Genomic DNA, 71,283 nt, shown 5'->3' with positions numbered 1-71,283 from the left:
GAAAGAAATACTCAGAAAACTTTCAAAAATATGTTAATTTGTTATTTTGAATTCTTTAAAATTATTTTGTAATTGTTTTTGCCAATTGCGATTAAACACCCTGATATTCAATTTCCATTGGCCGTTGCAAGTTTTTTAAAGTTTTATTTCCTCAACACAATATAAAAATTTCAATGAGGCATCATCAGTTTTATTGTAACAAAATTTGGATTCAAATTTTCTTTACAAAAAAAAAACACTTTTGCGTTATTGTGCACATTGTGCACCTTTTTTCACATATTTTACAAAATATTTTAAAATGATTCGAACTACACACAAAATTTAAACAGTGTATTTAATAGCTTTCAATTCATTATTCTTCAAATTTCTATGAACTATTGAAGTGTATGGAAAAAAAAGTTTTTCTGCACCCTGATTTCTTGACTATTTCGTGACTTTGTTTTTTTAATATTTTTAAAATATTCGTAGCGATCTTTATTTTAAGCATGATTAATATGCTTTTCAAAGCTGTTTTTCAGACAAATCTTTATCACCGAAAAGTTGTTCTGGAAAATACATCATTTTTTGATTACTCATTCATTAAAAAAACAATTTTATTTTTTTTCAAAAAATTCTCCAATTTGAAGGTATAAACAGCTTAAAATTTTAATTAAGTGCCTCTCTGTACATTTTTTAAACAGCTATCAAAGTTTTTTCATATACAGTGGACTCTCTCGTTGTCGATGTTGAAGGGACCGTCGAGAGCGGGAGTTATCAAATTATAGAACGAAAAATCAAAGCAATCTATTTGAAGGGACTGAAAAAATTATTGACAGCTGGAGCAATATTGATATCGAGAAGATCGACAGCCAGAGAGTCCACTGTATATTTTTTTTACAAAAAAGATAATTTTGTTATCTTGTGCTATTTTTCAGACAAAAATGATTCTGAAAATATCAATACAGAAATGAAAGAATTAAATTCATACATAAAGAATGTTTAAATTTGAAACAGAAACATTAAAAAAGAAACTAAAAGCAAAATTAAAATTGAACAAGAAACATTTGTTTTGCCAAAAAGCAAAAAAAAAACTTAAATATTCCTAACTAAATGTTTGTTATTAATATGTGAAAATTTGATCTCAAGTTAATTTTTTTAATTAGGCAACTCAACTTATTTATTCCTTAAGAGCCAGTCATAGAACTCTTTTGGAAAGGACGCTGCGGGCCGGATGAAATGGCTTCACGGGCCGGATCCGGCCCGCGGGCCGGACGTTGGGCAGGCCTGCCTTATAATGTGGCCCTCTTAAACCTTGCGGTTTCGTCAACGGATCCACAGGCGTGTATCGTTCTTTTTGCGACAAGACTCCGCCTCCCGGGTCTCCTAAGTGTGAAGGTATGGCACGGGGAGAGGGCACCGAATACCTCTATTTACACTTAGAATTTATTTGCGTTCGCCTCGGGAAATGGTATGGATAAGGACTAAACTGAAAAAAAATGATAAATGGTAATTAATTTTGCTGATTTTTAATTCCACTTTTTGTCACTAAAACATGATTTGCAAAAAAACACTATTTTTATTTTTTTTTATTTTTCCAACTTTTCAGAAATTTCCAGAACAAGCAAAAAATCTTTGTTTGAGTTATGAATTTTTGAATCATTACTGATTAAAAAAAAACGAAATATTGACCGCAACTTAATTTCAACTTAATTTTTCGATTTAAAATCGAATTTGCAATCTAAAAGTACATTAGTGAAATTTTCATAAAGTGCGCCGTTTATAAGTTATAGCTGTTTTTAGGTAACTTTTTGAAAAATAGTTGCAGTTATTTATTTAAAGAAATTAGTGCCCATGTTTGCCCAATTTTGAAAAAAAATATTTTTGAAATGCTGAGAAAATTCTTTATATTTTGCTTTTTTTGAACTTTGTTGCTGAGATATTGCCATGCAAAGATTTAAAAACAGAAAAATGGATGTTTACTAAGTCTTACCCAAACAACCCATAATTTTCTTATGTCGATATCTCAGCAACTAATGGTGCGATTTTCAATGTTTATGAAAAAAACTTTCGTAAAATTTTCCGATCTTTTCGAAATCAATATTCTCAAAAAAATTAAATTAAGACTAACATTTCAAAAGGTCGTAATATTGAATGTTTGCCCCTGTCTCTGATTCTTGTATGGAGAAAAAAATTACACAGCTCGACTTTTTTTGGACACACTGAATCATTGGAATCAATCATGCTTAATTTAAAAGAAAAGTTGCTTTAGCTTTTAAGTGAATTTCTGTTTTTTTATATATTATTAAATTGGTTTTAATGGTGTTACAGCACCTACACAAATTAAAATGTTTTCTTTTTGACCCAATGTCACCCCCTCTAAAACGTGATTTTGAGTTAATTTTAAAACGATTGGCATTTATGAACGGTGTGATTATACTAGCCATATTCTGGGAAAATGTTGGTCAATCATTCAGGAATATTCCCCAACATTATTTATTTCGATATAATTTGAAATGTTTTTATTGTGTTGAAATAACAACAGTAATATCGTTTTTTTAACAAAAGTCACCACAACTGACGGTATACCATTTGTGGATAAACATTTTTGAAATCTATACTTATTTTGCTTTTTTTAAAAAAGATTTTTCACCTGGAGGAAAAAGCCACGTGGTCATATAGGGGGGGGGGGGGGGGGTTGGCGTGAAACCACGAAAAACCATGAGGGGGGAGGGGGGGGTCAAAAATTCTGGAAAAAAAGGCCACGTGGTTTATGCACGACCCCACTAAAACTTATCAAAAAAAAATCGGAATAACAGGTTTTGGGCAAAAATATCACTTAAATGGTCAAAACTTGAGTAAGGGTTGCCAGATCTTCGAACTATTTTTATAACTTTTTTTTCCAAACACATTTTTATTGTTTAAACTTTGATTTTTGAAAATCTTGGTTGCAAGACAACCTTAATCCTTTTTAACAGTCGAAAGAAGTATCAATAAATTTCAATGTAGTTGTTTTTTGTCACATTTAAATATTTTTGCTTTCACAAAAATTTAAAAAAAGAATGTTGTTGAAATTTGCCGCCTTTGGTTGTAAGATGCATAACACAAAAATGAAGCTTACTTACTTTCTTTTCTGAGTCGATATGTGTAAACGAAGGTATGCTTAGGAAGCGTATTTAAGAAGTTAATTTTTCGAGCGTTTTTCTAGCTTCTCCTCAGCGAGGAATACAAAACCAAAGAATATTTAAAAAAATGTATCTGTTGGTAAAACTCCACTTCAAAACTAGATGTTCTTAAGTCTGCTTCAATTGAAGGTTTCTTTGTAATGGTCTTTTTTTATGTACAAAAATATCTACCAAAAAGGTGCTCACAAGTTACAAGATTTAAATATTGATTGACTGTTAAACAATTTTTGAAAACGTTGTTCATTCTACATCGTGACGCTCGTGATTGAAAGCAAATTTGACTATATTCCTCGTTAGTTTTGGACCTTTTTTTGCATTGAAAACAAAGATCAGTAAAATAATTAATGCTTGCTGTTTTTCCCGTTTAGCGTTTCAAACTGTTCAAAATGCCAGTGAAGTGAAGCCATAAAAAAAAGGTCCAATGAGTGTTTTTGCTAAATTTTGTTTCTATGGCTTTTCCCGATAAAACCACCCAAAAGTGCCATATAAATTAAGATATTTGCAGGTTTGATAAATGGGTTTCGTTTCAGCCACCACAAATTGACACACACTCTCTCTCTCTCTCTGGTGCCTATTTCGACCATTAGGCAATAAAATTGACTACTGTTTTAGATCCGCGGCCAAATGCCTTTATCCGAGGAGCGGAGATTATGGCCGGCTTAACTTTGTGATCGATTACTTGGTCATAAATCGATTTGTGGTGGCCGCCTGGGTGGTCTGCTGCGCGATAATGGCCGCCACTTCCGGTCGTCGTTTAAGGATTATAGTTTTGGAGGGCTTTGCCATTTTGGGAAAATGCGGAGCACATTTTGGAAAAAACGAGGTGTTTGGCATTTGCTAAATTAAGTGGTCAGCACCGGTCGCTAATCACTAAAAATCATAAGCACACCGATTATTTGTTTGCATTTGGCGCGTTCCGGAAAACCTATGGAAAACGGCTTGCCCCCTCCCCTTCTCCTCTCTGACTCTCTAATGACCCGCATGAAAGGCTACACAAACAGGACCGGAAAGTGTTTGGCATTAAAATATCATCGACCAAAAACTAATGTTTGGTGGCGATAACTTTTGCAAAACCGAACTGAGGGAGAGAGAAAGAGAGAGAGATAGTTCGCGGTTGTTAGTCACTACTAATAATTTGCTTGTTGACAATAGAAGGACGCTTCCGGATTTGTTCACGCGATTTGCCCCGGACCGTTTCCGCCTTGCCGTTGTGCAAGCAAACCGCACAACATCCTCCGTTGACCTCCCCATCCCCACCAAGTGGGTGTGGACAATCCCGGAAATCCAGACGCATTCATTTGGTGATTGGGATCTAATAACTGTAATTATTATTAAAACATAATCACTCAATCAGCGCCACAGCGCCAAACCGGGGTTTTGCCAAACCGAGCACACACACACGTGTCACTTTTGTGGCCCTTGAGCCCAGGCGTTATTATTATCGGTGACAATACCCGCCGGGATTTCGACTGAGAACACGCGCGCAAATAATTGCGGTCGCGTAATTGTTTCGTGACAGAGTGGGACAATTAGGATTTGCATTGTGCTTGAAAAGGATTGTTAGCGTTTTTTTTTTCTAAAATATACTTAAAATTTATTTCAAGTGAATTTCTACTAATTTTCAACAATTTAAAAAATAATGGCCTTTAAAAACAATTAGGATGTTGAAAATTTTAAATGCATTTTAAAATTATGGTTTCAAATTTTGTTTTATGCAAAAAAAATGGGATCACAAGATTTTGCAACTGATACGGTACTTCTTACGGTACTTCAAAGCATAATCTCACAAATATTTAAAAAAAATAATAAAAAATGAGCCTAAAATTTAAAATTATTCTGATTCTTTTATCTAAAATCAAAACATTCTTCAACTTAAATATCCATAAGTTCAATTGTTTTTAAGAACAAAATTTAAAAAAAAATGTGATTGAAAATTTCAAAAAAATAATAATTTAAAGATACAACATAATATGAAAAAAAAATCAAAAAGAATGCGAAAGTTATTTTTTTTTCAAATCTTCAATGAACCAAAAAGCTAAGTGGTTTGAGTTTTTTTTAGTTAAAGTCCCTGTAAAATTTATTAATCTAATGATGGATAAAATGAATACAACGTGAGAAAATAAAAAAATGCTTTGAATATTTTTTTACTGTTTAATTTGGTTTAAGAAACAATACATTTTTTTTGTATTGATGTATATTAATGTTTTCTTAAAAAATAACTTGCCCTAGTGAACAGTAGGCTTAGGGATTTTTAACCCTCTACAACCTAACCGCGCCTTTAGACGGGCTTCGATCTAAAAAATCACCAAAAATCAATTTTCAACCAATATTTGATCTTTAAAAAGCATTGGAAAGAAGAACTCTTTAAATTTTAGAAAATTTTAGGGTTGGATGTTTGGCTTGTTTTATGTAACTTTGCCAATGTTTTAAAAAATGTAATTTTTCTAGGGGTCAACTTTGGCTGTGTTTTTTTTTAACTAACATTTCCTATAAGAATGTAGTAATTTTTGTAGTGTTCCAGACTATGTCTATACGCATTTTTTTACAATCTAAATGATGATTCTGCTACTTTATAGCAGAAAATGTGAAAACAAGCAAAACATTGAAAAGTGACTGTAAAAATGTGAAAAAAAAAAATAGATAGGCAAAATGTATAATTTTATATTAGGTGGTAGAATAGGCCAAATACTACCAAAAACAAACATAACCTAACAAAAAAAAATGCAAATAAAAATACTAAAAATAAAACAAGAAAAACATAACACAAGAGTAGTAAAGTTTTTCGTAGAAATTTTTTTTCTCTAAATGACCTTCTGAACAAGGGAAAATAAAAAATTTCGAAAAAAAAATTTGGCAGTAGAGGGTTAAGTTTAAAAATTCCAATTTTTAGGGGGACCATAAAGGCCAATTATTTCGCAGAAATTTCACGGAACGTGACAAATATTAAAATTGCAGAAAGTACTTTATATACTTCACTTTAAATTATTCTTAAATCAACTGTAATTTTGACACTTAAAAGAAAATCTTTTATAAATGGTAAAATTTGTGTCAACGTATTCGAATAATAAAGCTAAGAAGTGTTTTCTGATACGCTTATACGTTACCTATTTTACATTGTAGAGAATTGCAAATCAAAACAAGATTCAACTGTCTTGTCTAAACATCATCACCACACATTAAATTTCGTGAAAATTACACAACAATCAGAAAAAAATCTAAAATATTCTGTAAAGGCATAATTTTCAAAATCAAAAATAATAAAATAAAGTAAAAATTCAAAGTCAAATTGTTGTTGCAGGGAATAAAAATATGATTAAATAGTGTAAGTATCCGAAAAAAGTCTCAATTGAATTTTCGGTCTTGCAATATCGACTCAGAGAAAGCCTACTGTATGTACTGAATGTTACTTTTACAAGCATTATTCGAATAAATTTTAGCAATCTTTAAGAACTAAACTCAATACATTTGTTAAGTGAATGTTAAAAAAGGTTTGATTTAAAATCTTCAAAATAATAAAATAATCACAGAGATTTATCATGTACATAAAACTTCACAAACAAAAAGAGTATATATTGAAAAGTTTTTAGCGATTTTTAAAAGATGTTTTTGTGTGAAAAGATTTATTACATCAGCTTAAACGTTCTAACTGACTCGAGCCAGGGGTGTCCCTAAAATCCATATTTTTTGCTGTCACCCTAATGCTACAGCTTGTTTTTCTTTTTCGTTCGCCGCAAAGTATTTTTTTTTTTTTCGAATGGTAAGAACTTTTGTAAAGTTTCAAAGATAATCTCTACACATATCGCTTCCAAACTAACTTACCACAACTTACTGACAAACCAAACGTGTCGGTAATTTAAAATCCAATTCCTGCCGTCAGATTTGCCGTCCATGACCACAGGGCGTCGAAAATTCGGATCCTATACCAATACGTCCGACGTCACCAAGTAACATGACACTGAACTGGTCCACCGTCGCCACCAGCAAGAAGCAAGACATTTCCTCGTTAGGCCACATGGCTCAGCTCCCGTCGAGTTGAGCACCACCCGACACTCTCCGGCGGCGATGGCCAGCGGTTTTTCTGGGGTGTCCTCGATGGCGGCGTTCGAGTCGACGACGACGTCCTCCACTTGAAATTCTCACCATCCGAAAACGGTTCATTGTGGAACGTAATACACCTTCATTAGTGAGAAATAGTTCTCGTGCTGAATAGAAAGTTGATGATGATAATGATGATGAAGCGTGGTTGAATAAGCTTGTCCCTCTCTGTCGGACGGTGATGGCCCCCCGATGCCAAAGCGGGGGAGGAGTGGGGGTCTCCAAAAGTTCCCTTCCCTTCATCCTCCCACCCAACGTCCTCCCAGGAAGTCGTCATGAATGGCCAGCTCAGTTGACTACCAGGACACTATAGGACACCAAGGACAAACACGGCTGATGCTGAGCTATGCTGATACACCAGAAAGAGGAGACACTCTCCCACCCTCCCTTCAACTCTGAACCTCGAATCCTCGGATAATGAGAGGACGTTAATTCCGGCGCTATTCTCCGATGCGTTCTCACCACATTCCTGAGCTGTGGCGTTGGAGGGCCCCCAGGATGCACCTCTTGAAAAGTCGGACTACCTTTCGGGACGGACGGACACAGGACATTGTTATTTGAACATCCAAGAGCTGAGCTGGAGGTATTTTGGACTGTTTGATCAAAAGACTTGGAGGAGCGTCGGCGTCGTCGTCGTCGTCCAACCGGACGAGATTAGGTTTAATTGCAAGGGGTTTTATTTTCTGGGCGATAATTAGAGAAAATGTCAGGGCAGCTTTTGCTCCTGGTTTCGGTGATATCTGAGCCGCTCGAGGATGATGGGATGCAAGCTGCTTTTGGGGGCGAACTTTGATGAAATTGCAGAAATTTTACCCGATGCAGCAACAGTGACGTCCAATTTGAGGAAAATTAAGGAAATGTTTCGGCAATGGAATTTATTTTTTGTTCTGGATGTTGAGCATCTGCTCAGCAATGGAATTTATTCTGGATACGATTCTTCTTGCAATTACTAAACTGAAGGTAAATGCAGCAAATTCCATGTCAAAGCAGCAAAATTCTAATCTGAAGGAAACAAAAATTGTTGTTTTTTGTTTTTTGTTTTTTGTTTTTTGTTTTTTGTTTTTTGTTTTTTGTTTTTTGTTTTTTGTTTTTTGTTTTTTGTTTTTTGTTTTTTGTTTTTTGTTTTTTGTTTTTTGTTTTTTGTTTTTTGTTTTTTGTTTTTTGTTTTTTGTTTTTTGTTTTTTGTTTTTTGTTTTTTGTTTTTTGTTTTTTGTTTTTTTGTTTTTTTGTTTTTTGTTTTTTGTTTTTTGTTTTTTGTTTTTTGTTTTTTGTTTTTTGTTTTTTGTTTTTTGTTTTTTGTTTTTTGTTTTTTGTTTTTTGTTTTTTGTTTTTTGTTTTTTGTTTTTTGTTTTTTGTTTTTTGTTTTTTGTTTTTTGTTTTTTGTTTTTTGTTTTTTGTTTTTTGTTTTTTGTTTTTTGTTTTTTGTTTTTTGTTTTTTGTTTTTTGTTTTTTGTTTTTTGTTTTTTGTTTTTTGTTTTTTGTTTTTTGTTTTTTGTTTTTTGTTTTTTTTTTTTTGTTTTTTGTTTTTTTTTTTTTTTTTTTTTTTTTTTGTTTTTTTTTTTTTTTTTTTTTTTTTTTTTTTTTTTTTTTTTTTTTTTTTTGTTTTTTTGTTTTTTGTTTTTTGTTTTTTGTTTTTTGTTTTTTGTTTTTTGTTTTTTGTTTTTTGTTTTTTGTTTTTTGTTTTTTGTTTTTTGTTTTTTTTTTTTTTTTTTTTGTTTTTTGTTTTTTGTTTTTTGTTTTTTGTTTTTTGTTTTTTGTTTTTTGTTTTTTGTTTTTTGTTTTTTGTTTTTTGTTTTTTGTTTTTTTTTTTTTGTTTTTTGTTTTTTTTTTTTTGTTTTTTGTTTTTTGTTTTTTGTTTTTTGTTTTTTGTTTTTTTTTTTTTGTTTTTTGTTTTTTGTTTTTTGTTTTTTGTTTTTTGTTTTTTGTTTTTTGTTTTTTTTTTTTTGTTTTTTTTTTTTTTTTTTTGTTTTTTGTTTTTTGTTTTTTGTTTTTTGTTTTTTGTTTTTTGTTTTTTGTTTTTTGTTTTTTGTTTTTTGTTTTTTGTTTTTTGTTTTTTGTTTTTTTGTTTTTTGTTTTTTGTTTTTTGTTTTTTGTTTTTTGTTTTTTGTTTTTTGTTTTTTGTTTTTTGTTTTTTGTTTTTTGTTTTTTGTTTTTTGTTTTTTGTTTTTTGTTTTTTGTTTTTTGTTTTTTGTTTTTTGTTTTTTGTTTTTTGTTTTTTGTTTTTTGTTTTTTGTTTTTTGTTTTTTGTCCCAGAACAGAGTTGAGATTGTACCAGGCTTACAAATTGCTATATACAATCAAAATTATAGTCATTTTTACTTTTTCAATTTTACCTAAAATTTAATAAACTGTAAAACGAAATTGCGCTTTTGCTTGAATTTGATAGTTAAAACGATATTATTATGAAAAACTTAACTAATATTTTGTGTGTTGCATTTCTTCGCAGAAAAACTACATAAATTATTCCTATCCAAGCATTCATCAAATCAAATATAACTTTTTCCACCAACCACCGACCACACAACTGATTCACACTTTCCATCGTTAATTTACCGAGAAAGTAATTCAACCATTCAGTTCACCTTTAGACTATACCTCATACACACACACCTGCTGGCTCCGAACAAAACTCTGCTAATGAATTCCATGTAATGCTATTTGTTTTTCACTTTGTATCTAATTAGTAACTCTTTCCTGTGTTCGTGCCCAGAAGTAAAAAGGAAGTTGGAGGACCACCTGACTGCTCATTCTTTTTCCATCACCCTCTGAGTTTGTTCCGGATCTGGGTTCTCATCCCAAGCGCCCAGATTTGTCCCGAGAACGGTTAAGCGTTTCTCCCTTTGAAGCCTCAACAACTCAAACCCGGGGGTGACGATCCTCCAGAACCAGCTGACAAGTGCACGAGGGCGTGTTGGAAACTTTTACACACATGAAAGCATTTGGGATAGGGGTCCTCACTCAGCACACACACACATATCAGTAGCAGCAGCACACCTTTCCTCCCAATTGTAGTCCCCGGGCAGCCAAGATGAAAGAGTATCCCCTTTTTCTTCCTTTGTCGTCCTTAATTATGTCGCCTCGCTGGCTGGCTGGCTGCCACCGACTGGCCAATCGTTTGGAACCGGCGACAAAAGTCCCTCTGGCCTCTATAAATATCCCGGGCTGACATCCCTAGCCGTATTAACAGGTCACTTATCAATTTATCAACAAATATAATTAAATTGAATTAATTGTTTGAATATAATTAAGCGGGATTTGCGAGACCCTTTTCGGAGGGCTCGAGCGAGATCCTTTCATGCCAGGCCGGACGGAGTCGGATTTTCATCTGGAGTTTGACGGAGTGGAGCTTTGAGGATGTGTTTGTGATTGATGTGTACCTCGAAAGTAAAGCGGATTTTTCGCTTAGATTTGGGAGTCTAAATTTGTTTTGTTGGTTATTAAAGTATTACAACTGACATAATTATTGACTCAATAATTAAAAATTTAATGATAATTTCTATTCCTGATCTAATCTTATCTAATCTAATCTAATCTAATTTAGTCTAATCTAATCTAAATTGATAGTTTTTATTCCTAATCATAAATAGCCAAGAACTAGGATCAATATTTTGTTAATCTTGTATAATCAATGTTATATTATTTTTTTAATAACATAAACTGTCATTTGTTTTTCATTATTTTTATTTTATATCTAGCTGAAAGAAAAAAACCTAATAAAGCCAATGCAAATATTTGTGTTTGTTCCTCTGGCCAAAGTCGAGGAGAGGGGGACAATAATAAAAAAAAAAAAAAATTGAAATAGCAAGTCAGAATTTCAATATGTCAATGCAAAATCTCATTGAAAAAGGCATCACACAGCAGACAGACAGGTTTGCAATAATTAGGAATTGCAATAAAAAAATCAATTTTTGACGACAAAGATTTGTTGTGGAAAAAAAAACTTTTTGCCGTACTGAACAAATAAAATTCACTGAAACCAACTAAACATATAAAAAAACGTTTATAAACGCAGCGAAACGCATTTTCAATTGTTTTCAGCTGATGGCACTTAACGTTGCATTGAAATTTTGATTTTTTATGAAAAACTATTTTTTTGTCCCCTAACCGACAAAAACATTGAAAAAAAAACTAAAAAGAACAAAAAACAAAAAAAACAGTTGGATTGACTTTGATTTGCTTGATATTCGGATCTACTAAGCTTAAAATGGAAATTGTAGAGAATTTTCTTAGCTTTTCAAATTTATTTTATTAGAGAATAGACACGAATGGACGCTATTTTCACACAAATGAAAAAGGTACTTTTTTATTTAATTCCTCAAAAGTCGATTGCAAATGCGATTTTTCATCTCAAAAATATTTTTTTGAAAATTGCAGTGCATTCCAAAAAACTTTATTTTTTTTATAATTTAAAACTTGACCAAAAAAAAATCTTGATTGATATGTGTTTTTTGCTCACCAAACCACAATAGAAAAATTAAGGGAGTAAGGTTTGTAAAAATCGGTTTTTTAAGAGATAAAGTGAATAAAAAATGGGTATTTTTTTAAGGGTGTAAACTATTCCTGATCATGACCAACTTTGCTGAAAACACTAAATCAATTAAAATACAGTCCAGACTCGATTATCCGAAGGCCTCGGAAAAAAACACTTCGGATAATTCAAGCACGAAAAAAAATTGTTGTCTTATTTTTTATTGTCGAGCTTAAGTATGACCCCTAAACTACGCTAAAATGCTGGGTGCTGAATAGTGGTTCGCAAAACGGCCTCAATTTTGAACTGTCAAAGTGGAACCAATTTACTGTTCGCCAAAAGTGGAGAGTATTGTTATCCATCAAAAATTGTTTTTTTTTTTGCAAGAATGATTTTTTTTAGGCTTTTGAGGAGTAATCTTTAGAACATTGAAGACGAGATCGTATTTTTTTTATAATTATGAATGGAAGTTGTTTATGGAGTTCATGCGGTTGTACCATCTAGAAGCTGTCTTAATTGTTTGATTCCGTGTTCAAACCTAATGATTTAGTGAAAATCTTTTCTGTTTGTTGGATCAGCTTTGCTAGAATTGGCGATGATTTTTCGCTGGACCAGGAAAAGCTGCAGAATTCCAGAATTCTTCGACATCGCAGAATGACACTCTCGTCGCAGTTCTTCGTCACCCGTAAAAAAGAAAAACCTCTTCTAACCGAACGAAACACGAAAACACACACAATTTTCCAGCAAAATAATGTAGAAAACTAGACAAAACAAAACGCATATCACTGATTATATAACAGCTGATCTAGCAAAAAGAAAAAAGTCATGCTTGTGCTTGAACAGCCTCCTTGTTTGTAGATGTAAACAAAATGGGATCATTCGAAAATCACGTTACGCATTCTCTCTATTCATCACCCAGCTAAAATGATTTAGAATTTTTAATTCCAAGATGGTGGCCAACATGGTGACTAAATATTGAAAAATGCATTTTATTATTTAATAGACAATCAAATATTCAAATTTCGAAGGTTATTTTTTCCTTCCCCTACTCAATTTTTCTCCCGTGTACCAGTAAACTCTAACACCGTTTGAATTAGTCAGCTGTTGAAAGGTACCCCATATCTCAGCTTAGGATAATTACTGCACTTATGTTTTTGCCAAAACAATCCAATTAATGAAATGAAATGAAATGAAATTAAATATTCAAATTTGACTGAAATGGGGTTGCAGAACTCGAATTTGTTGTTAAAAACAAGAAAAAGAAAAAAACGAAAAACATTTTTTTTTGTTCCTAATTCGATAATTGAAGTCCCATACAAACCTTCGGATAATCGAACAGCGGATAATCGAAACTTCGGATAATCAATACTTCGGATAATCGAGTCGGATTTTTGAATATTTACCTTGCATGTTTTATGGACAGCTCCCGGAATTATAAATATAATAAAGAAACTGATAAAACTAATTTTTTTGGACTCAAGGAACGCATGAAAAAAGATTCACAGAAATTTTTAAAAAATACAATGTAAATTAGATTGAGAAAAACTTACTTTGCTTAAGTGATTAAAAATATTATTAAAATTATGCAAACACAATTTTCTTTTTATAGACAATTGTCCACGAAGGGGGGATGTTGAGATTTCCAAAAAAGTGTCCACGTGATTTATAGATGGTCCCTAAGCTGATAAATATAAAATAATTCAAATATAATTTAATTTTAATAAAATAACCTAAACCTAAGCAAACCCAAAACAATTTTTTTCTTAAACTGTCAAAACTGCTCATTTTGAAAAAAAAAATATTAAAACTAGCTTAAATTTAACAAAAAATACGTACAGCACAATTTTTGGAAAAATAGAACAAAAATATATTTTTTTTCTGCTCATGTTTCAAAAAGGCTGGTACAAATGTTAAAAGTTTTTGTCACCAAACATTTTTTTCGTTGTCTTATTTTTGATTGTCGAGCTTAAGTGTAATCCCATACTAAACTACTCTAAAGTGGTATAGAATTCTTAAATCCAAGATGGCGGCCAAGATGGCGGCCAAAATGGTGGTGATGACATATTGGAAAAATGCATTTGGTAGTTATTAAGGGAATCAACCATTCAAATTTGATTAACATGGGGTCGCAGAATTGACAGAATTCGAATGTTATGTTAAAAGTAAGAAAATGAAAAAAAATGTTCGTGATTTGATTATCCGAAGCCTCACAAAACCTCCGGATAATCGAACTTCGGATAATCGAAACTTCGGTTAATCGAGGCTTCGGATAATCGAGTCTGGACTGTATAAAAAACGTAATCAGTCCAAAATAAAAGTAAAAAAGAGTGATTACTGTCTACATTTCCATTTTTTTATATCACATATAGCAAAGAAAACAATTGAATAAATTAATTTCACCTTGAATTATTGTGTAAAATTTTTCAATCAATTTGGAAATGAAATCTCATGTACCATTCGTCCCCACCAATACTTCCCACCTGGCAACTCCATCTTGCTTCTAGCACAAACACCAAACCAGCTTTTATGCTCCAAAAAGCTCCTTTCTACATATCAAGCAGCCAATAAGCTTCAGAAAAAGCTCTCTCTTTCTCTTTTTTGGCTTTTCTCTCATTTCGTACAATGGTGATAACGCACACACCCGCCTGTTTGCCATTCAACATAAAAACATGCAACATCTGTTGAAGAGGGGGGCCCGGTTTGTTATTATGTTTTTTTTTTTTTGTTTCTCTGTATGGTTCCACATTCCATCAGTGGTGCAAGGTGCATCGAAGCCGGGTGTTGATTTTGTTTGTTTTCATCAGTAATATGTTTTGAGCAGTTTTTAGTGATGTTTTCAAGTATTATAAGTTTAATTCGTGTGTGAAATAACAAATTTGCAATATTATTTTCTAAAAATAAACGCTACTTTGTTTACAACTCATTCCACCCTCCTTCAAAGTGTTTGTACCATCGGCGGTTGCCGGCTGGAAGTTGTGGTCGTACCACCACGCACCAACACTCTTTTCCAGCTAATTGAGTATACGTTAAGCGTTGTATAGCTACTTAGTGTTGCCTCTCCCAGAACGTTGGCCGTATAGTAGATAGCAATCGATTGCTCCATTAGTTCCGTACGTGCGGTCGTCGTCGTAACAGTCCCTCTCGTTCAATTAACTTAGATTAGAACTTCAGCTTTTTTGTTCCGTGTCTTCCCTCCCGAATGTTCTCTTCTACGACGTTCAGCTGATAGTGGATAACGTCAGCGAAGCTTGATTTGTTTAGTGTGCACATTGCATTGCAAGGTGGATTGATAGCCTGAATCCGCGCTGAGCTGATAAGCCGGCCGCGGGCTGGGTTCGATTCTGAGCTGATTCCCGCGATCGTTGGTCAGTTGAGTCGCAGTAGCCTGGGAAGAAGCATCCACCATCGACAAGCTAGCCAGGTTAGCTGATAAAGAACGCGGCCTACTTCGTGACTCCATCGAGAAATTAAAAAAGAAAAGTGCCTTTTGTATGTTATATAAGTGAGAGTGTAACACACAGTGTGTGCCTTTGTACGTATTCGTATAACAATAGTAAAAGTGTGAAACAATAAAAAAAAATCTAGTGACTCGTTGTGCATAGGGTAAAGATGACAACACAAAGTGATTTATGTTTGTGTTCTATGCTGCTTTGAAGTCAACGCTACACCAATAAAAAAGGTGGAATACATTAAGAAGGAAAATACCGCGGGTTTGAACTTCAAAAACATCAACAAATTGCACACGCGTGTGTCGCGTGGAACCGGTTTTCGGCGCGCACTTTGGAACGCCTTGAACAGGGGTCGCGAGATTTAATGATCAGCCGCAGCCGGACCGGAGCAGCAGCAAATTGTTGAGTCTCTGTACATGCATGTAGTTCAGCGAACGCCAACGACTTAATCAAGGTCAGTAGTTGAGCTCAAAGTGCAGTTTAAATCGTGCGACCTACAATTGGAGCAAATTGGCAATTCTAGTTCCAGATTTTTTCTTGGGGAAATCAAAAAATCCTGTGCAACAATTGACAATTTACCCTCTCCGGAGCTAATCTTTAAAGCTGCCCTAATCGAGGAAAGATTGCATCACACAGAACGCATAACGCGTGGTATAGTACTACAACATGATGGTGGGAATTGTAATTTATATATGGCGTTCAGATAAGAAAGCAGTCAAACGGCAACAGGCCGATGTTTGGAGGGGAGGTTGACCGCGAAGGTCAGAGGTCGTTTACCACCTCACTGCACTGTGTTGTACTGCTTGGAGATTGTTGTCAGGAAGGCGGCAAGGTAACTACTTGACGACGACGTTTACTAGGTCAAGTTCAAGTTTAGATGTGAATTTTTACTGCGATTTAGAAATAATTAGAACTATTATTTAAAAATGAACTTTGATGGAAAACTTTTTTTAAATAACAGAATTAGAAAACATTCATAAAAAAGCTGATACAACAAAATGCAAAATCTCACAGAAATTATCTGGTAAAAAAAATATTTTTTGAAATAGAAAATAATTTCAATGAACTGCCTTTGTGAAAAAATCTTACGTTCAAAAGAATTCAAAACTCAACTTAAATCATTTTTAAATATTTAAAAAAGATAAAAACGGCACAGGGTTCAATCGCTTATGTGGATCAATCAGACAGCGCACTGAATTTGAATCCAGAGGTCAATAGTTTGATAAATGTTTTTTTTTTTAACTACTGATGTTACAAAAAATTAAACAACTCGAAAAATATGTTTGATACGTTCCGTTGATTTCTACTCAATTAAATTTTTAAATAAAGATATCAGTTAATCAATTGAAATAATTATACCGACCAACAAAATTTCTGCGCAGGCCCAACTCGCAGAGATGCATGAACTTTGGGGTCCTCAGAAACACGTACACTTTGATTTTTTCAAAAATCAACAGGGTGGAGCGGTTTTTCTCCAAAGTTTGTATGGAGAATTAGTGCTGTTTGATACTCCTACATATTGCATGCAATTTTTTGGTTCTATGCAAGAGCGAAGAACCGGCCCAATTCTCCATAAAAACTTTGGAGAAAAACCATTTGGCCCTGTCTAAATATTTTTTGAAAAATTCAAAGTGCACGTATTTCTGGGGACCCCAAACTTCATGCTTCCCCTCGATTTTATAAGGGTAATGATTCATTTGTTTACTGTTTATTATTTTTTTATTGTAGAATTTTACCACTGACTGTTTATAATTACGCACATATGAATTGATTTATCTAGTTTTTGTCCAAATACTTCTTTCAATGAAACGTAATAAACTTGTAAAATTTTTGAGTCACTGACTTTTTTGTTAAGTTAATAAACTTTAAATTAAATTGAGAGATTCGTGTTTTTTATATGTTTTAACTTTCAGTTATCAGAAAATGGCTGGAAACAGACCGACTGCAAGTTTGGTGAGACCGAGGTATAATTTTTTTTTAGATGTAAAAGTGTCGTCTTCTTATATCCAAAAATAAGCATGGTAAAATCGGTGTAGATTTGATGATTTTTAAGAATTTTTTTTTTGCTTTTATGAAAAATACCAGGAGTTTAAAAAAACATGATCAAATTTTGAAAATTATCGTTCATTAGCTTATTTGTTATAACTTCTTTTATTTTTTTTTTATAAATTTCCAAGTTTTTTTATGTACAATTGAATTTTTTCAAAGTTTTTGTATTGTAAATTGTCCCAAAAAATCGGAAAATAAAAAAAAAGAAAAATATGTATACAATCGATTTCAAACTAGTTAGCAATGTATGAATTTTTTGTGTTCATAATCAAAAAGAGTACTAAGCATTTTACAAATGTGTGTTGTTTAGACCACAGTTCAGAAAAGACGTGAACTTTGGCAAGACATGTTTTATAAATCCATTAAAATTTTGCCAAATTTTCACTGTTTTTTGACATAGGACTATGTCTCTACTTACTATATTGGGGGGCCAGTTCAGAAATTCGATCTAAACCGTCACAAGCGTGCGAAAAAAAATGACATATTTCAAACGCTTATATCTTTTCCCCCAATCGATTAATCCAGAAGATTCAATCACCAGTCGAAAGGGGAAGACTTAAGCTATCGTTTTATTTCACAATAACTTTGACTAAACATAGTTAAAGCGCTTAAAACATGCAATCAAAATGAGTCATTTTTCATTTCAAATCGGGCAGATGACCAATCAGAGCGAGCGTATGCATTCGAGGCCGCGCCCCTTTTGTGCCGTTCTCCGGCTGTGCCGCTATTTAAGCAGAAAATTTCGCAAAAGCAAGTCACTTTGGAACGAGCACTCGAACCGGGTACATCGAGCCAGCGCGGAGCAGCAGCAGCAGCAGCCAATAGAAGAAGAGGATCAGCAACCAGAAGGAAGAACCACCAGCAGCAGAAGGAGGAACTTCGTACAAAGCCGCACCAAGCGGACCGGTGGAAGTCGCTATGATGCGGCGGATCTCATGAAAAATGGCCATTTCGACAGTGGTGGCCAAAACCTGTACTGGCTGGTGATCTCAAAGCAGGTTCCCCCTGGGCCCGGAGGGCCTTTTACAGAACCATACGAGTTTTGGCAATATGGGTATCAAAATTCATGGTTTTTGATAATGGCCATTTCGACAGTAGTGGCCACAACCTGGAGTGGCCGGTGATTTCAAAGCAGGTTCAACCGGGGCCCGGAGGGCCTTTTACAGAACCATAAGAGTTTTGGCAAAATGGATATCAAAATTCATGGTTTTTGATACTGAATATTATAATGGCCATTTCGACAGTAGTGGCCACAACCTGCACTGGCTGGTGCCCTTGAAGCAGGTTCCCCCGGGGCCCAGGGGGGACATTTACAGAACCATACGAGTTGTGGCAATATGGGTATCAAAATTCATGGTTTTTGATACTGAACATGAAAATTGCCATTTCGACAGTGGTGGCCAAAACCTGGAGTGGCCGGTGATCTCAAAGCAGGTTCCCCCGGGGCCCGGAGGGCCTTTTACAGAACCATAAGAGAAAATGGCCATTTCGACTAAGATTTCGACAGTAGTGGCCACAACCTGTACTGGCTGGTGCCCTCGAAGCAGATTCCCCCGGGGCCCAGGGGGGACATTTACAGAACCATACGAGTTTTGGCAGTATGAGTATCAAAATTCATGGTTGTTGATACTGAACATGAAAATAGCCATTTTGACAGTAGTGGCCACAACCTGGAAATGCCGGTGCCCTCATGGAAGGTTCACCTTGGGGGAACATTTATGACAATTTTGCCGACAAATCTATGAATCAAATTGAAATAATCTCATTATAAATTTCACTAGCAATCCAAAAACATCAACAATCTCATTAAAATTGTTTGGTCCTATGTCTTTCGGTTATGTCTCTGACATACCATCTTGAACTTTTTTTTTTTCATTACAGTCCAGACTCGATTATCCGAAGGTTTGTATAAGACTTCAGGTAATCGAATCACGAAAAAAAAATTTCTTGTTTTTTTTCGTTTAACATCAAATTTAAGTTCTGCGACCCAATTTTAGTCAAATTTAGCGGTTGATTGCCTATTAAATAAAAAAAATACATTTTTTCAATATTTCTTCCGCCATTATGGCTGCCATTTTGGATTTAAAAATTCTAATCATTTTAGAGTAGTTTGCAATTGGGTAATTCTCCGCGACAATTACAAAAAAAAATAATATAAATAATCAAAACTTTTTTTCTTAAAATCGCGATGACTCGTGATGGTTACAAGCAAACTCCATATTTTTTTACATATCAAAAATTTTGTAATTGTCTACTCTACAACTTTGTAGAACACTGTTACACTCTAAAAAATAACCCTGCAAAGTTAGAAAAAAACACGATTTTTTTCAAAATGAAAAATCCCTTCTGGGTCAATGTAGATTCGAAAAGTACATTTATTTCCCTTAAAATGACATGTCCCAATTTTTTTTACAGTCGAATAACGGAAAATAGCAGAGTTTTTAAAACTTTTTTAGTGTTTTTTTTATGAAAAATACGTATTTTGGAATTTTGATTACATCATCAAACCGGGCGTCTAGTTTTACATAAAAGTCCCTTTGACTCAAAATTTCCATCTCATAACCATTTCAGTCTGCAAATTATTGGAAAAACATGTATTTTTTCGCAAGTTCAGAAATTGAAGAGGTCGTACCGCCCCTCCGTCACAAGATATCAAAAAACGGATTCGTGATCAGGGACAAAAGTAACCCCTTAGGACAAATTTTCAAGCAAATCGAAGAGGGGTCGGGGCAACTTTTCCGATTTCGTGTGAGTTGGTAGAGAATTACCTAATTTTTTTTGTAATTCGATTATCCGAAGCGAAATTTTTCCGAGGAGTTCGGATAATCGAGTCTGGACTGTAATAGGCGTTTTGGGATACTTTTTGCTTATATTTTTTTTGAAAAATATGTTTAAAATTAAGTTTAAAAATTAAATAACTTTTTTTTATTAATGTTTTTGAACGATTTTGTGAACAGTTATCATAAAATATAGTTCAATAAACTTTTATCACTGTGAGAATTTACAGAGAAATAAGTGGAGCATTAAAAAAAGACAGTTTACAAAAATGGGGTTTCATAAAATATAACTGTGAGCATAGTCCAGACTCGATTATCCGAAGGCCTCGGAAAAATTTCACTTCGGATAATCGAAACTTCGGATAATCGAATCACGAAAGTATTTTTTTTTTTTCGATGCCTGATTTTTTATTGTCGAGCTAAAGTATGACCCCTAAACTACGATAAAGTGATTTAAAACTTTTAAATACAAGATGGCGGCCAATATGGCGGTGTTGAAATATTGAAAAAATGCATTTTATTATTTAGGCCATTGCAAATATTTTTCAAAGTTTATGTCCCTCAACTCTAGCCAAAGACGAGGGGGGGGGGGGGGGGCAAAAAAATAAAAAAGTAAAAAAATTGAAATTACAAGCCATGGTATTAACATTTGAATGAAAAAAGTGTAAAATGCATACATCTGCCCAGTTTTTTTGCAATCATTAGTTTTCAGAATATCCAATTATTGAAGAGATTGTTTTTCGCCGAAAAAAATAAACTTTTGCGGTCAATCTCAGACATGTTAAATTTGATTTAAAACGCGGGAAAATGCATTTAAAATTGTTTTCAGTTGATTATAATTATATATATATATGTTTTCTTTAATATTTTTTTGCCCCCTGATTTTTCGGAACGATTTTGAAGGGGGGGGGGGGGCGACATAAACTTTGAAAAATATTTGCAACGGCCAATAGGCAATCAACTATTCAAATTTGACAAAAATGGGGTTGCAGAACGCGAATTTGATGTTTAAAACAAGAAAAAAAAACGAAAAAAAAAATTTTTGTTCGTGATTCGATTAACCGAAGTCCCATACAAACCTTCGGATAATCGAACTTCGGATAATCGAAACTTCGGATAATCGAGGCTTCGGATAATCGAGTCTGGACTGTATTTGTGTTTTTCCAAACATTCATAAAAATAAGAATGAGAAGGCTATTAATAAAGTTATTTGAAGTTTTGAATTTAATTATGCAAAAGCAGCTCGAAGAAAATTTGTTAATATTAAGTATTGCTTTTTTCTTACTTGAATAAATTTACAAAAATAACTGTTTGAATTCTTTCAACATGAAGCTATTTTAAAAAAAAATCCATCATAATAATTATCTGGGTGCTGAATAGTGGTTTGCAAAACGGCCTCAATTTTAAACTATCAAAGTGGAACCAATTTACTGTTCGCCAAAAGAAGAGAGTATTGTTATCGATCATAAAAGTTGTTTTGTTTTTTTTCCCAGGAATGAAAAATGTGTGGCTTTTGAGGAGTTGAAGTCAAGAAATCCTGAGGATGTTGAAGGCGAGACCGTCATTTTTTATAATTATGAATGGAAGTTGTTGGATGGTGTCGATGCGGTTGTATCCATCCAGAAGCTGTCTTTACTGTTTGATTCCGTTTGAAAACCTACTGGTTTAGTGTGAATCTTCTCAGTTTGTTGGATCAGCTTCGCTAGAATTAGCGATGTTTTTTCGATGGACCAGGAAGAGCTGCAGGATTGCAAAATCAGCCAGGGAATATATCTGCGTTATCGCAGAATGAAACTCTCGTCTCAGTTCGTCGTCACCCGTAAAAAAGAAAAACATCTTCTAACCGATCGAAACTTGAAAAAACACACAATTTTACAGCAAAAAAGTCAAAAACTAGACAAAATAAAACACATACCACTGTTTATAAAACAGCTCTTTTACCAGTAAAGGAAAGTCATGCTTGTGCTTGAACAGCCTACTTTGTAGATGTAAACAAAGTGGGATCATTCGAAAATCACGTTACGCATTCTCTCTCTTCATCACCCAGATAATTATCGTCAAACATATAATCAGTTAATTTCAGTATCCTCACATTTGGATGTTAAACATATGAGGGAGGATTAAAATTCTCGAGGATAAGTCAAGGGGGAATGAAACGGAAAAGGTTGAGAACCACTGCTATAGATTGAAGAACACTACACAAAACTGTAATTTTTCAGCATTAGTTCTTATAAGCGATGCATTCTTTCTTCCTTGCAGAAAGATGTCGCATGAATCTGAGGAGGAAAAGGTGTCGCACGAATCTGTGGGGAAAAATATTCGCAACCGGCAAACACAAAGCGTTACGAGGGCTGAGGAGACCCCCACCAAGGAAACCAAACAGCAAAGCTTACAACCGGACCAACCGTGAGTACAGAGCATAACTTCACTCATATAACGTTTTTGCAATCTGAGAGCGAAATGGAATTAAAAAGGTTGAGAACCCCACAAAACTGTCATTTTGCCAGCTTCAGTTCTTATCAGCGATGCAATTTTTCTTCCTGCAGGACACAACAAATCAACAAACCAAAAAGCGGTCGAAAAAGCAGGAAAAAATCAAAGATGTCGCCCGAATCTAAGGAGAAGATTCGCAATCAGCGGACACCTAGTGTTACGAAGGCCGAGGAGATCACAACCGATGAGATCAGGCAGCCAACATTACAACCGGACCAACCGTGAGTTCTTTGACATGAGATGACTTTTAGCATGTTTTTGCTACAATGTTTACAATGTTCTATTTTTATTCTTATTTTTTGATCCATTCTACCTTGAAACCGCTCAAAAACATCTAAATATTGTACAAATAAAAATTGAATACCTGCAGACATGATTGAGCAATGCACATTTCTCAACTTCAACTGCAAAACTGCCCCCTTTTTTAAATGTTTAACAACAAAGTAAAAGGTGCATCATCCTGCCCGGCGCCGTCGCAAAGAAACAAAACGCCAGCATGACGTGACAGAAAAAAAAGTTTACGAAACCCAAAACTCTACTCACACCCAGGAGTACGTAGACTGACTTTAGTGACGGACTAAGCTGTTAGTACAGCTCAGTACCGGACGACCCTGAACTTGGCCTGGCCCCGCCACCCCGTCCATCATCAAACGCGTTCATGAAACGTTCACTTTTGTTTGCTTTTGATTTCTTTCGATGCATTCGGTTTTTGGAGGGAGCAATTTGGGCAATTTACACTAACTCTGGGTTCAATTGAAACAATGGCGTCTTCCTGCTTTCAAAGCAATTTAGTTGCCCCAAAAACAACATCGTTCGAGGAAGCTATTTTTGTCTTATCTAAACAATAAGCCGGCTCGATAACGTCAAACTTTCGGCTATCGAACGTGGCTTGTAAACATTTCCAGCCGGTCCAGCGTCCATAAAGTTTTGCGACCGGCGAGATAAAGCGGAACCCTGGTTCAATCGCAACATCGCAATCTTATCAGTGGTCGACCCCTGTTGGCGCATCAACCAATTCTTATCAGCGATGCAATCTTTCTTCTTTCTTGCAGAAACCAACCAACCAAAGAGCACAGCCCAAAGACCATGACAGAAACAAAGATGTCGCACGAATCTGAGGAGAAAAAGATTCGCTACCGGCGGACACAAAGCGTTACGAGGGCCGAGGAGATCACCACCAAGACGACCAAACAGCGAAAGTTACAGCCGGACAAACCGTGAGTACATCAGAGAGCGTGAGTCAGTTGGACTTTGACTGCGAGCAAACCAGTTTCGACTCTTATCACGTTTTTGCGCGCGCCCTCGTTTTGGCTGTCACCAAGAGCAGATGTGTGCACACGAATTTAAATCGTTCGAGCAGTTCAGGAAATTGGTTTCAATTACAACTGGTGATAACGGCGACAGGAATCAATGACCGAATTTGGAGGTTCTTATCGGGCGAACGAATTGAATTGCATGTTAATTTCGTGCTGCACGGCGAGGTGAAGACTTGCAAGCACGTGCTAACAGATTGATGTTCTTTTGAGGAAGCGGAACTGGCTTACTGAATATAGTCGACATAAATTTGTTTCTTTTTTTAAGGTTTTCAAAATTAATCGAAAAATTATTATTAAATTTACAAAATGTATCGCTTGTGAAATTTTGAATCCCTTCAAATCATAACCTCGACTGAAAATTTCAAAACTATCAATTGATTTTTTATAATATCATGGTTTTTGTCTATTGAGATTTTGAGATTATTTTAAGAAATAACAACAAATAACTTAGTTTTTGTATGCCTATTGGGCCTCAAACAACACTTCAAAATTTGTGACAGGTTGGTTGTGCTATTTTATGATCGATTTGGACATTTTCGAATATTGAACTTAATTTTTTTTTCAATTTAATATTGAATATTGAACTTGATTTTTAAATTAATTTTTTTTATAGAAAAGAGGAGAAAATTCTAAAAAAGTGAAGTTATTTAGTTGGGGTAAAAATTGTAAATTGTGAAATTCTGGTATAATGCAGGAAATGCTTAATTTTTATCCACAAACATCAAATCTGTGCTATTTCTTACGCGCAAAAATCTTTTTTCTAATTTATTGGATTAGTTTCCTTAAATGCTTCGAAATATAATTCAAATTATTTTTCTTATGTTGAAGAAAATGTTTCTAAAGTATGATACAGAAATCTTTCCATTTTCCGATTTTTGTCATTGAAAAACATACTAAAACTTTTTTTATTAAAGGATTATTAAACAAACCGTCGGTTAAAAAACTACGGCTTTTATTTTGATAAAAGTCAGGTTTACCAATCATTTAAAAAATGCGCGTAAATAAAAGGTTGCTCATATACCAAGGTGGCGCTCTGCTGCACCAAATGGAGAAAGCCGAAAAACAGGCTGTATCGTCATTTGGGGCGTATAGGGACTACAGTCTGGAAAGGGAAACCAGTTTCTAGAGCATTTAAAAGCTTCAAATTGAGAAATCGATGAACTATTTTTGTTATTCCTTGTCTGTTCTATCCAAAACCACTCAAACATATCCAAATATTGTGTAGTAACTAAGCTAAAATAGCAGTCCCTATTCGCCCCAGATGACGATACTTCAGCATCCAGCAAAGTCAAAATTCAAAAAGAAAAAAAAACTCAGAAATACATGTAACTAGAAAACGGAACTTAAAATCAAAAATCTGTGCAGTCAGTTCTGATTGCAAATTCGATTTTACTTTAAAAAAATATTTTTGAAGTTTTTTTAGGCAATATTTTTGATTTTTTCTGCATTTTTTAAAGTTATGTTTTGAGTACCATCTTAAACTCTACTTTAATGATACAAAGATTGAGAATTTTTTTCCGTGTACCATTTTTTTCAAAAAAGTTCTAATCATAACCTACAACCTTGCTGGGTGTCGATCAGAAATAGATAGATTGTCGAATGTTCACATGCTCATTTTGTGTGCCAGTCCGCAAAATAGTATGGAGAATTTTATAACGAACTAGGAAAAACTAATTATGCAAAATGACTTTTTTTTCGGATTGACACAGTATTGTTCGAATAAAAAAAAATCTAAAAAAATGCGAAATTGTAGAAGATTTCAAGTTACAATATTCAACAAAAAAATAAGTTTGCCAATTTGAAAAAAAGGGGATTTTCCGTATTTTTAGTTTGTTGTTTTTGGATATTTTAATTTTTTCTTGATTTTTTGAAAATTTTAAAGTTTAATTTTTTTAGAATGTTTAGAATTGCTTGATTTTTTAAAACTGTTTTTGTTTCTTTTTATTTATTTATTTTTTAGTCGTCTGTTTTTTCAATTTGATGTTTGTTTTTTTTAATGTTTTTTGTTTTTATAAAATTATATTATTTATAATTTCTTAAATTTCCTTATTTTCATTTTTTTAAGTTTTATTAAATCGTTGAAATTTTATTTTTTTTAAGCATATTTGATTTGCTTCAGTGTTTGCTCTGAGTCGTGGAGACACCCTTAGAAACCATCAAATTATCGAACTTCGGATAAGCGAGTCTGGACTGTTTTATATAATTCCAGCAGAATTAATTATCTGAAATTTTTACTATGCAATGTTCGTAGGGCGTCTAATTTTCCCGGGTTCTGAATTTCCCGGAAAACAGCAAAAATATGTCATAAAATCTATGTTTTTATTATAATTGTTATGTTTTTCAAGCTTAAAATCATATAATAAGCTCAAAATTATTAATTGGTGATAATCTACATTTCAAACTAAACAAGGATAACATATTTTAGATACCGTCATCAGGGGTGACATTGGGTCTGGGGGGGTGAGATTGGGTCATACAAAAATGCTGAAAATGTTATGACCCAATCTCACCTCCCAGACCCAATGTCACCCCTGACGACGGTAGCTTGAAAGATTTTTTAGTTTTTTTTGTTTGTTGTGCTTTTGATTTTATACGCACCAAAAATTTTAATCCAGTGTGATTCAAATAAAGTAAACTATAAACATTAGGGTGCCCAGAATATGGGACTTTTTTTCAAAACCTCGCTCCACAAGCTGATTATTGTTCCTTGAGCTATTTTAGGACTCTGGGCCAAATATGAGCAAAATTGGTCAACATTTACCCATTGATACTCCGGGGTGAAGTTTGTATGGGAAAAATCGAAAAAAATGTATGAAAAAAACTATGTTCTTATTGTTTGATCTGCACGGAGCACTATTTCTATCCAAATATTCCCAAAAGTGAGAATCTTATTGGAAATTTAATGCTCTACAACTTTGTACAACATACCAAAGCTGTAAAACTCGATCCTGAAAAGTTATTAGCGATTTAAAAATGTCATTTTTGTATGAAACACATTTTTTTCACTAACTTCAGGCTCGGGTATCAATGGTTTAATCTCAACCAATTTCGCTCAAAATTGACACAGATGTCTAAAATAACTCAAAAATCCGTTGTGGAGCAGGGGGTCATTTTTTCTGGGCACCATAATAAACATATATATTTTTTTATAAATGACATCTTTTAAAATGTCTAAAATAACGAAAAAAGACAACCAATAAAATGATACCAGTCAATGTAAAATTTAAATATTTTTTTTATTTTATCATTTTTTTAGTATTCGACATTTTTATTTTAACTTCCTCTCCAAAATCTTAATTTTCAGAACAAAATTTGATATATTTTTTCCAATTTCGGGAATTCCCGGTACGAAATAGAAAAATTTCCGGGATTCGGGAATTCCCAAATTTTGAAAAATCCTGGCAATTTTGTCCCGGGATTTCCCGGGATGTACGCACTAGATGTTCGATTTTCAATAGTTTGTATAAGACTGTAGATAATCAAATCATGGACAATTTTTTAAATTTTTTTATTGCTTTGACATCAAATTCCATCGTGCATCTTATGTTGCCAAATCGGCACTTTGACGTTCAATTTCAGCTCATAAAAAGCGATTCCAACTGAAATCGAGTGATAAATCTCAATAGGAAGTGAGCAAGCAAGTTTCCATCAAAAGTTTTACAAAATAAGTTATTTAAATAGTGCATATCAGCAAATTGGATGGAGTGAGTTAGATGGAGTCAGATTCCTTTAAACAAGCAAAGTTCAAGATTTCACTTGCACTTTCATTTCCCAACAAATAAAGTCATGTCAAACATGCTGCACCGCAAACCATGTCCCATTCTAATGGCCATTCATCCTTCCCGGAACAAGGCCATTAAAGTGGTCTCCTTTTCGTTTCGCTTATAACTCACTTCTTCCAGATGCCACCAACCGCGGGATTCGCTGTTCTCGTGGAGTTCGGGCTTTGGCAACTTTACCGGCCTGGTCAATTGGGGCTTTCTGCTGCTCACGATGGGAGGCTTTCGGCTGGTGCTCGAAAATCTTATCAAGTACGTAGCAAGTTTGATGCCTCCGGGCTATGTGCAGGTAGTGATGGTTTTGTTCGATCTCGTCAGGTATGGAATTCGCGTTGATCCCGTCCAGTGGTTCGTGGTTCTGACGGGGAAGGGCGAGGGCGAGGGCTACCCGTCGTTGGCGCTGGTGTTGTGTGAGTTGGTTTTGGCGGGGGTGGTGACTTCCGGTTGGCTCTAATGACCTTTTCCGTTACAGATTCGGTGATCCCGGTCGTGCTCTGCCTGGTGGTCGAAAAGTGCCTGGCCAAAGACACGCATTTGCTGTTTGGAATGAGCACCACGACTCTGGAGAATGTCGGCATGGTCGTGCACGTGATCAACATCATTGTGGTCGTTCTGATCCCGATGGTGTTCATTCACGTCAGAGGGCATACCTTTAGTCTCGGTAAGTGTCGGTTTAAGCCTTGCGTCTTTGTGCTCGAGAGATTGAAAAAAAAATCCGCACTTAATTGCACACCAACCCTCTCTCGCGTGCGGTAATTACTTGAGCTCCAAGTCCACGTGCCATGTAATCTAACTGCAACTTGTTTGCCTCTACTCAACTTCCCACAGTGGGTGCCATGGCGGTGTGCTTCCTGTACTGTATCCTGTTCCTGAAGCTGTGGAGCTACGTGCAGGTCAACATGTGGTGCCGCGCCAACCTCAAGCAGCGTGGCCCTCGGAAGCTGCGTCGGCAGAGCGTTTCCATCGGGGTGATACGTAAGTTATACCTTTTGTAATTTCAAAATTAGTTTTTCGGCAATTTTTAGGAGGTCATTTTGGACATGTTTTGTTTTTACTTTACAAATCGACTTTTATTTGTATTTTTTCTAAATGAAAATGGATTTTATATATATTTTTTTAATTGGCTCAAATTTTTTGGGGGCCTTCCTTATGACCAAAAAAGCCATTTAGTGCCCATACAAGGCTCCATACAATTTTGACACTTGTCCATGCAAAAATTATACGTAAATTAAATATTCGAAAATCTGTATTTTTTGAAGGAATTTTCTGATCGGCTTGGTGTCTTCGGCAAAATTGTAGGTATCGATAAGGACTACTCAGAAAAAAATGGTAAATGATTTTGATTAACTTTTTTTTTCAAAAAGATTATACTTCCTAAAATCCAATATTAGGACATTTTAAAATGTTAGAGTTGCTTAATTTTTTTTTAATATTTTTTTCGAAAAGATCGGAAAATTTCACGAATGTTTCATTTTTAAACATTGAAAATTAGATCATTGAGTTCTTAGATTTTGGTACTGCAAAATAATAGGTTGTTTTTTTTTCTTCTATTCTCAATGTCTCTTAGGCCATTTTATTGGACGTTCATTTAAATTTTCGAAAATAAACTATTTTCAAAAATGGGCAATAAAAAAATGTAAAAACTGATTTTTTTCAGTTAAAATTAAGCTTTAAGTGGCTTTATCAAACAATCTGTAAAATGCTATTCGATTGCAAATTACATAAAAAACTGACGTCAGAAAATATTTTCATTAACTTAATTCTAGACTTTTTTTATTAGGTCCTATAAGCAAAATTGAAATTGAATTTTTGAGAAAAATAAATAAATAACCAGCAATTTTTTTAGTTTTATTATTCGATTTTCCATTACTTAAAATTGAATTCGCAAGTGTTTTTAAAAAATTCCGATTTTTTATGTGACCGAAAAAAATCATCTTTTACTCTAGAGTTAAGTTATGATGGTGCCAAATCTGGACGAGAGATAATTTTTGGAAAAAATGATTTCTTAGAAAAGAGAACTTTAAATTTGTCAAAAAAATTACAATTAATTGCAAAATCAAATTTATATTCGAAATTATTTTACACATTTTTTGATGAAGTGCACCGTTTACGATTTTTTTCCAATAATGCTCAATTGTTTGAAATTTAAAAATGCTTTATTGACAGAAAAGCGCATCAACAAAAAAATACCATAAAAAATTTGAGAAAAATTCTTACAATCTTTTTTTTTATTGTGGTTTGGTTGAGCGTTTTAGCAGAATGCATTACTATGAATACAAAGAGCCGAGTTGCTCCTTTTAATTCCGCTATATATTTTTAATATCTTGACAGATACGTATTTCGTCTACTACTTGCAGACTTCATCAGTGTTCTATTCTAGACTTTTTTTTACTTTTTGAATCAGACTGCTTGTTGCAGCCCATCAAAATTTAAATTTTATGAAAAATAGTTTTTCTCAGTGACGTCTAATAAGCCCCAATTTCGCAAATCGCGATAACTCGGAAACTATTGATTAGATTTTCAATGTTAAAGAGTAAAACTTTAATGAAATTTTCAGCTCTTCTAAAAGTAATCTCGAAATTTCAAAATAAGGCCCATTATTTGGAAATGGCATTTTACAAGTAAGCGCTTTTTATTGGTTAGTCCTGATTATAAATTTCGAAATTAATTTCATTAAAAAGAGCAGAGAATTTCACAAAATTTATGTTATTTCATTTTAACACATTGAAAATCGGACCAATTGTTTCCGAGATATCGCGAGTTAAAAAATGAAAGCTCATTAGATGACACTGAGACAAACTCATTTCCACAAAATATAAACCTAAGGTTTTTTTTTTTTATTTTGTTATACTATACTTTTGCTTAAAAAAAACCCAAAAACATACAAAATAATTTGAAAGTAAAAAATACATATTTGTGGAATTCAACTTTCAATGAAGAACAGCAGAACAAAAAAAATCTGGATGTTTATTTATTCTAAAATTAATTCAAAATTGAGCCTTGTATGCAAGCTTCCCATGCGCCAGTGCCAACGCACACCGCGGGTTTGGTTTTCTAGCTTCGGTACGTGCCTGAACCCATTTTTGTATTGGTATCTTGGTACATCGTACCAGCGCACCACGACACTCTCGGCTCGCCCCATCGGTTTTGTGTCTGGCACTCACCCATGGCATGAACCCAGCGTGCCGTGGTACGTGTCGTGGTATTGAACCCGTTTTGTACCGCCAGCGCTTACCACGGCACGTACCTCGGCTCGTGACGAGTGAAGCACCTTGGCTAATACACCGGGTTCATGCCATGGGTGAGTGCCAGACACAAAACCGACGCGGCAAACCGAGAGTGTCGTGGTGCACTGGTACGATGAACCAAAATACCCTCGGTTCGTGTGAGTCGGGTACGGGTGTAAACCGAACAAAGCAGGCGCAAAGCAAACCCGAGGTGCAAGTGTACCGCGTGTACCGCACGGTGCAGGGAAGCTTGCTTGTATGGAAAAAACTAATGTTTCCAAACGACTTCTGAGCAGTTCTCTCAGATTTCGGTCATTCGAGTTTTTTGTATTTTTTAATCCGACTGAAACTTTTTTGGTGCCTTCGTTATGCCCAAAGAAGCCATTTTGCATCATTAGTTTGTCCATATAATTTCCCATAAAAATTTGGCAGCTGGCCATACAAAAATGATATAAGATAATTCAAAAATCTGTATCTTTTGGAGGAATTTTTTGATCGATTTGGTGTCTTCGGCAAAGTTGTAGGTATGGATATGGACTACACTGAAAAAAAAAAGGTGCAGGTGGTTATGTTACACATGACCAGTATGACAAAGAACTTTGCAAGATGATTGTTGAAATTTTCGATTAGAATGTCCGGTCCAAATTTCCCCAAGATTCCCTTATAATTAACGTCCTATCGAACTAACGGGACGGAAATTGCAAGTGGAGCTGAAATAGAAAGCGAGGTGAAATCAATTGACTTTTCTTCACTACTCGAAAGTTACCAAGATGCGGGAATGTTTTTGCAAGGCTGTTGCAAGCAATCGGCGGCATTAAAGGAAATTTGAATCGCAGACATTAGAACTGCCCTTTACAGGGCTCTAATTAATTACGCGATAGTTATTCTAAATTTCCAGAAAAAGATTTTCGCAGCGGCACAAAAAAAATGTGTATCGCAGTAATCTATTTATTACTTCCTGCCTAATAAGCAATTTATTTTAACTGCTTAACTTCAGATAATGGCCAAATGCAACTGTCCAGTATCAAAAACCATAGAGTTTGATACCCATATTGCCACAATTCTTACGGTCCGGCAAATGTCCCCCCATCGGAACATCCGCGGGGCCTCCGGCCACTCCGGATTGTGACCACTGCTGTCGAAATGTCAAATTTCATGTCCAGTATCAAAAACCATAAAGTTTGATACCCATATTGCCCCAATTCTTACGGTCCGGCAAATGTCCCCCCATCGGAACATCCGCGGGGCCTCCGGCCACTCCAGATTGTGGCCACTATTGCCGAAATGTTAAATTTCATGTCCAGTATCAAAAACCATAATGTTTGATACCCATAATGTCCCAACTCTTACGGTCCGGCAAATGTCCCCCCATCGGAACATCCGCGGGGCCTCCGGCCACTCCAGATTGTGGCCACTATTGCCGAAATGTCAAATTTCATGTCCAGTATCAAAAACCATAATGTTTGATACCCATATTGCCCCAACTCTTACGGTTCGGCAAATGTCCCCCCATCGGAACATCCGCGGGGCCTCCGGCCACTCCAGATTGTGGCCACTATTGCCGAAATGTTAAATTTCATGTCCAGTATCAAAAACCATAATGTTTGATACCCATAATGTCCCAACTCTTACGGTCCGGCAAATGTCCCCCCATCGGAACATCCGCGGGGCCTCCGGCCACTCCAGATTGTGGCCACTATTGCCGAAATGTCAAATTTCATGTCCAGTATCAAAAACCATAATGTTTGATACCCATATTGCCCCAACTCTTACGGTTCGGCAAATGTCCCCCCATCGGAACATCCGCGGGGCCTCCGGCCACTCCAGATTGTGGCCACTATTGCCGAAATGTTAAATTTCATGTCCAGTATCAAAAACCATAATGTTTGATACCCATAATGTCCCAACTCTTACGGTCCGGCAAATGTCCCCCCATCGGAACATCCGCGGGGCCTCCGGCCACTCCAGATTGTGGCCACTATTGCCGAAATGTTAAATTTCATGTCCAGTATCAAAAACCATAAAGTTTGATACCCATATTGCCCCAACTCTTACGGTTCGGCAAATGTCCCCCCATCGGAACATCCGCGGGGCCTCCGGCCGCTCCAGATTGTGGCCACTATTGCCGAAATGTTAAATTTCATGTCCAGTATCAAAAACCATAATGTTTGATACCCATAATGTCCCAACTCTTACGGTCCGGCAAATGTCCCCCCATCGGAACATCCGCGGGGCCTCCGGCCACTCCAGATTGTGGCCACTATTGCCGAAATGTCAAATTTCATGTCCAGTATCAAAAACCATAAAGTTTGATACCCATATTGCCCCAACTCTTACGGTTCGGCAAATGTCCCCCCATCGGAACATCCGCGGGGCCTCCGGCCACTCCAGATTGTGGCCACTATTGCCGAAATGTTAAATTTCATGTCCAGTATCAAAAACCATAATGTTTGATACCCATAATGTCCCAACTCTTACGGTCCGGCAAATGTCCCCCCATCGGAACATCCGCGGGGCCTCCGGCCACTCCAGATTGTGGCCACTATTGCCGAAATGTTAAATTTCATGTCCAGTATCAAAAACCATAAAGTTTGATACCCATATTGCCCCAACTCTTACGGTTCGGCAAATGTCCCCCCATCGGAACATCCGCGGGGCCTCCGGCCACTCCAGATTGTGGCCACTATTGCCGAAATGTTAAATTTCATGTCCAGTATCAAAAACCATAATGTTTGATACCCATAATGTCCCAACTCTTACGGTCCGGCAAATGTCCCCCCATCGGAACATCCGCGGGGCCTCCGGCCACTCCAGATTGTGGCCACTATTGCCGAAATGTCAAATTTCATGTCCAGTATCAAAAACCATAAAGTTTGATACCCATATTGCCCCAACTCTTACGGTTCGGCAAATGTCCCCCCATCGGAACATCCGCGGGGCCTCCGGCCACTCCAGATTGTGGCCACTATTGCCGAAATGTTAAATTTCATGTCCAGTATCAAAAACCATAATGTTTGATACCCATAATGTCCCAACTCTTACGGTCCGGCAAATGTCCCCCCATCGGAACATCCGCGGGGCCTCCGGCCACTCCAGATTGTGGCCACTATTGCCGAAATGTTAAATTTCATGTCCAGTATCAAAAACCATAAAGTTTGATACCCATATTGCCCCAACTCTTACGGTTCGGCAAATGTCCCCCCATCGGAACATCCGCGGGGCCTCCGGCCACTCCAGATTGTGGCCACTATTGCCGAAATGTTAAATTTCATGTCCAGTATCAAAAACCATAATGTTTGATACCCATAATGTCCCAACTCTTACGGTCCGGCAAATGTCCCCCCATCGGAACATCCGCGGGGCCTCCGGCCACTCCAGATTGTGGCCACTATTGCCGAAATGTTAAATTTCATGTCCAGTATCAAAAACCATAAAGTTTGATACCCATATTGCCCCAACTCTTACGGTTCGGCAAATGTCCCCCCATCGGAACATCCGCGGGGCCTCCGGCCACTCCAGATTGTGGCCACTATTGCCGAAATGTTAAATTTCATGTCCAGTATCAAAAACCATAATGTTTGATACCCATAATGTCCCAACTCTTACGGTCCGGCAAATGTCCCCCCATCGGAACATCCACGGGGCCTCCGGCCACTCCAGATTGTGGCCACTATTGCCGAAATGTTAAATTTCATGTCCAGTATCAAAAACCATAAAGTTTGATACCCATATTGCCCCAACTCTTACGGTTCGGCAAATGTCCCCCCATCGGAACATCCGCGGGGCCTCCGGCCACTCCAGATTGTGGCCACTATTGCCGAAATGTTAAATTTCATGTCCAGTATCAAAAACCATAATGTTTGATACCCATAATGTCCCAACTCTTACGGTCCGGCAAATGTCCCCCCATCGGAACATCCGCGGGGCCTCCGGCCACTCCAGATTGTGGCCACTATTGCCGAAATGTCAAATTTCATGTCCAGTATCAAAAACCATAAAGTTTGATACCCATATTGCCCCAACTCTTACGGTTCGGCAAATGTCCCCCCATCGGAACATCCGCGGGGCCTCCGACCACTCCAGATTGTGGCCACTATTGCCGAAATGTCAAATTTCATGTCCAGTATCAAAAACCATAAAGTTTGATACCCATATTGCCCCAACTCTTACGGTTCGGCAAATGTCCCCCCATCGGAACATCCGCGGGGCCTCCGGCCACTCCAGATTGTGGCCACTATTGCCGAAATGTTAAATTTCATGTCCAGTATCTAAAACCATAATGTTTGATACCCATAATGTCCCAACTCTTACGGTCCGGCAAATGTCCCCCCATCGGAACATCCGCGGGGCCTCCGGCCACTCCAGATTGTGGCCACTATTGCCGAAATGTCAAATTTCATGTCCAGTATCAAAAACCATAAAGTTTGATACCCATATTGCCCCAACTCTTACGGTTCGGCAAATGTCCCCCCATCGGAACATCCGCGGGGCCTCCGGCCACTCCAGATTGTGGCCACTATTGCCGAAATGTTAAATTTCATGTCCAGTATCAAAAACCATAATGTTTGATACCCATAATGTCCCAACTCTTACGGTCCGGCAAATGTCCCCCCATCGGAACATCCGCGGGGCCTCCGGCCACTCCAGATTGTGGCCACTATTGCCGAAATGTCAAATTTCATGTCCAGTATCAAAAACCATAAAGTTTGATACCCATATTGCCCCAACTCTTACGGTTCGGCAAATGTCCCCCCATCGGAACATCCGCGGGGCCTCCGACCACTCCAGATTGTGGCCACTATTGCCGAAATGTCAAATTTCATGTCCAGTATCAAAAACCATAAAGTTTGATACCCATATTGCCCCAACTCTTACGGTTCGGCAAATGTCCCCCCATCGGAACATCCGCGGGGCCTCCGGCCACTCCAGATTGTGGCCACTATTGCCGAAATGTTAAATTTCATGTCCAGTATCTAAAACCATAATGTTTGATACCCATAATGTCCCAACTCTTACGGTTCGGCAAATGTCCCCCCATCGGAACATCCGCGGGGCCTCCGGCCACTCCAGATTGTGGCCACTATTGCCGAAATGTTAAATTTCATGTCCAGTATCAAAAACCATAATGTTTGATACCCATAATGTCCCAACTCTTACGGTTCGGCAAATGTCCCCCCATCGGAACATCCGCGGGGCCTCCGGCCACTCCAGATTGTGGCCACTATTGCCGAAATGTTAAATTTCATGTCCAGTATCAAAAACCATAATGTTTGATACCCATAATGTCCCAACTCTTACGGTCCGGCAAATGTCCCCCCATCGGAACATCCGCGGGGCCTCCGGCCACTCCAGATTGTGGCCACTATTGCCGAAATGTTAAATTTCATGTCCAGTATCAAAAACCATAATGTTTGATACCCATAATGTCCCAACTCTTACGGTCCGGCAAATGTCCCCCCATCGGAACATCCGCGGGGCCTCCGGCCACTCCAGATTGTGGCCACTATTGCCGAAATGTCAAATTTCATGTCCAGTATCAAAAACCATAAAGTTTGATACCCATATTGCCCCAACTCTTACGGTTCGGCAAATGTCCCCCCATCGGAACATCCGCGGGGCCTCCGACCACTCCAGATTGTGGCCACTATTGCCGAAATGTCAAATTTCATGTCCAGTATCAAAAACCATAAAGTTTGATACCCATATTGCCCCAACTCTTACGGTTCGGCAAATGTCCCCCCATCGGAACATCCGCGGGGCCTCCGGCCACTCCAGATTGTGGCCACTATTGCCGAAATGTTAAATTTCATGTCCAGTATCAAAAACCATAATGTTTGATACCCATAATGTCCCAACTCTTACGGTCCGGCAAATGTCCCCCCATCGGAACATCCGCGGGGCCTCCGGCCACTCCAGATTGTGGCCACTATTGCCGAAATGTCAAATTTCATGTCCAGTATCAAAAACCATAAAGTTTGATACCCATATTGCCCCAACTCTTACGGTTCGGCAAATGTCCCCCCATCGGAACATCCGCGGGGCCTCCGGCCACTCCAGATTGTGGCCACTATTCCCGAAATGTTAAATTTCATGTCCAGTATCAAAAACCATAATGTTTGATACCCATAATGTCCCAACTCTTACGGTCCGGCAAATGTCCCCCCATCGGAACATCCGCGGGGCCTCCGGCCACTCCAGATTGTGGCCACTATTGCCGAAATGTTAAATTTCATGTCCAGTATCAAAAACCATAAAGTTTGATACCCATATTGCCCCAACTCTTACGGTTCGGCAAATGTCCCCCCATCGGAACATCCGCGGGGCCTCCGGCCACTCCAGATTGTGGCCACTATTGCCGAAATGTTAAATTTCATGTCCAGTATCAAAAACCATAATGTTTGATACCCATAATGTCCCAACTCTTACGGTCCGGCAAATGTCCCCCCATCGGAACATCCGCGGGGCCTCCGGCCACTCCAGATTGTGGCCACTATTGCCGAAATGTCAAATTTCATGTCCAGTATCAAAAACCATAAAGTTTGATACCCATATTGCCCCAACTCTTACGGTTCGGCAAATGTCCCCCCATCGGAACATCCGCGGGGCCTCCGGCCACTCCAGATTGTGGCCACTATTCCCGAAATGTTAAATTTCATGTCCAGTATCAAAAACCATAATGTTTGATACCCATAATGTCCCAACTCTTACGGTCCGGCAAATGTCCCCCCATCGGAACATCCGCGGGGCCTCCGGCCACTCCAGATTGTGGCCACTATTGCCGAAATGTCAAATTTCATGTCCAGTATCAAAAACCATAAAGTTTGATACCCATATTGCCCCAACTCTTACGGTTCGGCAAATGTCCCCCCATCGGAACATCCGCGGGGCCTCCGACCACTCCAGATTGTGGCCACTATTGCCGAAATGTCAAATTTCATGTCCAGTATCAAAAACCATAAAGTTTGATACCCATATTGCCCCCACTCTTACGGTTCGGCAAATGTCCCCCCATCGGAACATCCGCGGGGCCTCCGACCGCTCCAGTCCAGGTGGTGGCCAGTTCCAATGATCGACTCCCGCGACTGGCATGTCTTAGCTGGTCCTTGCCTCCAAGCCATCTGCTCCCGGACCTCCAGGCCGTCTGCTACCGGGCCACCAGGCCATCTGCTTCTGATGTGTTCTCGTCGACGTCCAGCAATAGAATGAATTTTCGGGACCGACCGAGCCGAGTTTTGTTGGCTCGTCGACGATCCGAAAATTATGAGGTGGAGTGGGGGTGATTTTAGATACATCAATCTCACGTCTCTCGATTGACTGATTGGGAAACGTTCGCTCATCCAACCAGCGTGCACCAAAAAGAGGGGAAATTTGCCGAGAGGGGAATTCGTCACGTAACGTTTTCGCTTCGCGAAAATTTTGGATTGACACCCCGTATAGAAACCTTAGGACAAAGTTCTTTGTCAAAATGATACACGGTAAAACAACTTGGTGATTTTTAATTTCACTTTTTGTCACTAAAACTTAATATGCAAAAAAAAACTATTTTTATTTTTTTTTTTTTTTGATATGTTTTAGAGGACATAAAATGCCAACTTTTCAGAAATTTCCAGGTTGTGCAAAAAATCTTTGACCGAGTTATGATTTTTTGAATCAATACAGATTTTTTCAAAAAATCGAAATATTGGTCGCAAAAACTTTTCAACTCCATTTTTCGATGTAAAATCGAATTTGCAATCAAAAAGTACTTAGTGAATTTTTGATAAAAACCACCGTTTTCAAGTTATAGCCATTTTAAGGTAACTTTTTTGAAAATAGTCGAAGTTTTTTATTTTTTTAAATAAGTGCCCATGTTTGCCCACCTTTGAAAAAAATATTTTTGGAACGCTGAGAACATTCTATATATTTTGCTTTAATGAACTTTGTTGATACGACCCTTAGTTGCTGAGATATTGCCATGCAAAGGTTTAAAAACAGGAAAATTGATGTTTTCTAAGTCTCACCCAAACAACCCACCATTTTCTAATGTCGATATCTCAGCAACTAATGGTCCGATTTTCAATATTAAAATATGAAACATTCGTAAAATTTTCCGATTTTTTCGAAAAAAATATTTTTAAAATTTTTAAACCAGGACTAACATTTTAAAAGGGCCAAACATTCAATATTACGCCCTTTTAAAATGTTAGTCTTGCAAATATGATTTTACATCAAAAAATGAAGATAAAAAATTTTTGCGACCAATTTTTCGATTTTTTGAAAAAATCTGTATTGATTTAAAAATTCATAACTCGCTCAAAGATTTTTTGCACAACCTGGAAATTTCTGAAAAGTTGGCATTTAATGTCCTCTAAAACATATCAAAAAATAAAATAGTGTTTTTTTGCAAATCAAGTTTTAGTGACAAAAAGTTAAATAAAAAATTACCAAATTTTTTTTACCGTGTATCATTTTTTTCCAGTGTAGTCCTTATCCATACCTACAACTTTACCGAAGACACCAAATTGATCAAAAAATTCCTTCAAAAGATACAGATTTTTGGATTTTCATGTATCATTTTTGTATGGCCAGCTGCCAAATTTGTATGGAAAATTATATGGACAAACTAATGATGCAAAATGGCTTCTTTGGGCATACCGAAGGCACCAAAAAAGTTTCAGTCGGATTAAAAAATACAAAAATTAAAATTTAAGAAAAAATACCGATTTCGTAGAGAATTGCTCGTCTCTTGACATACGGAATTCATGGACAAAATTTTATTCAGACAAAATTCCAATTCCAAATCATCATTTCAAAACTTAACTAACCTATTCCCTCTCCTTTCCAGAAAACGAACGCGAACACAACGGCTCCAACGGGACCAACGGAACCGCTAACGGCTTCCGTCCAAACTCAGACTCCAAAGACAAAGCCATCCCCGATCTGGTCCTCTACCCGAACAACCTGCACCTGAAGGATCTGCTCTACTTCCTGCTGGCTCCAACGCTCTGCTACGAACTCAACTTCCCGCGGACTTCCCGCATCCGAAAGCGCTTCCTCATCAAACGCCTCCTCGAGGTCGTCATCGGATGGCACATCGTGATGGGTCTGTTCCAGCAGTGGATGATCCCGTCGGTGCGCAACTCGCTAATTCCGTTCTCCAACATGGACCTGACCAAGACAAGCGAACGCCTCCTCAAGCTGGCCATCCCGAACCACCTGATGTGGTTGTGCTTCTTCTACCTGACCTTCCACTCGTTCCTGAACCTGATGGGCGAAGTGCTGCACTTTGCCGACCGCAAGTTCTACAACGACTGGTGGAACGCCAACAACATTGACATCTTCTGGCGCAACTGGAACATGCCCGTGCACAACTGGTGCGTCCGACACCTCTACCTTCCGATGCTCGACCTTGGCTGCCCAAAGCAGGCGGCCACCGTTACGGTCTTCTTCTTCAGTGCCTTCTTCCACGAGTACCTCGTGTCGGTCCCGCTCAAGACCTTCAAGATCTGGGCCTTTATGGGCATGATGGCGCAGATTCCGCTCTCGTTCGTGTCCAAGTTTATGGAACGGAACTACGGCCCACGGCTCGGCAATACCGTCGTGTGGGCCTCGATCATCCTGGGGCAACCGCTGGCGATCATGATGTACTACCACGACTACATGATTACGCACTACAACGACGAGCTGCTGCTAAATGGAGCTACTTAGACGACGACGAAGACGATCAACATCACGAAACAACGAATCAGGGTGCAAACATATTCGTTTCCATTGTTCTGTTCTCTAGTTTTTTGTGTGCAGAATATCTACAGTGACGCCATACATCACAACACACACACACTAACAAAATCACATTCACGTGTTATGCATGCATTTTTTCGGTAGATGATAAGCATATTTTGTACGTTTATTGCTTTTACAAATAAATGTAAACAATTGTGAAACAAAGTGTTTTTTGTATAAGCTAGTGTTGCAACTGAGTGATAGAAGAAGCGATCATTTGATTATCTCTGCACAAAAATCATCAGAGAGTATAGCAACCGTCACCATAGCTCGTGAGATCTCTTCTTGTGTCTCGTGATTCCCGATGGCATTCTCTCTCTACCCCTCCATCCCTTTTCCTTGACTATGCACTCTCACCGCTGAGTCTCTCAATCTCTCCGAAAACTGCAATGAAAGAACGAGAGACGGTGATTAAAATTTGTTTTGTAGCGGCTTTTGCGGTTAATCACTGTTGTGGTAGGAATATCGTGGAAGCGGGGATGAGAGAGAAAAGGAGAATGTTCGGCGCTGAGAATATCAATACGGAAAGAAGAGCAGTTGTATTTGGGGCATGAATACTCAGGCTTGATAATTGTAGTTGATGAGAGCTGATAGTTTGATATTTTTACAACACTTAGTTTTATCACTTTGTTCGCGAATTGATGTTTTCGCGTTCACTAAAAACTTAAAAATAAAATTGCGTGCGCTTGGGATTTTTAGAACAAAATAAAATAAAAAGATTAAAATATTCAATACAAAGAATTATAAATTTTTAAATCTCAGATTTAAAATTACAAAAATTCAAATCGAAAAAAAACTTCAAAAAAATCCAGGGATCACAAAAATTTAAAATCAAAAATAAGAGTGATACAAAGTTTATTTAAATATTTTTTGTCCATCGGCTCTGGTTCATATGGAGGGAAGAGGCAAACATTATTTTAAAAAATCAAGCCTTTCCAAAAAAATAGTTTTTTTTTCATCTGGGGTGAAAAATGTTAAAAGATCAAAAAGTATTTATTTGAATTAATAATACATAAATAAGCATCAATCAATGTTTTCTGAATAGTTTACAATCGATTTTACAATTCTATTATTATTATTTTTTTCGATGAAAATGTAAAATTTAGTATTTTTTTTGCCCCCGATTTTTTGGGGAAATTTTGAAGGGGGGAAGGTGTGTAATAACCCTTAAAAAACATTAATTTTTTTGAATTCTTTGGTTCTTAAACTCCTAGAATTTTAAATGCCGCTATTTTTACCATCACCTTACATTACAGAAAATTTGGAGAATATTTTTAGAGCATTTTTTGAGTCATATATATTTAGGTTAGAAACCAAAATTTTGAAATGAACAGAAATTTCTTGAAATAGTGAAATTTTGGCGAGAACGATTTGTGCTAAATTTTTCAAATCCCTTATTTTTTTGTATTTTTAAGGTTTTTAAATTTAATAATTTCTATACCTTTGAATTTTAATTTTTTTAAATTTTCATATTTTTTTTAAACTTTTGAGTGTTTTTATTACTGTTTTTTCATTCAAATTTAAATTTAAAAATAACAATATTTAAGACTTCATCAATTTAAGATTTTATTATTTCGAAAATTCATAAACTTATAACTCAAAGAAATCAAAAACATAAAAATACAAATATTTAAAATAAAAAAAATCCAACATTTCAAAATTCAGACATTTAAAAATTTCGGAATTCTAAATAAAAAAAAGATGTTCAAAAATTTTGAAATTGAAAAAATTTGAATAGACAAATTCAAAAAAAATAAATTTAGAAATTTATAAACTTTAAAATAAGAATCCAGAAATTCAAGAACCTAAAAAATCTAAAATTAAAAAAAAAGCTCAATTATCCAAAGTCCTTGCCAAAATTTCACTCCGTGTAATCGAATCACGAAACTTTTATTTATCTTAAATTTTTAGTTTTCTGACCTAAAATATGACTCAAAAAATGCAAAGTTGCCATATCTTCTGTAATTTTTAAAAGAGGCATTTAAAATTCCAAGAATATTTTTATTTTTTATTTTTTTATCTTTGTTTTTTTTAACTTTGTTTTTTTATTTTTCTATTTTTATTTTTTTTTCAAATTAGAAGATTTTTTTTAGATTGTACTTTAATTTTCAATAAGTTCAAAAATGTACAAATTCTAATTAATGAGAAAGACAGTTGAATTATTTGCTAAAATTTTTAAAATAGTTTCAAATTTTAAAAATTAAGGGGTTACATACATGTAGAAAATCACAATATTTCATATTACAGAAAATTTATTAAATCCACTAAAAAGATTATTTTCAATCACTCCTGAAACATTCATGAAGATATTCCATGATTAAACTGAGTTAGAGACGATTTTAAGCTTAACATTTTGCCGTGCGCAAAGCGGACTGTCAAACTTTCTGAGTGTTTTTCTCGAAACACCAAGTTGATTTACGGGTGCCACGATATCTCGAGATGGGATGGACCAAATTGGCTGAAATTCGGGGTGAAGACTCTCAAGACATATTCCGTGTGCATGACGAAGCCCGATTTTTAAATTTTGCTTTTTAAAAAATACAAAAATCAAAAACTGACGATTTTTTATATGAAAAACACAAAAATATTTTTATTTTTTTTAAATAAGTTTTTTTGAAAATCGGCCTTCGTCATGCACACAGGACTGGTTTAACGAGTCTTCACCGACATTTTGAGCCGATTTGGTCAAGGCAGTGTTGAGATATCGTGGCACCCGTTTTTTGAAACTGCTAACTTCAAATAGCTATATCTCGGCAATGATACAACCAAATGTCTTCAAATTTGTTTTGATAATAGATGAAAATGTATATTTTAATGCCCTGAAAACAGATTTTAAATAAAATTAAATGTGTGCTCACACCAACCTCTGACTTTTTTGTCGATTTACATGTATGTAACCCCTTAAGCAATAATAAAAAAAAGTTTTAATTTCAAATTGGCTTCAAGAAGGCAACAACCGGCACATGCTGATTCCTTTTGGTACTTAAATTCGTTAAATTGAATTTAATAAAGAATATTTTATAGTGATGATCAATTTTCTTCGAAAATGATCAACGGCTTCACCTTAAAGCTCTCGGGATTTTTAAATGTTAGGATTTTTTTTTAATTTCGAAAAAAGAAAAAAAAAGAATTCATGTTTTTTGTAGAATAAAAGTTGCTCAAATCTCTAGTTTTTTTTTACAGGTCCTATAAACAAAATTTTCACTTTTTGCTTTTTGGGTGTTTTTGAATACCCCTGACTCAAGGCGGTTCTAAAAACACCCAAAAAGCAAAAATTGGAAATTTTGTTTATTGGACCTTTTCAAAAAAAACTCTAGAAATGACCTTCTTTAGTAGAAGAAAAAAAATAATAACATTGAGCATTACAGGGTTATACTATATGGAGTCGCTGAACTCGAATTTAATGTTTTAAAAAATACAAGAATACTTCCCTTGAATTGAGTATCCTCATTTATTTTTTATTTTTGAAACCTTCGGAAAATCGAATCCAGACTAATAAAATGTTCAATTTTGGGGTTGAAGTTTTCTGAATAAAGAACTCAATTTTTATGTTTTTATTTTAGTTTTAAGAATTTTTGAAGTTTTTGATAGTCTTTATTTGAGACAAAGCTGTATTTTTTAAAAGGAATCTGTCTTTTATGTTTTGCAAATTATTCCCGGTAACTTAACTGAATTTATGTGTTTTAATCAGTTTGATAAAGTCAAAAAGAAGTTTAAAGTTAAAAAAAAAACCTTTGGCTGTTGGAGAAATCATATCAGTGAGGAAGGAAAATAAATGTCATGTTGCGATTTAAAGGATGTCTTTATTATAATGAATACGGTCCTGTTTCAACAGTTCAAGAAACAGTCAAATGCAAAAAAAAAAACAAATCAATTCAAGTTAACTGTTATCATTCTTCAAACTAGTTCGAATGCAAAAAAATCAATGCAATTATAAATTAAACTTTTTATCGCGTCAACAAAAATACTCAACACTTTCTACGATTCAACCTTCTCTTCTTCCTCTCCCTCCCCCTCTCCCACATCCACCGTCCTTATGTGGTACAGCCGCTTCTCCTCGTCGGTAATCCGAACCGGCGCCTTCGACAGCGGATCCTTCCCGTTGATGGTCTTCGGAAACGCAATCACCTCCCGAATCGACTTTGCTCGACAAATCAACGAAATGTACCGATCCAGCCCGATGGCGAATCCGCCGTGCGGTGGACATCCCGACTCGAGCGCGTCCAACAGGTGCTGCAGGTGCGAGTGCTCGATTTGTAGAATGTCGGCCAGGACCATTCGCTGCAGGGCGGCTTCGTGAATTCGAACCGATCCGCCGCCAATTTCCATCCCGTTCCAGACCAGGTCGAACGATTGCGAGCGGATCGAGGCGAGGTCCTGTTTGGATCTTAGTTTGTGCATGTCTTCGGGGTGGGCGGTGGTGAACGGATGGTGGACCGTTTCGAGTTGGCCGGTTTCCTCGTTGGCGGCGAACATCGGGAAGTCGACGATCCAGAGGAAGTTCGGGGCGAGGACGCTGCGGGTCACGCGCAAGTTGCGTTCTTCCAGTTCGGTGTAGAGTGCGAGGCGGACGCGGCCCATCATTTCTTGAGCTTCGCTTGCCTTGCCGTAGCCGAGCAGCATCAAATCGCCGGTTCCGAGCTTCAAGCGCTCTTTGATCTCTGCGGTTTCGCGCACTCCGAACAGGTTCACGATCGACGACTCGGTCCAGCTGTCGGACACGACACTGACGGCGAACTTGCACCGCGGGTACTCCTTGAGCACTTTGGTGAGCGCCGTCTTGAAGGTTTTCGGATTTCCGTTGGGCGGTTTGGCCACGATGGCGAAGGCGCCGAAATCTGGGGTGGCGACGCCGTGGCGCATTTTTTCGTTGGACGAGAGGATTGTTGAGAGATCGCGCAGATCCAGACCGAATCGGGTGTCGGGTTTGTCGCAGCCGTACCGGGACATGGCCTCCTGGTAGGTCATCCGGGGGAAGGGCAGTTGGAGGGGGTGGAGTTGACTTGGCCAGGACGCGTCGAGGATGCCTTCGACGAGGGACATGATTTGGTGGCGGTCCGTGAAGGACAGCTCCAGGTCGAGTTGGGTGAACTCGGGTTGACGGTCCGGGCGGGTCGCTTCGTCGCGGTAGCAGCGTGCCACCTGGAAGTACCGATCGATCGCTCCGGACATGAGCATCTGCTTGAACTGCTGCGGACTCTGGACGAGCGAGTAAAAGTGGTCCGGTTTGCGGGTTGGAACGACGAATTCCTGGGCACCGCCGGGAGTTCGCCGGAACAGGGTCGGCGTTTCGACCTCTATGAAGCCGCACCGGTTGATCATGAACTCGCGCATCTTCATGATGATCTGCGAGCGGAGGCGAAGATTGTGCTGGAGTTTGGCGGAACGCAGGTCGATGTACCGGTGCTCGATCCGGAGGAACTCTTTGGCTTGGTTGTGCTCCTGGATGTCGATCGGGAGACGCGATCGTGCCGGATTCAACACTTCAACGCTGTCCATAATGACCTCGATCTCGCCCGTCGCTTGCTGCCCATTCTCCTGTCCGTACGGACGCTTCACGACCGTTCCGGTCACTTTGAGGATGCTCTCGAAGGGGATTCCGTCCAGCTTGACCGTGTTGGTGACCGCTTCCGGCACGACGACCTGCGTCGATCCGTAGCCGTCGCGCAGCGTGAAGAACATGTTCATCCGAACATACTCGAGCCAACCGCACAGCGTGACCTTCTGGCCAGCGTGACTCGCGCGGAGTTGCCCGCAATTGTGGGTTCGGTCCGTAAAACGGTTTATGTTGAGTCGACGCGTCGAAACCGGATTCTCGTAAGGTTTGTTCGGATCCAGCACCTCCAGCTCGTCCACGTAAACCTCAACGGTTCCCGTTGGCAGACCCTTTGCCATTGTCGGCCGTGCCCGAATCGTCCCAGTCGCCAGAATCACAGCATTTTCCGGAATCCCGTTCCTGTGCTCCTCCGGAATCGTGCTAACCCTCAGCTGAATCGCCCCATAACTATCCCGCAACATCATCCGATCCGGCAGATGACCCCCATCCTCCAACCACCCAACCAAGTGCACCTGCCGCCCAATATCGTGCCGCCGGAACACCGCGCAAGTGTACTCCCTCCGCCGAAAATACTCCAAAATACTCTCCGACGAGCACTTGCCGCGCTCCTGCTCCGTCACATCCAGCGCCGACAACCCCTCGGGCCACTCCACCTTCGCGTACCCCCCCTCCGCCAAATTAATCGAATCCCTCCCCATCCCCAAGATCCGCTCCACCAGCACCTCAATGTCCCCCGTCCGCTCCCCCTCGCTCCGCTCCGGATCCGGCCTGGCCCGCACCCGCCCCACCACCGTAACCCGATCCGTCCGGTGCATCTTCGCGAGCTGCGTCCGCAGCGAATTCGGCGCCGTCAGCCGGACCGACCCCGTCGTGTCCACAATGTCCAGGCACCGGCCCGAGTCGCGCGATTCCACCACATCGCCCTCGATCAGCACCAAATCGCCCACGCTACCCGTATTCAGTTTGCTGCACGAGACCTTCTTCGGCGAGGATCGCGCCAGCTGGTTCCCCAGCGACAACCGGCGCCGCTTGACGTCCTCCATGGCGGCGGAACAGAATCTCTACGGAGAAAAGAAATCCCAAATCAACACTCGTCAATCAAAAAGTGACAAATCCTGACTCACGATTGACGACGAAGAAGTAGCTATCCGGAACGGTTCAGTTTTTGCAAGCAACAGCCGGTGGATCGTCGGAACAAGCGACCGGAATCTGCTGCAGCCGGTCATCATCGTTGACGCGGATTTGTGAAAAACGAGGTCCAAGAGAAAGTAAATTAGTTGAATAAAATAGAGGGTTGATTAACGATCAGCCGGTCCATGTGATATCTTACTAGGTTGCGCGATTCGGCTCGAGTGTTGCAGAATATTATCGAACTTAGTCGGAGGTACTAACGAGCGATTAAGATAAGACTAAAAAGAAATTGATGCAAAATCGAATCGAAAAGAGAACTTCTGATGGCAGCTCTGGCGCGGCCGGCTTGATTTTGGTCTGCTTGTCACAACAAAATCAACTGTGAACAATGGAGTGCGTTCACAGAAGTTTATTCGTATTTGTTAGGGTGGTTCATGTTTAATTATAATTGTGCTTGTCTTTAAGTGAAATTCTAAAATTCTTAAACTCTTAGATTCTTAAATTCTTAAATTCTTAAATTCTTAAATTCTTAAATTCTTAAATTCTTAAATTCTTAAATTCTTAAATTCTTAAATTCTTAAATTCTTAAATTCTTAAATTCTTAAATTCTTAAATTCTTAAATTCTTAAATTCTTAAATTCTTAAATTCTTAAATTCTTAAATTCTTAAATTCTTAAATTCTTAAATTCTTAAATTCTTAAATTCTTAAATTCTTAAATTCTTAAATTCTTAAATTCTTAAATTCTTAAATTCTTAAATTCTTAAATTCTTAAATTCTTAAATTCTTAAATTCTTAAATTCTTAAATTCTTAAATTCTTAAATTCTTAAATTCTTAAATTCTTAAATTCTTAAATTCTTAAATTCTTAATTCTTAAATTCTTAAATTCTTAAATTCTTAAATTCTTAAATTCTTAAATTCTTAAATTCTTAAATTCTTAAATTCTTAAATTCAGTGAAACAGTGAACAGTGAAAAATGTAATTACAGGCCACGGTTTCAAAATATGAATGAACAAGTGTTTTAAAATGTATGACCACCTGTCCAGTTGTTTTGCAATCATAAGTTTCATAAATTTCTAAGTAATGATGAAAATTTAATTGTTGTGAGAAAAAAAAGTTGTTTGAGATTTCCAAAAAGTGTCCACGTGGCTAATGGACAAAATTTTGAAATTCTCAATTTCTATTTTTTTAGTTTAAAATTTCTGGTTGTCAATATTTTTATGCCTTAATTTCCTATTTGATTTTTTTTTCAATTTGTCTTTTTCAATGTGGAGTTTCTAAATTTCTAAATAATTCATTTTATTGCCAGAAAATGAAATGGTCATTATTATGGCTTTTCCCTCAGATTTATTCTTGAATCTGAGCAAAAAACCAAAATCGTCTTTTTAATTTTCGGCATTTCGAGATTCTTTATTTGAGTTTCGGCGTTATGAACAGCCATGCCAGATCTTTATTATAAAAATACAGAAATTAGGAATTTTCAGTCGCATTAAAATAAACAAGTCAAAATTATTTTATTTTGGGCCGGCAACTGTTTAACTTTTTCAGCTGTCATGGTAAACTTAGTTAGCTGAACAGAACGTTTATAAAATCTCTGATTATTATTTAATATTAATTTATTCATTTTCCATGCTGTTCTTTTAACTTTTCGATTTCGTGTGAGAACCTCGATATTCACAATCACCTCGATTGAAATTTGTTTGCTGTATACTCATAGTAAAGAAATCTGCAGAAATTTGTCTTCCAAAGCCACAGTTGATTTTACAAGATGCTTGGACCACGTTCACTGATCACCCGCTGTCCACTCCCTCACCGCATCAGACGCTTGAACTTTTTTTTGACATCTCGCAACAAAAACAACACCAACACAGCAAGCCTCCTTTTCTTTTCCTTTTGCCGCAACTCTTTCATTCGTGTTCGGCAAAGCAAACGGTGCGGTTAGAAGTCGTCGTCGTCGATCGCTGCCTCCGTCATCACGTTTTTTTCCACCTCCTCCAGCAGGGCAGTGAAAGGAAGAAAAAAAAGCAACGCAAAAAAGTCCGCATTGTGCGTGTTGAAACCTGCTAAAAAAGCGCTGATTAGCTGTGTTGATTTTTTCCGCTGATAAGCCGACTTTACTGCAGGTGAGTTCATAACCTCCCTCGCTAGTGCCGGGACGAATTCCGGATGATGCAATTAGAATGCAAGTCTCGGACTCTGAAAAGGGCGGAGGGGGGACATGAAAAGTGCCACCACGGCAGAAAGTGAAAGTATCGATTGCAACTACTAAAACTGGTTTCGATTTCAGCCGCCATGGACACGTCGCTGACCGCCAAGCAGATCCGGAACATTTTCCTGGACTTTTTCAAGGAGAAGGAGCATCTGTACGTGCACTCGTCGTCGACGATTCCGTTGGACGATCCGACGCTGCTGTTTGCGAACGCCGGCATGAACCAGTTTAAGCCGATTTTCCTGGGGACCGCGGATCCGAACAGCGAAATGTCCAAGTGGGTGCGGACGGCGAACACGCAAAAGTGCATCCGCGCCGGGGGCAAGCACAACGATCTGGACGACGTCGGAAAGGACGTTTATCATCATACGTTCTTCGAGATGTTGGGCAATTGGTCGTTTGGCGATTACTTCAAGAAGGAGATTTGTACGTGGGCGTGGGAGCTGTTGACGGAGCGGTTGAAGCTTCCGAGCGATCGACTGTACGTGACTTATTTCGGGGGGCATCCGGAATCGGGGCTGGAACCGGATCTGGAGTGTCGGGAGATTTGGCTGAAGTTGGGGGTTAAGGAGGAGCACATTCTGCCGGGAAGCATGAAGGACAACTTCTGGGAGATGGGCGAAACGGGCCCGTGCGGACCGTGTTCGGAGTTGCACTTTGACCGGATTGGTGGGCGGAGTGTGCCGGAACTGGTGAACATGGACGATCCGGACGTGTTGGAGATTTGGAATTTGGTGTTTATCCAGTTTAATCGCGAGCAGGACGGTTCGTTGAAGTTGCTGCCGAAGAAGCACATCGATTGCGGCATGGGTTACGAGCGGTTGGTGTCGGTCATCCAGGACAAGCGGTCCAACTACGATACGGACGTGTTTGTGCCGCTGTTCCAGGCAATTCAGAAGGGAACCGGAGCTCCGGACTATCAGGGGCGTGTTGGAGCAGAGGATGTCGACGGCGTTGATATGGCCTATCGTGTGTTGGCCGACCACGCCCGTACCATCACGATTGCGTTGGCCGACGGTGGATTCCCGGACAACACCGGTCGTGGTTACGTGCTGCGACGAATTCTGCGTCGTGCCGTTCGTTACGCCAGCGAGAAACTCAACGGAAAGCCCGGATTCTTCGCAACCCTGGTGGACACCGTCGTTGAACTGCTCGGGGACACTTTCCCCGAGGTCAAGAAGGATCCGCAGCACATCAAGAACATTATCAACGAGGAGGAGCAGCAGTTCCTGAAGACGTTGAGTCGCGGTCGCAACCTGCTGAACCGCACCATTGCGAAGCTCGGAGACAGCAAGGTCATCCCCGGGGACGTCGCTTGGCGGCTGTACGACACGTACGGATTCCCCGTCGATTTGACCGGACTGATGGCCGAGGAGAAGAACATGACCATCGACATGGAGGGCTACGAAAAGGCCAAACATCAGTCGTACATCATTTCGCAGGGCAAGGAAAAGAGCAAGGCGGCCACGGTAGATCTGGACGTGCACGCCATCTCGGAACTGCAGGAGAAGAAGGTCCCAACGACGAACGATACGTTCAAGTATCACTACAAGGCGGAGAGCATCGATCCGTTGGCCGCGTACGTCTTTGAACCGTGCACCGGAAAGGTCCTCGCTCTGCGCTACAACAACGCCTTCGTCGATGAAGTCCAGGCCGGCCAGGAATGCGCCGTCATCCTGGACAAGACGAACTTTTACGCCGAATCCGGAGGTCAGATCTACGACCAGGGCTACCTGCTGAAGGTCAACGACGAAAGCACCGAGTTCAACGTGAACCTGGTTTACAACCGCGGCGGTTACGTTCTGCACATCGGAGTCGTCGAAGGAGTCCTGCGCGTTGGCGATGAAGTGGCCTGCCACATGGACGTCGTCCGTCGTCAGCTGACCATGAAGAACCACTCGGCCACGCACGCCCTCAACCACTCGCTGCTGAAGGTGCTCGGACTGGACACCGACCAGCGCGGTTCTCTGGTCGTCCCCGAAAAACTCCGCTTCGATTTCACCAACAAAGCCGCCATGACCATCGAACAGGTCGCCGAAGCCGAACGCCTCACCCGCGAAGTGGTCAAGAAGAACATGCAAGTGTACGCGAAAGAGTCCAAACTGGCCTCCGCCAAAGCCATCAAGGGACTCCGCTCCGTTTTCGACGAAGTCTACCCCGATCCGGTGCGCGTAATTTCCTTCGGCGTCCCCGTCGAAGATCTGGAAGCCAACCCGGAAGGCGTCGCCGGCACGGAAACCTCCGTCGAGTTCTGCGGTGGAACCCACCTCCATCAATCCGGCCACATGGTCGACTTTGTCATCACGACCGAGGAGGCCATCGCCAAGGGAATCCGACGAATCGTCGCCCTCACCGGACCGGAAGCCATCAAAGCCCTCAAGAAAACCGAACTGCTCGAGGGCGAACTCAACGCCCTGAAGGCGACCATCGACGCCGACAAGACCGGCGCAGATTCCCGCGAGCACGTCAAAAAGATCGTCGAACTCAACGAGGACGTCTCCCAAGCCGTCATCCCGTACGTGAAAAAGGACGAAATCCGTAACCAGCTGAAATCGCTCAAGAAAACCCTCGACGACAAGGAACGTGCCGCGCGCGCCGCCGTCGCCACCACCGTCGTCGAAGCGGCCAAGGAACTGTGCGCCGCCAACAAGGACGCGCCCTTCATCGTACACCGTCTGGAAGCGTTCAGCAACACAAAGGCCCTCGACTCTGCCCTCAAGGAGGTGCGCAAACTGAACGTTGAACAGTCCGCCCTGTTCGTCTCCTCCGATCCGGACACGAAAAAGATCTTCTGCCTGGCGTCGGTTCCGAAGTCGGCGGTTGAAAAGGGACTCAAGGCGAACGAGTGGATTTCGCACATTTCGCCGAGCATGGGAGGAAAGGGCGGTGGCAAGCCAGAGTCGGCTCAGGCTTCCGGCGGGGCGTTCGACAAGGTGGAGGAGATTTTGGAGCTGGCTCGTGCGTTTGCCGCATCGAAGCTGGGTTAGAAGTAGTTTGGGGCGAGAAGCGTCTTTTGTATCGAACCGGAAGTGCATTTTTGTCAACACTTTTTTACTTATTGCTATTTGAATAATGTGTCGAAAAACAATTGATTGTAATTTGTTCTCGTTAAATTATTTTCCATTTTTTGAAAAACACGCATCAAAAGAAGACCAGATAATTGCATTGGATAAAGTTTACGAAATAAAGCTTGCTTTTTAGGCTCGTAAAAGAACGGTGTGTTTGAGATTTTCATTGGAAAAGAATCAAAAGAATTGAAGAAAAGAAAAAAATTCCGCCTAAAGTTATGCAACTGATTGAAGCGGGACTGTCTTGGTTGCCATGAGAAAAAGCTCGATGTTACTGATTTGACGTCTCGATAACTCCTGGATTTATGCAACTAACCTTGCAAGCAAAAGCTCAACACAGCTAGAAGCATAAATTTAGGCGCTTTGAGCATTTTTCGAAGATGTGACTAAATTTATTTATTATTTATTTTGACTTACAATAAAGGCGTATTTCTTGAAGAAATGTTTGAGAAAATCAAATGTAAATTTTCAAATATTTTTATTCTACATTATATTTACAGACTTTGAATTCTTAACATTTTCCTACTCGGATACCCTTCCCTTCCCCTCTTCCTCCTTTTTCACCCCATCATAGATGATTCGTATCTCCCGCAGCAGCTCCGCCACATTCGTTCCCATCTTGGCGCTAATCGGCACCACCGGAACATCCACGTGGTGCTCCAGCAGCTGCACATTCTCCTCCGCCCCGGGCAAATCAATCTTGTTCGCAATAATCATCTTTGGCCGCTCCGCCAACTCTTCACTGAACATGGTCAGCTCGTGCATCAACGTGTGATAGGCGTTCCACGGTTCCGCCGCCGAGGCATCGACCACAAACAGCAAAATGTTACATCGCTCCGCGTGCTTCAAAAACTGAATCCCGAGTCCCTTGTTCTTGTGCGAGTCCGGAATCAACCCGGGCAAATCCGCCACCGCAATCTGCTCGTAATCATCGTACTGGACCATCCCCAAGTGCGGCTTCAACGTCGTAAACGGATACGCGGCCACCTTCGGTCGTGCCCTCGAAATCGCCCTCAACAGCGTGCTCTTCCCCGCGTTCGGCAGTCCAATAAACCCAACATGCGCCATACTCCGCAGCTCCAACACGTACGACTTGTCCTCCCCCTGTGCCCCAAACTCCGCAACCTGCGGCGCCTGCTCCAAATCACTGATGAAAAAGTGGTTCCCCTTCCCCCCGGCACCACCCCTCGCCGCCACAAACATCGTCCCTTCCCTATCCAAATCCCCCACGACCTTCCCCTCGCCACTCTTCACAATCGTCCCCAGCGGAACCTTGACCACCGTGTGACCGGCGTTCTTCCCGTGACAATCCTTGTTCCGCCCGTTGTCCCCCGCATCCGCATTCAACTGCACCGTAACATGGTTCAAATCCCGAACATCCGCGCTAGCCTGCAGCACCACGTGGCCACCATTCCCACCGTCTCCGCCATCCGGACCGGCGTTTTCGTTGCACCAAAGCCGCAGAAAGGACACGCACCCGTCGCCGCCCTTGCCGCCGATCGTGCGCACGTGCTTGCAGTCCACAAAGTACTGGGTCTGAAAGGAACGTTGAAATTATGGTCCGACCGGACGGAACATTACCCGGAACTTACCGTTGGTTTGTCGGATTTGGCTTTCTTGCTGCGAAGGGCGATCGCAACGCGTTTTGAGGAGAAATTTGCATTTGCCTGAATTACTGGAAGAACTCGGGCGGTCCGCAAGCAGCCGGAAATGTTTCTGAACAGCGGCGAGAACATTTTACACACTTTTTAAAATTAATCATTTAAATCTGAAACTTCATTCAAAATTCGTGCATTCACAAAATTCCTTTACGTATAAACAAAGTGGAGTGCGTTCGCTGGTTGCACGTGTGTTTTGGGCTTCGTTCACGTAATTTGCAAAAATGAGAATAGTGTGACCATGTAGAAACTTTTTGTTTGTCACAAACTTGTTAAAGTCTGCAAACGAATCCGCGTACCCGCTGAGAAATTTAACAACTCGATCGGCCTTCGTAACCCCGATTTTATTCAGCCATCAGACCGATCGGGGCGTTACATTTATTAGAAGGTAGGAAACAACATTAAAGGGAGCGTTCTATCATTACGTTACGCAGTAAGGGGGTTTCTTTGTTACGAAATGTTACGAAAACTGGGGGAGGGGGAGAGTGCTGGAAATGTCTGTTACGTAACGCATTGTTTTTATAAAGAACTCATACAAATTTGCAAAAAGACCATGCATGCATTATTTATGCGTTACAACCAAGGTTACAACCCTCTGAGAAATGTCTGATAGTTAAATAAAATAGGGCTGACGAAAGCCGATCGGGTCGTGAAATTTATCAGTGGGAAAGGGGATGGAGGGAATGGCTCATTTGTAACAATAAGGCTTTCTAGGCCCAGTGGAAAAAAATGCTGCATGTTAATAAATTATCGATAAATTTATAATTTTTTTAAAAATATGAACTTTAAAAGTTTAAATTATTCAATTATTATCTTATATATTTTTTAATAAATAATATGATAAAATAAATTTATCAATTTAATTAATTTTGTTAATTTATTTAGTTTAATATTTTATTTTTATTTGAATAAATATAGTGTTTAATATTTTTTTTAAATTTTATTAAATTTGTTTTATTTTATTAATTTTATATTTTTTTTAATTTTATAAATTTTATAAATTTCATTAGTTTTTTATTTTTAAATTTTTTTATAAATTTTATGAATTTCATTAATTTAATTATTTTATTAGTTTTAATAATTTGATTTTTTTTAACTAATCTTAATTAATTTTATTATTTGTATTTATGTTATGTTCAAGGTTATGTTATTAATGTTAATATTTTAATAATTTTATTTATTTTATTTAAATTTTATTAAAATTTATTATGGCCGTTGCAAATATTTTTTTTTGGCTCGTATCAAAGTCGAGGGGAGGCAAAAAAATAAAATAAAGGTATACAAATTTAAATGACAAGCCTAGGTTTCAACATTTGGATGTTTAAAAATGCGCCCAGTTGCTTTCCAATCATTAGTTTGCAAAATATCGACATATACTTTGAAAAATATTTGCAATGGCCTAGTTTTATTTAATTTTATAAAATTTTAATGATTTAATAATTTTTTTTATTAATATTTTTTAACTAAACAATTTTACTAATTTAGAATTCAAAACCTTAACGGTGCACACCAACCAAAGCTTTTGCACCCAGATTTTTGTTACAGACAATTTAGTATCTTCAAAACTACGGGTACTATCGAAATATTTTTTTATTCATCCCCTAAAGTACTTTACGATTCCGTTGTTGGAGGATTGGGTCCGTAAAATTGACAATTTTGGAATTAGAAGACAACAACTTCCTTCGTTGCTGTGCACCCTTAAAAAGTTTTTTTGACTCTTGGAATTTTTTGGATGTTTGAAATCTTTGGGAACGTTCTAACGCATCAAATTGAATTTTTGGACCCCCTCCCCCCATCATAACAAAATTTCCATACAAACATTACAAATTTTGTATGGAGCGTAACACGGCCTTCGACCCCTCCCTTCCCCTATTGCGTTACGTAATAAAAACGATCCCATTGATTTTGCTATGTTTATGAAATTTTCAGAATCTAAATTTTTGCTGTTTTGCAATTTTTGAACTATTGAATTTTAAAATCTATATTATTAAAAAAGTATAATAATTTTTTGTAGGGCCTTCATATGTTTTATGGACGAGGGAGTCGTGGATTTCCTGGCACAAGTCACTTGAATTGTACTGTCTTTCTTTTCCAATTCGTGAGAAATGGTTGGAATGACAATGATAATCTTTTGAGGTCCTAAGATATACATCGGCTTCTAACCAAACTGTCTCAGTTGAAACATACTATGGTCATGGCCAAGTCCCGCCAAGCCGGGGGTACTTATACATACACATACACATTAGGGTGGGTACGGATTTTGAAAAGTTCTCGGATCAAGTTCTGGTGTGAATCCCCTTGTAGGGCATACCCATAGGGACTCTCACGCCAAATTTCAGCTCATTTGGTTGAAAACTGGCTTGTCTCAAGCGGGTTCAAGTTTACATAGAAATTACTATGGGAAATTTTGAATTTTCGTTCATTCGCTCCTACAGGCCTAGGGAAAAAAAACATGTAGAAACTTCTAGGATGGCCAGAAATGAGCGGAATCGTCTGGAGAACAATTTTCCCTAAGAGACCAGGTCGATTCGTTCAACCCCCATCGACCTCAACGGCAATACGTCCGGGGTTTTCGGAACCAACGGTTTTCCCCAGAAAAGCATCAAATTTCCCTTAGCATGCTATGAATGCTTGATGAACACCGCGACGCCACGTGTCAAACAGCTACTTTTCTAAATCCGTACCCACCTTATTACACATACATACAAAAAAGTATAATTTTTTGTACCATATTTTATTATAAATAAAAATGATTTTTAAGTATTTTTTTTATTTGATATTTAAGATAATTTCAAAAGATTTCAAATTTTCAAAATCTTTTAAATTTCCATGTTTTATAAAATTTTCAAAAATCTTTAAAAAAATTATAAAATGTTTAAAAAATTAAATGCTTAAACATTTTTTTTTATTTAAAGTTGTTTATTTTTTTAAAACAAGCTTTGAAGACCTCTGCTATCGACAAATGACGTTAACAAATTACGATCGAGAAATCACGATCGTGAGTCGAGAAATTACGATCGAAATTGTATTACGATCGAGTGCAATAACACTTGTAGCACCAACGGGGTCAAAACTTACGCGAAGCACCAAGCAAGTTGGAAATGCAACTTCATCCGGCCTTATCTCGGTGAAAACCAAGGTGAAAACTCAGCCGATTTCGATGATTCTTCTTGTTCGATCTGGAAGAATGTCAAGAATCGCCTCCAACAAGGTAAATCCAAAACAGATGCGTCTACCTTAAGTTATAATAAAAAATGCATTTCCAACTTTTTTTCCTAGGGTTGTATGAGCTGGTGAAGTTGCATTTCCAACTTTTTTGACCCCGTTGGGGCTACGAGTGGTAATCACCACGATCATCTCAACAACGTACACTCAAAATCAGAAGTACCCTTCAAAAAGGGTTTTATCTACCCTTTATCTGTCATCCCAAAGAAAAAAAAACCCTTTTTGAGGGTTACTTCCACCCTTTTTTTCAAGTTCATCCGTCGTCACCCTTTTGCAAAGTGTTACTACCGGTAAACTTGAAAAAAGGGTGGAAGTAACCCTCAAAAAGGGTTTTTTTTTTTCTTTGGGATGACAGATAAAGGGTAGATAAAACCCTTTTTGAAGGGTACTTCTGATTTTGAGTGTATATTCTCAATAATAAAGATCTGCAAAACATAATAAAAATCTGCAAGTAAAGACCACAGTTGACACAACCGATGCAAACCTATACCATCTCTACAGCATCAGACGTTTGAAAAATGCTCTTTTCTTGGAAGAAACTCGTTCGCTTTGCAATTCACAACAAAAGTAACGCCGCGCCGCGCCGCCAAACAACCTTTTCGCGTCGTAATTCCGGATTTTCTCCGGGCTCTGTCCGTTTTCTGTTTCCAAGAGTGTGGACCCGCGAGTCCAACCCCGGCCGCCAAGCTGTCTTCGGTAATCAAGATGAAGCTGATCGACTCGGTCGTTCGCAGCTTCAAAGTGGCCAAAGTGTTCCGGGAAAACACGGACAAGATCAACGCGATCGACTTCTCGGCCAACGGGGAGATGCTGATAAGTTGCAGCGAGGACGACCAGATCGTGCTGTACGATTGCGAGAAGGGCACGCAGATCCGGACGGTCAACTCGAAGAAGTACGGGGTCGATTTGATCCACTTTACACACGCCAACAACACGGCCATCCACAGTTCGACGAAGGTTGATGATACGATCCGGTATTTGAGTCTGCACGACAACAAGTATTTGCGGTACTTTCCGGGCCACACGAAGAAGGTCATTTCGTTGAACATTTCGCCGGTGGAGGACACTTTTTTGTCGGGGTCGTTGGACAAAACGCTGCGGCTGTGGGATTTGAGGTCGCCGAATTGTCAGGGGGTTATGCACCTGAACGGGCGTCCCGTTGCGGCGTACGATCCGGAGGGGCTCATCTTTGCGGCCGGGGTCAACTCCGAGAGCATCAAGCTGTACGATTTGCGGTCCTTCGACAAGGGACCGTTCGTGACGTTCAAGTTGAACCAGGAGAAGGAGTGCGACTGGACGGGACTGAAGTTCTCCCGGGACGGCAAGACCATCCTGATTAGTACGAACGGGTCCATTATCCGGCTGATTGACGCGTTTCACGGAACGCCGCTGCAGACATTCACTGGTGAGCAATCCCGGTCATAGTTCCTAAAATCTCTTCTAATCCCGAATTCCGTTCTTCCTTCCAGGCCACCTCAACAACAAGGGCATCCCGATCGAGGCCTCGTTCAGTCCGGACTCGCAGTTCATCTTCTCGGGCAGTACGGATGGGCGGGTGCACGTGTGGAACGCCGACACGGGCTACAAGATTTGCGTGCTGAATGGGGACCATCCGGGGCCGATTCAGTGTGTGCAGTTCAATCCCAAGTTTATGATGCTGGCGTCGGCCTGTACGAATATGGCGTTTTGGTTGCCGACGGCGGAGGATTCGTAAGAAGGGAGGAGAAGGACGTGTCTTAGGTTTTAGGAAGCGGGAGGTCGTCGAATGCTGTTGGCGGGGGAGAATTTGACGAATGAGTGAATTAATTTTAGAGTAAGTTGCTGAAAGGAGTTTGTGTGGTAGGACGAAATAAATAAGTTTCTGATGAAAACTGAAATAAGTTGTGTGTTTTAATATCATTTGAGAAATAAGACAAAATTTCAACAACTCAAGAATCCTTTTTTTCCAACATTCCAAAGCCCAAGCCCCCGAAAAAGTTGGATCTTTATTATTTCCTGTCTTTACTCAAATCAGAACATATGACAATATTTTTCGAAGATATTTCAAAAGTTTTAAAGGAAAAAGCATGAAGCTAAAAACAACTAGAAAAAGGAAAAATTCTCAATTTTTTGGCAGATGAACTTTCTCATAACTCCGTCCAATTTGCTGATTTTCGTTATTTAATCAACTAATTTCATAATACTTCTTATTGAGTTATTTACATAATTAAAAACTAAAAACTAAAAACTAAAAACTAAAAACTAAAAACTAAAAACTAAAAACTAAAAACTAAAAACTAAAAACTAAAAACTAAAAACTAAAAACTAAAAACTAAAAACTAAAAACTAAAAACTAAAAACTAAAAACTAAAAACTAAAAACTAAAAACTAAAAACTAAAAACTAAAAACTAAAAACTAAAAACTAAAAAACTAAAAACTAAAAACTAAAAACTAAAAACTAAAAACTAAAAACTAAAAACTAAAAACTAAAAACTAAAAACTAAAAACTAAAAACTAAAAACTAAAAACTAAAAACTAAAAACTAAAAACTAAAAACTAAAAACTAAAAACTAAAAACTAAAAACTAAAAACGAAAAACTAAAAACTAAAAACTAAAAACGAAAAACTAAAAACTAAAAACTAAAAACTAAAAACTAAAAACTAAAAACTAAAAACTAAAAACTAAAAACTGAAAACTAAAAACTAAAAACTAAAAACTAAAAACTAAAAACTAAAAACTAAAAACTAAAAACTAAAAACTAAAAACTAAAAACTAAAAACTAAAAACTAAAAACTAAAAACTAAAAACTAAAAACTAAAAACTAAAAACTAAAAACTAAAAACTAAAAACTAAAAACTAAAAACTAAAAACTAAAAACTAAAAACTAAAAACTAAAAACTAAAAACTAAAAACTAAAAACTAAAAACTAAAAACTAAAAACTAAAAACTAAAAACTAAAAACTAAAAACTAAAAACTAAAAACTAAAAACTAAAAACTAAAAACTAAAAACTAAAAACTAAAAACTAAAAACTAAAAACTAACAACTAAAAACTAAAAACTAAAAACTAAAAACTAAAAACTAAAAACTAAAAACTAAAAACTAAAAACTAGAAAGATTATTCAGGTGAACACCAAAAACGCGATCAAAAATTAAAGTTGTTTAATATGGCTTTTAACTGCTTAACTTATTGTTTGTAAACACGACGATTGTTTAATCGTTATCTGACGTACCTATACTTAATTCCTTAATGAATTGGGTACTAAAGCCCTATGTAAATTTTTATGTACAACGGTAAAAAACACGATCAAAAACCATTTCTGATCTTTTTTTTCATTTTAATGCAAAAAAAATATTGACAAGACAACATTTTTTCGATGGATCAACTATATGGTCCCCTTGGAACGAGTAGGAACAGTAGGAAGTAGGAACTTTTCTGTCAAGAAGGACCGCGAGGTTAATTTTTCCAAATAGATTTAAACATCCATTTTAAACTCTTTGTGGTCGTACAAAGGGTCATTGTACTCAGAAAAATAAGCTTTTTCGCTGTAAACAATAATATCAGCAATCTAAGCTTCATTTTAGGACCCAATTTGAACAAAATAAATTTGGTTTCAAATTGTTTTTTTTCTTGATTTGTATGCACCTATGTCTACAACCACGATTGTTTACGTTTTACTTTTTGGTCTGACAGTCTTGGTCTGACAGATTTGGTCTGACAGCTCCAGTGGCGTACTAAGGGGGGGGCGGCGGGGGCGGCCCGCCCCGGGTGTCACCCATCTTGGGGTGACACCCGAGCTGATGGGATGACACCTGACTCGGACGAAGAAAAAAATATAATTGACCTAAAATATGTTCATTAAAAAATCATCAAGTATCTAACTAATATAAACAAAACATACAAGTTAAATTTTCTGAAACATTCATTTTAGATGGGGGTGACACCCAAAAGTAACACTCATGTTTTAGAATATGTTTACATAGTATACTTATAATGATGAAGTTAAGTATTCACAGTTAGTAAAAGTGCATGTTTATATGAAGACTGAAGACTTCAAAAATTTAATTTTCAGGGGTGACACCCGATCATCAAATAAAGAAATTTTGATAAAGATACTAATATGTAAGGGGTGTCACCCCATATTATTAATGTACAAGCTTATAAAAAGAGTTAAATGGAAAATGTTTTCTCATAAAAATGTTCTTGTGACAAACCACTCTTAAGTTCGATTTTTTTTTAATTTTCTCGGAATATGGGTTTATTTTTGTTTTCTTCGGCAATGTATCAATTGAAAGCAAAAATAATAAAAAAACACTTTGAATTGAAAAATTAATAAAACAACTGTTTGCTATCAAAACTGGAAGCTAATAAAAGGGTGCATAAAACGGCAAATTATTTTAATGACAATCAGGGATTAAGTAGTCGCCAAAAAAACTTTTTCGCTTGCGAACTTTCATCACCCGGAGCCGAAACACGCAAGAGAAAATTGCCCTTGAACTTAAAAAAAAATCAGTTGAAGATTTTTTTGTGAGTTTGATTGTTAGCAACACTTAAATTATTTTATATCGTTTTACTTACATACATTGTTACTCTACGAAATGAGACAAGCCATTTTTCGACGTATGAAGTTACATCTGAAAGTGTAGTAATGAAATCGGTATTTCACCGAACGGACTGATGTTTTTTTGGTTACATTTTACCGATCTTTCGTGCACGATTAAGAAGAGCCATGTTCCTTTTTCGATTGTTTTTATTTGAACATGTACTTTTATTCATGTATTCAACTATTTTATATAAAAATCACCGTATTTCTTTTAGGAAGGTCAAAGTATAACCTAACAGTAGATACAGTTTCAACCGCAGATCCGTTTGAAAATGTGTTTAACATTTTGAACAATATTTTATTGTATTTATTATTCTTTAGTAAAACTTTACATTTTGCACAACCTTTGATATGATTTTTAAATTTAATTAAATGTTTTAAATTTTAATAATTAACAAGATTTACGTCCGTCTCAATCCCTTTTCATAAATTTCCTTCTAATAAAATTTCCTGTGCAAAAAATAATTGTTATTCAATTCGATACTTTAATTCAATTAAGTTTAAGGTTTGTTTCATCGAATTTAAGATTTTTGGAAAATAATCTATTTTTCAGTTTTACAAATATGTTTGTACAGAAATCCCTTTTGTAAAGAAACATTTTATTTACTACTCTTTTCAATTTGAATGAATATTAAAACATACATTTAAACAACAAAATCTAAAAAATAAATTTAATCAAAAATTACATCAGAGAAATTTATGTTTTGCAAAACAATAAATATTATGATGTTTTTCGAAATTCAGTGTTTAATTGTAGAAAAAAATCCAAATATTTTTTTCTAAATCTAAACGATCTGACTGGAAGAAAACACACGCTTTTTCAATAAATAAATATTCCAGCTAAATCTTTACTAGGCAATAATGAGAGATACAAAACAATCTTAACGTTACCATTGTTTTCTTTTTCAATAAATTGACAGAGAATATTTAAAATTGAAAATTTAAAAAAAAATGTATTTAATTAGATTCATGACTATTTTTTGTACCAAATTTTATCATTTTATAATTATTAATAAAAGATAAAAAAGATAAGGAATATACATACAAATTATATGAAATATAATTGTATCATTTTTTTGTTATTCGGGTAGTAGAATTTAACATGAACATAATAATTTTGATGGGAAATTTAACGACAATTTCAAATAGGTACAAAAAATCCGAATTCGTTTCCTAAACAACATTTATTAGGATTATGATTTTTTTTGTTTATAATGATTAAAATTTGTAACTCCTACTTGTTAGATAGTATTGATTTCAGATAGATACACATGATTCGAGGTATTATTTGCAAAATATAGATTTAAAAATATCGCCATTTGTCAGGTTAATTTAAATTTGTTTATTGTTTATTATTTTTGTTTCAATGAAATTGTTTTATCGAACTTTCCTTCGACCGAGCACTAACGGCCAAGTTTTAAATTTTATTTTAAAAATTGTCAGGCAAATCCGAAGGGGTCCACAGAATTATGATTTTGAAATTAATAAAATTTACTTTTTGAATATAGTTAGAATCTAAGTTTCAACAAAGGAAATAAAATTTTTAAATTATCTTCCCTTCACTTATATTTTTTAGTTTTTAACGTTTAATTAATCTTTTTGGAAAATGTGCTAATGCTTATTCAATATTTTCCGAATACTCATAAATATATTAGGTATTAAAATGTAACTGTAGATTCTCATTTTTTTATTAAATTTCATATTTTTTATTATTTTTGTTTATAAAAGCACTTATTCATCATTTTTCTAAACAACTTCATAAGAAGAATCTTAAATAAGCCGGATTCCACAGCCCGCGAGACCAGCGTGCAAGTCTCTATATAATTTTAGCAACTGTCCATACAAAAATTGTAAGTTAGAGTAAGACTCGGCAAGAGTGCCCAACAACCTTTTCAAACCCTAGAAAAAAAGCAAAGCAATCCACTTAAACATGTTCAAGCAATCCACTTTTCAAACCCTATTATAATTGATATAAACAAAAAAAAAGCATCCATGCCAAAAACGTTGGATATTTGAACAAATATCCTAAATTATGATCAATTAAAAAAATAAATTAACGAAACATTAAACTACTTGTCACAAAAACCATTTTGATATTTTCACATGAAATTTAGTTGAAAAACAGCACCGTAAATCAAAAAATGTAGAGTAATCGGCAATTCAATTAAAATACAGAATGCGCAATCTTTGCTCGTATTGTTGCCGAGCTTCTAGATTATATGAAAATCCTTGTATTCGATTTTTTTTTGTTTTAGATTATAGTAAATTTAAGATAATCAAAAACACATCTTTTGATTTTATGAAAGAGATAGTCAAAAAATTTCATGGCGGTATGATACAAAATGCGATTTTAAAATAATTTTAGGATGTTCTCATAGCACTTTCAAAAGCATTTTTTTGTTTTTATTTTAAAAATAATTATACAGTAAACTTAACTATTGTAAAGTTTATAGAAATTTACTAAAAGGCATTATTTTAAAGTTAAAGGCAATAAAGGACCAATGCAATTTTGTTTAAAGCAGTCCCAAGTATGTACATTTTTGTTGATTTGAAAAGATATGAAATTCTCTTACTTAAGATTTTGGAAGTTTTAAAATTCAAAATAACAAAGGTATTTTCATGTTTTTTCAAATACCTTTCATTTTTCAATAGAAGTTTTTTCTCAATGTTTTTTTGTCAGAAAGGTTATAACTCAACTATTATTTGTCTGATTTTTTTTCAAATTCTGCAAGTGTTTCCATAAATGGGCACTCTCTTGAAAAATGAAAAAAATTACTTATTTTTCTGAAATTAAATATATAAAATGAATTAAGTTGTTTGACATGCGTTCCAGTGTTAAAATAAAGCTTTAAATACTAAATATATATATTTGTTCATTTGAAAATATAATATTAAAGTTACAAATACAAAGATGCGTGAAAATCCATTGAATACCTGAGGAGAGCAATTAAATAAACTGAGTTGACTCCATTCTTTTTGTGAGTGTTTTCAAGTCAAGGCAATATTGATATATTGACAAATATTGAAAAGTGAATCTACCTCTACCTTCAGTCTTAAGAACAAAAAAAAAAGATTCTATAATGTTTCAACATAATTAAACAAAATATGCATGAAACGCTTTTCAAGGAAAATTCAAGGCAAAATGTCTCAAGTATTTGGATTCAGTGTTAACTACTTTTTTTTAATTCTGATGTTTTGATTGATGGGAAAACATGCATCAAAAATATTTGCACAATAAAAAAAATAACATTTCAATTCTCATCTAACGGTGCACATCCACCAGAGCTTTTGCATCCAGATTTTTGTTACAGACATTTTAGTATCTTCAAATCTACGGGTACTATCGAAATATTTTTATATTTTTATCCCCTCAAGTACTGTCCACCAAGTAATTTACAGCAAAGTTTCAGTAAATTTACAATCCCGTAGTTGCAGGATTGGGTCCGTAAGTTTGCCAATTTTGGTATAAGAAGACAACAACTTCCTTCGTTGCTGTGCACCCTTAAAGACATCACCGAGTTCTTGATCTTTCCGGAATCAATTTTTAATTTACAAAATAATTAAAAATAAACTTTGAAATATGTATTTTAAAAAATTAAACCATTTTAAGTTTTTTTGAACAAACTGTTTTTTTTAATGAACAAATATATTTAAAGCAAAAAAAAATTAAATTTTTGGTTGAAATAAAATTCATTGATAGTGGAAAAATTTACCCTTTTTGTGTTTTTCCGATTTAATATTTTGAAAACTTAATAGAAAATTATTGAGCACTTTTATTTGATTAACAAATTTTACAATTTGAAGTTTTATGTTAACACTGGAACACCCAACGCATGTCAAACTTACACGGACGCAACTTTTACTCGCTGGTTCTTGTGCATAATTCAATCAATTTGGACGATTCTTTTTTTTCTTTTTTGATTTTTGATTTGTAAGAATGTCTAAATGATCCTAGAAATTTGAAGTACTCGATTCAATTTGTGCAATTTGAGCGTTTAAAAAAATCGCCCAAAATTTCACGGGGCAAAAAAAACTTAGAATGATGTTTTTGATCGCAAAGAATACAGATTTGATCAAACTAATTGTTGATCAATCGTTGGAATGTTAAAAAAAAACTAGAGAAATGTCAGTTTATCTGGTGTCAAAAATTTCAATTCAAGATACCCTAAGTCCAAAATAGTAGTTTATGCAACAAGGTGCAAAAAGAGGATTTTTTCAGCACGAGTCGTACATTTATCCAACGAGGTTCACCGAGTTGGATAAATACGACAAGTGATGAAAAAATCAAGTTTTGTAACGAGTTCCATACAACGTTTTTTTGCAATTCCGAAAAACACCCTTTGAACAGAATTATAAAACAAATGTCCATGCATTGATTCAATGAATCGTTTAAATCAAAAAAAAAAAAAAAATGTTGAAAAGTATAACTTTTCCTATAGGATATAACAAGTGCTGAAAAGTTCAACATTTCAGCATCCATTTCAGTGCTGAAAAGTAGAATTTTTCAGCGATTTTTTTGAAAAGTGTTGCTATTCGATTGTGTTATTTTTTGTACAGAAAAGTAGGCTATTTCGTCGTTCAAGAATGACAGGAAAAGTAAGTAGTTTCACGACGGGATTGCAAAAATGTTTTTTTTATCTGCAGTTCTTAGAAAAAAAACTTAAAAGTGTCTTGTCTAAAAAAAACAACGGGAAATTTTCGTTTTAAAAAATATCCTGCCCTTAACCGCCTAAAATATTTTGCTTAGATTTAATTTATTCTAATTCTTTTTAAGTATAAACTGACAATTAATTTAGCTTCCAAAGATTTTGGAAAATATGGAATAGATGGTTTTTTAATTACGGCTATACATTATGTATATTAAATCAAATCAGTTTGCTTTATTAAATTTGTTGCCTTTGGAAAAAGATTTATAAAGCTTGAACAAATGTCATGTCTTATAATTATTAAAAAAATATTTATCTTAACAAAATTTCTAGAGAATACTAATACCGCCCATTTTTTTTCGAAATAAATATTTGAATTTAAATCAGCATTCAAAATTTACGAATTTTTCAATCTCGTATCGAACAATTTTCTGAAAATAAATGCATCATTTAAAAAACATAACGTATTACTTAAAAAATTAATGAAATGCAATAATATTTTTATTGCGCGTATGAATTTTTAATGTTTCTAAATTTTAAGGAAAATGATTTTGTGTTTTTATTTTCTGAATATTTTTCATTTAAAAAATCTGTTATTTATAAGGAAAATCGCCGAGCTGAATGATATGTTCTTTTTTGAACAAGTTCTTCGGTATAATTATTTCGATAATTATAATACGTGTATTTGGATATGAGAAAAAAAATCAAATTGTAAACACTTTTGAAAAAGTCTTTGCTTTAATATAAAAAGTTTAATTTTCATTATTAAAAATATTTGTTTTTTTTTTTTATATTGCAAGATTTTTGCTCATTGCAGAGTATTATTTAGAATTCCAGTTTGTAAGAAGAATACCATGTGACATAAGTTTGGTGGGATTCAACCTAGAAAGGGGGGTGTGAGAAGGGGGGGGGGTGAGGGGTGACACCGGGCAGCCCGCCCCGGGTGACACCCGGCCTTAGTACGCCTCTGGACAGCTCTATCATGGATTTGGGTCTGGAGCAGGCGATGGATAGGACACAGCTCCCTCTTGGTGGTTACGCTTCCGCCTCGTAAACGGTGCATCGAGGTTCAAATCCTGGCTCGGACCTACACAACTGGTGTCAAACAAACGGGGTCACTTTTTAGTTTGACACCCCTTTTACACGGAGTTCACACACACTACCAAACGTTTGTCTTGATAGTGTTCGTGAGCGCCGTGTAAAAGGTGACAGTTCGTCTTAAACACCTAATGTATGGTACGCACATCGGAAGGAACCGGTCAAGAAAAATTTCAAATGGGCAGCATCGGTAGCGAAAGCAAGCCAGAGAGGGCGAAGAAAAGCCACAAGAAAACGTTCCCTCTCTTTTGTTCTGCCGTTCGTAAAGCTGTTTCTTGACCCCCTTTCTTGTGAAGAGCATACCGGCCTTAAGCTCGAATCGACAATAAGTCACCGAAAGAAAATGTGATTCGATAATCTGAAGTGAAATTTTGCCAAGGTTTCGGAAATTTGGACTACATAAAAGTTATAATTTAGGACTTTTTCAAATGTTAGGTTGAACCTAAGATGTTTTTCAATTATTTTTTTTTTGAAAATTTTCCCGAAGTTTTTTAAAGCAATGAAAATATGAGCAATAGTTGTCAAGATATTATATATCAACCATTTAATAAGATAATAATCCCATATTTAACATTTTTTTCAAATAAACTATTATTTCCAGAGCACAAAAATAGTAAAACCATCATTTTTTAAGTAGCAAACCCTTTTGTTTGAAAGAAACGAAGGAAAAAGGTTTAAGAAAATCAGAGCCGTACCTAGGGTCCACGGCGCCCTTGGCGAAGCATCAATTTGGCGCCCCTCCAAATTTATGTTTACTTAAATTCCAAACAATATGTTTACTTAAATTTTCAGCGATTGCTTCAAAGAGTTTTAATAATATAATGGTAATTGATTGAATAAATATAACAGCTAAAAAATCCAACCACAATTTAATTCTTTAAAGAATATTCAAATTAATGTTTTATTATTTTTAAACCATTTCAATCGATTTATATCTTTCCAATACAGATAGGTTGTAACGAAAAGGTGCTTTAGGATTAATGTTGACTGAAAATAGCAGAGTGTTGTTTTATCGTTTTAAACAGAATTTGATCTGACCTAGCTTAAATTTCATTGTATCAGCATTTTCCTGCATTCCTGAAAAAATAGTTTAACTGATTAGAAAATGGACTCCTTTTCAAACTTGTTTTTGGATGGATTCCTTTAGAAACTATTTTTTTTTCAATTTATATTTGAAAACAATATTTCACTTCTCTGTGACTGAGTTTTTTGATTGATATAAAATTCCTAAAATTTGTTTTTTGAAAATTCATAGCTTCAAACAAAGGCAATTAGTTTTTACCTTTTTAACACATTGAAATTTTTTGTGTTTATTTTTCGACATCTAAAGTTTCTTAAAATTTCGTATAAAAACCATTACACTCAAATAGAGGGTGACGAGCGGGAATTCCCGGGAAATCGACCATTTTTGGACCTCTCGATTCCCGGGAAATTTGGTCGAAGCAAAATTATATAAACAAATAAAAAAAAATTGAAAATTCGAAATTGTTCAGAACATTGGGTGTTCAATGTAAGATGTTCAAGTTCGAATGAACCAATGCTTCTCTTATCTTCTAATTCAGAAAGTGTAAATTTTAACTTATTAAAAATTCCAATAACTATAATTGGGAAAACTTAAAATAATGTGGACCCCAAAATTAACCTTAAAGCATACTTAGCAGTTAGCCACAAGAAGAAAGTTTAATTTTTTTTATAATTTTGTTTATTATTTCTAAGAGTATAATTTTCATATCCTCTTTCAAGCATAGCAATTCTTATAATCATTTTTTTTTTATTCTTATTATTTTAATTTCGCTGTATCAAGGTTCCCTTTTTTGATGTCATGGAGTAATTTTGTGTTTCGCTTAAACCTCAATATTAAATTATATCTTAGAAAAAAAAACTCTGGAAATCTTTGTAAAGTCCGCCAAATGTGAACATTCGGGTTTTCCGGATCACTATTTCTTCAATGCATATTTACAGTTTTAAAAAAGAAAAAAAAATATATTAAAATTGTTGTTTTGAGTCGCTATTTATTATATTGTAAAAATCCCGATACTGGGAAATTATATATTAGCTATTTTGTTATTTCACAAAAATCTAATAACAAGTTCATACAACAAGTTGTATTCCAGATTCAGAAAAAAATCAAGAAGTAGATCATAGTTCCCAAAAATAATGAGGCTACTAATTAACGTTTCATTAAATAAGCATGAATAAATCGTAACTGAATTCATTGAAAAGAAACACATTTATAACTTTTCTTTATACATTACTGGCACTATTGGCATAGTTATAAACACTACCAGGTCCCGGGAATTCCAGGGAAATTTCCAAATTCAACTCTCGATTCCCGGGAAATTGAAAATCTCGAGAATAGTCACCCTCTACACACAAAGCTTTTAGAACCGTTTGTGTAAATGTGAAAATTTAGGCGAAATTACACTGGATAGCCCAACACATGGAATCCATGAAATAAAAAAAAATGTATGTGGAAGATAAGCAACTTTATCCATTCCATTAAAACATAACAAAACAAAAATTTTCAAGGAGAATGTTACTAACATTCTTCAAATTATTGACCCTAGAAGCAAAATTAAGTGGAACCTTGTGTTTTCCCAAAAAATATTGCTGTTTTTGGAGTTGGAATTTTGCTTTGGTTTAAATTCCAATGGGTCCGCGATAATGGTGTTTCTGCAAATCAAAATTATACAAGAAATTGTATAATATTTTACTTTTACGACTAAAAAAATGGTGGGCATGCCAATCTATGCAACTTTGTCGAAGACACCCAAATTTTACTTTTTCACTCTTGCTACAAGCAATTGAATACAAGCAGCAGAATATAATATATTTAGAGCAATTTATGTGCTCTTAAAAAACCAACATTTTTATGTTGAAAAAAAAAATATTTTGCTAGAAATTTAACAAAAGTCAAAGCATTTTTTGTGTTAGAAATATTCAATCTAAACACTTCAGTATTTCGAAAACGTAGGCAAATCTCAACGCACAAGTTTGCATTTAAAACGATAAAAATATCTCAAATGCCATTTTCTTTAAACTTGAAATATCTTATTCTTTTTATTTCAGATTTTCAATAGAAATGTGTAAATTTCAATTACATAGCTGATTATATAAAAAAAATACTTCAAAACATAAAAAAGCTTGATGGTTCCTGATGCTGGAAAAAATGGTGAAATTTAAATTGAATTTTATATACTGTAGTTGAAATATAAAATCTCTAGCTATTTCAAAGAATTGTTATAAAACCCTGAAATTTTTGCCACTTGAGCGCCCCCTTTGATAAATGAATTGAGAGAATTTAATTTTAAATTTAATTTTGGTACAATTATTGAAATAGTCGATTTTGGCGCCCCAAGTGTTATAAGTAATATTTGTAATATTCCGACCAAGATTATCGAGTTATTTTGTAGTCCTACTTTAAAATTTGGCGCCCCTTTTGTTCTGAATACCTTTCTAGGATTTTATAATAACATGACAAATTTGTACAATCATCGTTTTCGGCGCCCCCCAAGAGCTGGCGCCCTTGGCG

The 71,283-nt window shown here is 36.9% G+C and overlaps 5 protein-coding genes across 10 annotated transcripts; 3 read left to right on the top strand and 2 right to left on the bottom strand.

Annotated features, from left to right (window-relative positions):
• Window positions 1-14,823: 14,823 nt before the first annotated feature.
• LOC120413867 (diacylglycerol O-acyltransferase 1) lies at window positions 14,824-40,672 on the top strand. 4 transcript variants are annotated; one of them, XM_052708073.1, is made up of 9 exons: window positions 14,825-15,627; window positions 22,259-22,405; window positions 22,546-22,713; window positions 23,545-23,709; window positions 27,711-27,839; window positions 27,906-27,997; window positions 28,060-28,248; window positions 28,416-28,562; window positions 39,639-40,672. In XM_052708073.1, exons 2-9 carry the CDS (start codon window positions 22,263-22,265, stop codon window positions 40,499-40,501), a joined length of 1,896 nt encoding a protein of 631 aa, XP_052564033.1. In that variant the 5' UTR covers window positions 14,825-15,627; window positions 22,259-22,262; the 3' UTR covers window positions 40,502-40,672. The 4 variants fall into 4 exon arrangements, with proteins under 4 accessions (XP_052564032.1, XP_052564033.1, XP_039430768.1 ...); XM_052708072.1 differs by having other exon boundaries at window positions 14,824-15,627; window positions 27,711-27,997; XM_039574834.2 differs by lacking the exon at window positions 22,546-22,713 and having other exon boundaries at window positions 27,711-27,997.
• A 3,830-nt stretch (window positions 40,673-44,502) lies between these two features.
• LOC120413863 (aspartate--tRNA ligase, mitochondrial) lies at window positions 44,503-47,610 on the bottom strand. 3 transcript variants are annotated; one of them, XM_039574827.2, is made up of 3 exons: window positions 47,464-47,610; window positions 47,258-47,345; window positions 44,503-47,194 (listed from the first exon to the last, which is right to left on the bottom strand). In XM_039574827.2, the coding sequence occupies exon 3, from the start codon at window positions 47,174-47,176 to the stop codon at window positions 44,555-44,557; it is 2,622 nt and encodes an 873-aa protein (XP_039430761.1). In that variant the 5' UTR covers window positions 47,177-47,194; window positions 47,258-47,345; window positions 47,464-47,610; the 3' UTR covers window positions 44,503-44,554. The 3 variants fall into 3 exon arrangements, with proteins under 3 accessions (XP_039430761.1, XP_039430762.1, XP_039430760.1); XM_039574828.2 differs by having other exon boundaries at window positions 47,258-47,351; window positions 47,464-47,513; XM_039574826.2 differs by having other exon boundaries at window positions 47,258-47,602.
• A 1,559-nt stretch (window positions 47,611-49,169) lies between these two features.
• LOC120413843 (alanine--tRNA ligase, cytoplasmic) lies at window positions 49,170-52,686 on the top strand. The gene is made up of 2 exons (XM_039574798.2): window positions 49,170-49,386; window positions 49,551-52,686. The coding sequence occupies exon 2, from the start codon at window positions 49,556-49,558 to the stop codon at window positions 52,457-52,459; it is 2,904 nt and encodes a 967-aa protein (XP_039430732.1). The 5' UTR covers window positions 49,170-49,386; window positions 49,551-49,555; the 3' UTR covers window positions 52,460-52,686.
• Window positions 52,687-53,038: 352 nt separating this feature from the next.
• LOC120413844 (mitochondrial ribosome-associated GTPase 2) lies at window positions 53,039-54,341 on the bottom strand. Its single transcript, XM_039574799.2, has 2 exons — window positions 54,133-54,341; window positions 53,039-54,076 (listed from the first exon to the last, which is right to left on the bottom strand). Exons 1-2 carry the CDS (start codon window positions 54,274-54,276, stop codon window positions 53,063-53,065), a joined length of 1,158 nt encoding a protein of 385 aa, XP_039430733.1. The 5' UTR covers window positions 54,277-54,341; the 3' UTR covers window positions 53,039-53,062.
• A 3,621-nt stretch (window positions 54,342-57,962) lies between these two features.
• Window positions 57,963-59,303, top strand: LOC120413861 (WD repeat-containing protein 82). Its single transcript, XM_039574824.2, has 2 exons — window positions 57,963-58,828; window positions 58,893-59,303. The coding sequence occupies exons 1-2, from the start codon at window positions 58,129-58,131 to the stop codon at window positions 59,135-59,137; spliced, it is 945 nt and encodes a 314-aa protein (XP_039430758.1). The 5' UTR covers window positions 57,963-58,128; the 3' UTR covers window positions 59,138-59,303.
• Window positions 59,304-71,283: the final 11,980 nt, after the last annotated feature.

The sequence above is a fragment of the Culex pipiens genome, chromosome 2, assembly GCF_016801865.2.
Source record: "Culex pipiens pallens isolate TS chromosome 2, TS_CPP_V2, whole genome shotgun sequence".
Taxonomy (NCBI): domain Eukaryota; kingdom Metazoa; phylum Arthropoda; class Insecta; order Diptera; family Culicidae; genus Culex; species Culex pipiens.
This window is presented reverse-complemented; position numbering and strand designations above follow the sequence as displayed.

Coding starts and splice junctions, on each gene's coding strand:
- LOC120413867 (XM_052708072.1), top strand. CDS start 22,263: ATGTCGCATGAATCTGAGGAGGAAAAGGTGTCGCACGAATCTGTGGGG. Junction 23,710..27,710: donor AAGTTACAGCCGGACAAACC/GTGAGTACATCA, acceptor CACTTCTTCCAG/ATGCCACCAACCGCGGGATT. Junction 28,249..28,415: donor AGGGCATACCTTTAGTCTCG/GTAAGTGTCGGT, acceptor AACTTCCCACAG/TGGGTGCCATGGCGGTGTGC.
- LOC120413863 (XM_039574826.2), bottom strand. CDS start 47,362: ATGATGACCGGCTGCAGCAGATTCCGGTCGCTTGTTCCGACGATCCAC. Junction 47,195..47,257: donor CTACTTCTTCGTCGTCAATC/GTGAGTCAGGAT, acceptor TTTTCTCCGTAG/AGATTCTGTTCCGCCGCCAT.
- LOC120413843 (XM_039574798.2), top strand. CDS start 49,556: ATGGACACGTCGCTGACCGCCAAGCAGATCCGGAACATTTTCCTGGAC.
- LOC120413844 (XM_039574799.2), bottom strand. CDS start 54,276: ATGTTCTCGCCGCTGTTCAGAAACATTTCCGGCTGCTTGCGGACCGCC. Junction 54,077..54,132: donor CCAAATCCGACAAACCAACG/GTAAGTTCCGGG, acceptor CGTTCCTTTCAG/ACCCAGTACTTTGTGGACTG.
- LOC120413861 (XM_039574824.2), top strand. CDS start 58,129: ATGAAGCTGATCGACTCGGTCGTTCGCAGCTTCAAAGTGGCCAAAGTG. Junction 58,829..58,892: donor GCCGCTGCAGACATTCACTG/GTGAGCAATCCC, acceptor TCTTCCTTCCAG/GCCACCTCAACAACAAGGGC.